Source organism: Nicotiana attenuata, unplaced genomic scaffold, assembly GCF_001879085.1.
Source record: "Nicotiana attenuata strain UT unplaced genomic scaffold, NIATTr2, whole genome shotgun sequence".
Lineage (NCBI taxonomy): Eukaryota > Viridiplantae > Streptophyta > Magnoliopsida > Solanales > Solanaceae > Nicotiana > Nicotiana attenuata.
In genome coordinates, this window is record NW_017670691.1 from 226,719 (window position 1) to 289,304 (window position 62,586).

Below are 62,586 nucleotides of genomic sequence, written 5' to 3' on the forward strand. Positions count from 1 at the left end.
CACTGGCCATTTTCCCTCAAAGATCCACAAACCCTTCGAATCTTAGGTCTAAATCTCGGTCCAAAACCTCAACTCACCCAAACCCCACCAAATTTACATCCTATACTCTCCTAACCTCCCTCATCCTTAATCCCCAACCAGATTTCTTCGAACATCACTGGAAAGTTTCGAATTTCAGATCGAAGTTTGACCTAAAAGCCCTAGTCTCATGAAGTGGGGATTCTCGAATGGCTTGACCATTACAGTATTTAGTCGTATGTTTTCTCACGAAAAACATACGATTAAACACTCGTTTGGTCAAGAGATCTCGATTAGTTTTTTGCCCAGGCGAAATATCAGTGCCGGTAATTCTTTCCTCTTTCATTTTTCTTTTATTTTTATTACTTTTCTTATCTGTTCTTGGCATTTACTTTCTAGTCTTCTTAGATTTCTTTTGCTAAGCTTAGTTTCTGTCCTTATTCGAGTTCTGATTCAATGTGTGATTGATTTTGTTTGCCTCCATGATTGCTTGTTTGATGAATGATAGCTTATAGTTTGAACCATTAGAGACTAACTTAGGATTAAAATTAGGTTAATTTTTGAAGCTTTTGATTTACATAAAGTACTGTTTGATTACTGCCGATTTGATAGGGTTTTTTTTTTACTGATTAACCATAGTCAATTCTGACCAAGTTAGAAGGGGGTTGGTTTTTGGTTAACACAAGTTAGTAATTCAGGGGTTAAAAGGTTTTTGGTTTTAGGTTAGTAATTCAGATTAAAGTTCAAGGGTAGTATAGGCTTTTAGATAGAAAGAATCTTGGTAGCAACTAGTAGAAATCTCTGGAACATTCTAGATAGGGTTCAAAATAGAATTTTAGGAAGTTAGTGGCTATAACTTGAGAAAGAAGTCATAAAATAAGGGACATTTAAGCAAAAACGAAAATTAAGAAGGAATTAGATGCAAAAACTGAAAATCTGAAGGCTGCCCTCATTTATGCCTATAAAAGGCATGCCAATGCCTTAAGTCACAAGTTCCAATCTCTGAAAAATTCCGCCCCCCCCCCCCCCCCCCCAAAAATCTCCACAAGTTTAGAATCTAGAATTTGAAATTCAAAACCAAAAACCAGATCTGAAATTCTGGAGCTCCCTTAGATCTTAGTTCTTTCAAAAAAAAAAAAAACACAAGAGAAAATCAAAAACAGCACTGTTACATTGATTTTTAGGTTAATTTTGATGTCTAGACATTGATTCTCTTCTCTTCTAGTTGCTGAAGCTTTTCTGAAGTGAACTCGGGTTTAGTTAGGTCTGTTTTGGGTTAAAATTGATGCTGTAAAACCTCCAGTCCATTCCTGTGTATTTTTGAAGCTGTGTTGGGTTCTACATTGTCACTGCTGCTGTTGCTTAACTTCGCTATTTGAATTCTGGTTGCTGCTCCTGCCATCTATTGCTACTGATTATTCTCCTTGCTTCAATTTCATTGCACTTCAGGTACACATTTCTAGATTACTTCGATGTAATTGTGAATTGGAGTTGAAACAGAGATGTTCATCAGTTCTATGTGCGAAGAATGATTTCTGTTGTTCTTATTTTGTAGTTAACTAGAAGTTCATAGCCATGCGATTAGCCTTTATTGGTACTATGTGGACAGGGTTACTCTAAGGATTGCTATCACAAATGCTTAAGTTTTGTAATTAAACAATGGACTGTTAAACCCTTGAACTTTGTGTGGATCAATTGTATGGCTGTGATTTCAGTTTTACTGCATAAATTAGAACTTGAAGTTTAAGTTTAGGACATGAAGTTTCAAATTCGATATTTCCATATGTATTGACAGCTTAGTGCATTGTTGGTTTTTTTATTTTTTCTAAATAACTTCAGAATTGCGAGTTTGCACTCGAATGACCTTAATTNTGTTGTTTGTTTGAAGGATTTCACTAATTTAAATCTGAAGAACAAATTTAGAATCAACTTGATAATTGTATTGGATTTGAATATTTCTGCTTAATATTCCAGTTGACAGGTCCAATTGTTTGAGGTTTTTTTTTGTTTTTTAATTCTGTTTGGGCTTACTCATAAGCCCAAGGCTGGGTAGCCCACACCACTTGTGCTGAGCCCCAACATGCTAATGCCAGGCCTAATCCCAGGCTTGCTTGTTCTACCCAATTGGGCTTGCCTCAAGGCCCGAAGGTTGATAGCAGTCACAAATGAATTATCTCATGCTTCTGGGCTCAACGATAAGGCCCACATAATCAGCCAAAAATGTCACCTAGTCTTGAAAACCGTTAACCTTAGGATTGGACTGTGTTTTTAAACCCAATGTGGTAAAAGCGTGCAATTCTTTTCTTTTTTAAGTTAAAATTCCCTAACACAAATTTGGGCCCTCGGGTTAGGTAGCGGGTCCAAACTAAAAGGCTTGCCCTTTTGTTTGAATCCGGACTTGAACTTGAAGCCCGAATTTTATAATATTAGGCAACTAGGTTTCTTTAGAGACAAATTTAAATAGAAAATGGTAGTTTGCTCTAGGATAGCCTTTAAATAAAAATGAGATGAGCCTCGCCGAACAAAACATATAAAATTGCGGGGCCCTCAATAAATATTATATTGCAATACTTAGACTTCGGGATGAGCCGTTTAGCGAATTTCACGGCCTTCCCCAAAGATAATAACGCGTTAGCCTCTTTAAGCGCGTCTTTTAATAACATTACCTTCCTAAACTCGGGTGCGCATTTATGTGACCCAAATCCAAATCTCAACGGAGTCAAAATGTGTCACAAATCGCGGGTGCATTTATGTGACGCAGTTCGAGACGTGTTTTCACGACGTTGCAATTCACTTAAAAAATAATAATAAAAGCGGTTCAAAGTTAAAAAGCATAAGCTAAAACATGTTTTGAAATCAGATAAATAAGCCAAATATGACAGTTGAGCGACCGTGCTAGAACCACGGAACCCGGGAATGCCTAACACCTTCTCCCGGGTTAACAGAATTCCTTACTCGGATTTCTGATTCGCGGACTGTTAACAGAGTCATAATTTCCTCGGTTCGGGATTCAGTCGGTGACTTGGGACACCATTAATCTCTCAAGTGGCGACTCTGAATTTTAATAATAAATCCCGTTCCGATTGTCCTTTAAGTGGAAAAACTCCTTTACGCCCTTGCGGGTGTAGGAAAAAGGAGGCGTGACAATGAAATCATTGATTATCTTGAGCATGGAAAATTTCCTGAAGATCCCACGGCATCCCGAGCACTGCGCGCTAAAGCAGCGCAATATAGTTTCAAAGGAGGCCAATTGTACAGGAAATCTTTCCAAGGCCCACTGGCCCGATGTTTGGGAGCCTCCAAAGATAATTATGTTATGCGAGAAGTCCACGAAGGGATCTGTGGAAACCATTCGTGCACATATTCCTTAGCACTAAAATTGGTGAGGGCAAGATACTATTGGCCCCGAATGGAACAAGACGCCAAAGCTTTTGTTCAAAAATGCGATAAGTGTTGACGCTACACACCGTTGGTACATCAACCAGTAGAACCATTGTACTCAGTTCTGTCTCCATGGCCGTTCATGAAGTGGGGAATCAGACCACTGCCGCCGGCCCCAGGTAAGGTAAGGTTTCTTTTGATTTTAACTGACTATTTTTCTAACTGGGTTGAAGCAAGTCCTTATCATAAGATCAACGAACGTGAATGTATTTCTTGTGGAAAAACATAATTTGCAGATTTGGGATACCAAAAGAGATAGCCTATGATAATGGGCTGCAATTTATAGGCGCAAAGGTCACGAAGTTCCTTGAAGACTTGAAAATCAAAAAGATCACATCTTCGCCCTATCATCCGAGCGAAAATGGTCAAGCTGAATCAACGAATAAGGTGATTATACAAAATCTCAAAAAGAGATTGGAAGCAGCTAAAGGCAAATGGCCCGAGGAGTTTCCTGGTGTATTATGGGCATACCGAACATCGGCTAAATCTAGATCGGGAGAGACTCCTTTGTCCCTTGTGTACGGAGCAGAAGCCCCGATCCCGGTGAAAGTAGGGGAGCAAATGAATAGGCAAACAATGAAAAAATGTTGGTCGATTTGGAGTTGTTTGATGAACGCAGGGACTTGGCACATATAAGGATGGAAGCTCAAAAGCAGAGAATAGAAAGATATTACAATCAAAGAGCCAACCTCCATTATTTCAAAATAGGAGACTTAATTTTAAGGAAAGTAACTCAAAACAACCGAGAACTTAATGCAGGGAAGCTAGGTCCAACATGGGAAGGCCCCTACCTTGTTTTAGCTGTAACCGGGAAAGGATCATACGAGTTGGAGAATCAAGATGGAGAAAAGTGGCCAAGCAACTGGAATGTGGCACACCTCATGAGATACTATTGCTGATGACGTCACCTGTACTGAAAGTATGTACTGCACTCTTTTTCCCTTCGTCCAAATTTTGTCCCAATTAGGTTTTTCTAGCAAGGATTTTTGCGAGCAACAACGGAAAGCATACTACGAAGAAAGTTTTAACAACAACAATACGACCTTTAATAACAAGGCATATAAGCGAAGAACCACTCCGGAGCGGTTAGATAATCTTTTGCTCGGTAGCAAAGTTCCCACCGGGAAGTTAAGTTTGCGATCGAACAAAGATTACCTGACCGTTCATAAGTTCAATCCACTAGGGGATTGTTAGATAGTTTTTGCATCGATAGCATAAATTCCTAAGGGGAAGTGAAGTTTGTTACCGAACTGAAGATTATCTAGCAATCATTAGTGGAATCCTTGAACGTGTTGAACTTCCACTGTTCAAATTCGTATTCTTCGCATTCGAACACTGGGGGAGAATGATATGAGGATACGGCAATAACGACTGTCGCTTCGATCGCAATACGAAATCCGGAAGCATAGTTATATCATAGGGACCGAGGACTGCAGGGTCAGTCCCGTAGAAACAAGTTGTACAGCTTAGCCACAAGAAAGAGCAATTTCTTTTTAGCACAACAAATGCTTATGTACTTTTCAAAATGGGAGGAATAAAGTAAAGTCCTTTTATTTCTATCTTATTTCTTGTTTGAACGATGAATTGATTTTGTCATTTGAAAGTTAAACAAGTACTTCAAATGCTAGTGCCATAGTGAACAGGAGACGTCCTGTTCAAGAGCACCGTAAACATAAGAGGGCCCTATCTTATAAAAACTCTCACGATAAAGGGTTGATTTCGGAAGAACTTGTGCTCGAAATCCAAATGCTTTTGGAAAAAAATACAACCAAAGCTTTGCATGATCAGACGCAAACAGTAAAACTTGCGCAAAACACATAAATGAAAAAGGATGCAAAGATCAAACATACATAAACATTTAAACAGAAGTACACAGAAAAGAAAACTCATACAATACTTGAGCAAAAAGTGTTTTTATTTAAAACGAATGTGCTAAACGGCACAAATACAAAAATTGGAAAAAGAAATCAAAAACTAAGTTGTTGCATCTCCGGAACCCGGAGGAAGAGAAGCATCCATGCCCCCAAGAGAAGTGGGTAGATCCGCCGCCAGCTCAATGTCTTGGCTTCATCATTTTGACCTTCAGCATCATCGCCTTCTGGTTCCTCTTCAGTTCCCGAGAATTCAGAATCGGAACCAGAAGAATCGATAACATTAAGCCTGGCCGGAAGACCACTTTTAGCAGTTGACTCCAGCTCACGGGCTTTAGCGATTTCGACATCAAAGTCAATGACACCCGCTTTAGCCTCTTCCTAGTTTTTTCTCCTCATGTTGTAAATAGCATATGTTTTTTCAACAACTAGGGAAGCTGATCGGTGCTTGAGTTCTTCTTTAAGTTGGTCAACCTCGGCAGAAAGATTTTCCCACGCAATCTAACGGACCGGAGGCTGACATCGAGATCACGGACAGTAGAGATGAAAAGTCTATTATGCTCAATGGTCTTCTTATACTTCTCCTCTAATTGGGAATACTTCACCCCAACAGTAGCAAACTTTTCAATTTTGGAGTTCAAGGCCGCCTCAAAATTCTGCAATCTTTCAGCGGAGGGAGCCTCGCGATCGGATGCAACAATAACGACACTATGGACATTAGCCCATTTGGCCCTAGCCTCTTCAAATTGAACCCTCAACGGGGCGATCTCTTGGTAGAGTCTTTACTTCTTGCTTGCTTTGCTGCAACCGAGCCTCCAACACAATAGCCTTAGCAGCTTTACCTTCCAGTTCTGAGAGGTGGGCATCAATTTGGTCCCGCTCGGCCAAAAGTTGATCCTGCTCGGACGTAAGTTCCTCCTTATCTCGAACCAACCTTTGGAGACCCTCGGAAGCAAGAAACTTGGACTGCAAAACAAAAAAGGCAAACTCAAAATACTAATATATCAAAGATAAAAGATATAACGAAGGAAGCGAAGAATATACCGCTGCAGCGTTATGCATAGCATTGTTCAACAAACACTTTCCCGAGAGGGCTTGTATCTTTTCCCTATCTTTTTCTGAAGCAAAAGGCTTCAGATAGTTAGCAAGTTCCACCGGCACGGACAACAGATTGCATCAGGTAGAGACCGAGAGAGTAATGCTCCTCCTGCTTTGCGGATCTTCTGAGGGGGCGGCATAATTATGCACCAAGTTTCCATAAATGGGGGACTGGGGAGAGGAACATCCTGTTTTCGGACAGAGGCGGCCGGTGGAGATGATGTAGCAGTTGCTAGTAGTAATGGAAGAGTTGGTGAAGAAGGAAATGAAATTGATGGCATTAAAGGATGAGAAGTGGCTACGAAAAGCGCAGTGCTGGTTGTTGGTTGTTCGTCAACCGAAGACGGCAGGGACTCAGTACTCAGCCTCGCAGTACCGGGCGCAGTGACTGGGATCCGAAAGCGGGAGTTGGCATTTTCCACCATCTCAAACCCCCCAGAGCACCAAGGCATCGTCCTCGGTTGGTGTAACTAACACAACAGATTGAGAAGTCTGTTGAGCTGAGGAAAGTCGTCATCTTCTATGTAGAGAAGCCCCCTCCTCGCTGGCTTAACCATCATCGTCAATCATCACGGTATCTATTGCTGGCCCGAGCAGGGGGATCGTCACCACAACTTCCGAAGACGACTCTGGGGAGGCAGTCTTCGCCCTCTTATTCTTTTCCCCGACCGTGGAGGAACGTCTTCTCTTTAGTTGTTTGTTCTCCGACCGGGGACTCTGAGAAGAAGTACTCGCACCAGAAGCAGGCCCGGAGACACCTGTCTGTGTAAAGGCCTCCTGCAGCAACCTTGCCGCATCAGCAGGATTAGAAAAAACATCCTTCTCGAGGGCGGCAACTGCGCCCGGGGTAGACCTAAATTCAGTAGAAGAGAAGGGTGAAACAACCTCTTTATATGAAAAGGTAAAAACAAGATGAGTTCGACTAACCATGATTTTTGGCCTTCCACCTGTATTTAAGTGACAGTTCTTTCCACGTGCGGGTTTCAGGCGTAGTAACGTCCAAGATTTTCTGGACCCATTGGTCCAAGCCTTCAACCTTAGGTGGAACCTACCGAGTCGCTGAAATAAGTAAAAGAAAAAGGGTCAATAACGATGAGTAATGATCTTTAACGGAAGAAAAGAATTAATGGTGGACTTACGAGTACGGTTCCATAATTCTGGAAAAGCTGGAGCCGTGGTCGGGATGATGTCACTTGTGGCGACTGAAACGAACCATTCCATCCATCCACGGTCGTTGTCATCATCCATGCTGGATAGCAGAGCATGGTGGCCACGCTTGCTGAAATTTATCACTCCCCCTAGAAGATCTTAGGGGAATAGAGGTTCATCACTCGAGCTAGGGATAGCTCTTCTCCCGTCTCCTGGCACAGGCACAGAAGACAAGCGATTATCCTACACACGGAAGAACTTACTTGTGTCAAGCACACCTGGTAGCAGAGGCAGAACTCCACGATGACGGAGTCAAACTCTCCGCTCAAAGAAAACGCTCCCAAAGTGAAGGGATACGTGTAAAAATACGTAAATCCCTTCTTGCATAAGGTTATCCGCTCCTCCAGGTCGGGAGCGATAATGTCCAAATCTTGACAGCGGCAGTCTTCTTTCACAGCAGGGATACTGGAAGGACGGATGGAAGAAGGGTATACGCTAACAACCCACGAACGAGGGTGACCAGAAGGATACTTCTCTTCAAAATCTTTGGTAGTAATTAGATTCCTTGGGATGATGGTACTCACCGTAGGGAGAGTAGTAACTTTATCTCTGTTCTTTGAAGAACTAGGATTTCTGGAAGAAGAGGCCATTTTTTATCAGAAGAAAGGTTTTCTCTCAAAGAAGAAAGTTAAAGAAAGGTTAAAGACGAAGTATGAGTTGAGTAAAGAAATTTTGAAAAAATTTAGAGTATTATGAAGTGAATCAAGGAAGTTGATGCGTATAATTAAAGGTATAGGCGGCAAAACTTATGGCCATAATTACCTCGATAACTGACAAAAGTGATGCTAAATCGTGGGATGACGCGTGTTCGGGGCATTAAATGCGGAGAGACGTGCGTCTAATCAACCGTCAGAAACTTTTCAAAGGGGGTCAGTGATTTCCCGCCAAAGAGGGTGTTTCTACCAACTTTTCGGTGACACAAATTTATGCCACCGGAAAGCGGGGGGACTATCTGTATAGGGTAAAATATATTTATATTAAATGATCGCATTAGGAAGTGACATATGGAGCCAAAGACAGAAGATAGTTGAATCCGAAGGCAACAATCCCGTCTGTTACTAGAGAGAATGATACTCATAAAGATGAAGTAAATACCAGCCACCCAGTAGCATTAATTGAGGATTATTCTACAGCATTAAGTACACAGCCCGTTACAAGGAATATGGCATTCACTGTCTGCCGTTACACATTCTTCAATGGCCCTCATAACTGACATTAAAGAGGGGCTTGATCCTAGGACCTTGTTCCCTAGATGAAGCTACAAATAGTGAGCTCTATTATCATTGTAAAGAACAGAATTTTCTGGCAAACATACGCTACACTCTATTCAAAGCTCAATATAATTTTATCTTCTTGTTTACTGATATTGTTGCTATTGCTGGGAGCTCTGCTCCCGGAATTTCTATTTCACCTATTTTATCTCCATCTCAAGGCTAAGTATTATACTTTTATCTAATTCATCTATTATTTCAGGATTAAATTAATTCACTTGTATATAAACCACGTAAAAATTCAATTGTACCGTTTTTCGAATAAATATGTACGCAATATAATTTTTCGATTAATGGTGTGCACTAGACCAGCCATGGAATAGGGTGGCTACGCCACTGTCCGATATAGTTTTGGGATAGGAGTATGTGTTTAGCAAGCACCACTGATATTAGTTCTTACCTATGGTAATTTTAATTTCTTTTACAAAAAAAAAAAAAAAGTTAAGCTCAAAAATAAACAGGACATATCAAGTCCATGGTTTTGCTATGGTAAATGCACCCGAAGTCAAAACAACATATAAGAATTTGTAAGAGAAGAGGAGAATAGGGCAGGTTTAATTCTGGAGTGGAGGGGAGGAGGAGAAGAGCAGGTGGAGCCAGAGCACCCAATGTCTGCTCGTAGGGCTCGTTTGGTTGCATGTATATGTTATTAGAATACTGAAGAGGTGTTTCGTTATTTTTTTTCTTTACTTGCATAAACTCATCATTGCTAATACATTGTCTGGTTATTACATTTTTTTTCCTGCATAAGTAATACTTGCATAATTTATGTATTATTTTTATGCAAGTTAGAAGACGAAATAAGAAGAAAAAAACATGGATTAAAACAATTAAAATGACCAAATAATTCTCATCTATTAAGCGATTTAAAAAAAAAAAGCAAACAAAATACATATTTTAATATCTGCACTACAATTTTTGCATTATTAAGGGTCTGTTTGGAAAGTCACCCGATAATTGGAATTGGTAATTACTAGGGTAGTTATTACACAGCCTAGTAATTACGACAACCGGTTTGTTTGTCATAACATAATTACAGTGTAATTACAAGCGTGTTGTTTGGTTGCGCAAGTGTAATTACGCAATTAGATTAAATTTAAATGAAATAATTATCAAAACTTAAATGATATTATATTTGGTATTAAAGATGCATATTTTTTCTTGAATATACACTAATTAGTAATTCTATATTTATAAATAATATTGTAAAAATAATTGATATATATTTTCTAAATTAATTATATTTAGTTTAATTAATTATAAAAGCTAAAAACATATTTTTTATAAGAACATAATGGCTAGACCTCTCTAATTACATTCAATTTCATGTTAACCAAGTAATTACTTGGCTAGACAAACATACAAAGCTGTATAATTACACTTAATTAAATCTAAATTCAATTCTTAGGTGGCTTTCCAAACAAACTCTAATTTTTGCATTAGAATCCCTCCGTTACAATCGTTGCATAACATGTCTCCGAATAAAACGACCTGTCAAGTGTCTTAAATAAGCCGGTGTCAAATAAATAGTGAATACAGTAGCTACTAACTTAAGGCCCATTTGGCCATAAAAGAATTCACTTCTTATTTTTTATTTTTTTCCCGGAATCACTGTTAGGCAAATTTTTTTTAAATTTTTCCGAATTTTACGGAATTTGAAAAACTCCAAGAAATTATTTTTCAAAATTTTCACTTCAAATCACTCACAAAAATTCAAAAACATCTCCAAATTATATTCATATCCCAACACAACTCTAATTAATGATAAATTAGTAAAAATAGGTTTTCTTAAATTATTTTTATGTGTAATTCTTGATAAATTTTATTCAAAACAATTGCGGGTATTTTAGTAAACTTATCAGTTACAGTACGTTACAGTCAAAACAAACAACAAACATATTATTTAACAGCAGCAAACGATACAATCTATTCAAACGTTGTATCGATAAAACGATACGCTACAATACAATACAATATAAAACGATGGCTAACAATGATCCAAACATAGTGTTAGTCTACTCGGTTCCCCTTATGAACATTTTTCCTGGAACTCTTAACTACGATTACAACCAAGCCTGCAAAATGCACCAGAACTTGTCTCATAGTCTAGACTTCGGCAATAGATTGGAAATTTTATGAGTTTGCTTCAGAACTACCTAAAGAGGTTTACCCAAAAATAAAGGGAAGAAAAATAAAAAGGGAAACAACATTGCCTTATAAGAATGCTCCAGGATAGGTTCTGAGATACACGGATATATTTCTTCTTCTTTTATGAAAGAAGATACGTGGAATTTGATAGAACAGAATTCATTCACACAAATATTAAATCCAAGGATGGATATCCCTACCTAAGTCAAACAATGTCAAATGTGAAAGTAGCAACATGCCTACTACACAATATATATAGAGATTAGGCAGAGGACAATCACTACATGCTCATTTCTGAAATACAGATAAGGAAAATATGGACATACTCATCTTTTTTAGAACATTGGCTCCAGTCGATTGGAGTTGTATTATCTACTTTGGACCAATGACAATGGCAATCACCATCAGTTCGGCTGCAGTAAGCCTTACTTTTGCCTCATTGATTAATTTAAAGGCATGCATAATGTTACTGCCCCAGTAGCAATTGAAATCCACTTCGCACGAGACTAAGTTGCTACTCTTACGATGCATTGCCACAAATTAAAGCAATTCAACAAGGCCTAGGAGGGACAATAACCACTTTCAACTCCTATGATCCATTGACCTGGCTTTCTACTTGGTACACTCCATTTGGAACGAGCATAGATTCTTCGAGAAATTTCTGTAGTACAGATACATAAATGTCTGGGAAAGTCCGGTAATGGTCTACATGGGGAGATGAGCCAAAGTTGAAAGAGTGAACCTTTCTCCCACTTTTTCTCTGCTCTTCAATAAAAGACTCAACCGACTGAACTGGAATGACCTTGTCAGCAGAACTGTAAAGATAAAGCTGCGGACAAGAAGGCTGGTTCTTGACAAGGGCAGAAATTATCTTCCTCAGCCGCCTGTGCATTGGAGACAACCAATAATTAAAAGCAGCTAATTTTATTTCTGTACCTTCTAATCAAAAGCTAAATACCGCAAGCAAAGAAGAACAAAAACATGTTGAAGTACTTACGCATTAACATCAGGCAAATTAAGAAGAAATGAGAAAAGCTTCTCAAATGCTGCTAAAAGCAAGGTTTCCATCAACATGGGTTCTTTCCCTTGAATGTTTCCTGAGGTTAACCCACTTTGCACTTCAATTCCTTCTCCAGCTTCCACTGAAGGATATACAGAAGAGCTACGCTTCTGCAGCAGGGCTGTAGTAAATCCTGCTGCCCAGACCTGCCAGGTTTAAGATTGATTTACCATATGACATTCCATTTTACCCAATTTTGTAGAAACAGAATCAACAGTATACAACAAAACAGGAAATAATGTGGCACATTTTCTTATTAAGGAGGAACGAAAAAGCGCACCAAGAGACCAAAAATCTTCCAAAATGGCAAACTAAATTCCCCACAAAAAAAAGAAAAGAAAAAAAGAAAGCAATATATGCATAGAATTTCCTGAAGTTGTGACAAAACTTCCAGCAAAAGGCTCGATCTATCCAAGAAAGACAATGTCAAACCCTCAACAGCAAAGAGGGACATCGAATCTCAAAGAACATTTAAGAGCTTTGCGTTCTGCTACTCCTCACAAGAGGTTATGATGCGAAATATCATTTAGAAACTGAAATTTACAGAATAACTATCTAAAGCCGTTCAACAGTTTGAAACACATTCCAAACTCATCCCCTTTCCTTTCACCTCTCTGTTTGTTAAATTCTTCGAAATTGGTAGTAGGTATAGCTTAATAAATTCATGATTAAAGGAAAATTGTCAGTAGCTAACAATTGGCATGAAAAATTCCCTTCCTAGCAATACATTTACCTGAGGCTAAACTTGACACATAGGAATAAGAGTCATATCAAATCAATCCCTCCACAGATACTATGTCAGCTTGCATCTTTACTTCTTTATTTCTTCAATGACAACAGAAAAAAAATTTGACAATGGATATTGTCATTTTTAGTTTTTTTTTTTTTGGAGGGGGGGGGGGGGTATGTAAGCATAAAGGCTGCTTATGTTGCAAATTTCCACCAGTGCACAACAGCACCATGACATATCAAAGAGATATATGAAAAAACAAACACAGGAAATTAAAATACATTTGTGGACGCATAGTAAAAGGCTAATAGATAAGACTAACTACCGGGTATGCGGTTCACAAAAGGTAAATGCCCCTACTGCTAATGATATCATAACTTCGCATGCATAATTCTCATTGTTATAGCAGTAAGGAGTGATTGAGACAAGTCACTTAAAAAAACTCAATCTGTGGGTTTCTATTGGGAAGATAGTGTGCAGATACACAGCCCCAAAAAGATGAGCACAGGATGCAGCACATCCTTTCATATTCAGGATATTCATTTCTATAGCTAGTTAAAATGTGAGTGAAGAGCATGATCCCGGAATTAAAAGCAGCTAGTACTCAAACATCATTTGACTCAGTGTCATAACAACAATTGCCATACTAAATTACTAATGAACTGAAAAAAAAACGTAAACAGAGACAGCACAGGGAGACACAAACACGGAGAGAGAAAGCAGAATTCAGACATTCTGTAAAAAGTAACCAATGACACTAAAATGCAAAGGATGATCATTTTGGAATAAACACTTCCCATTGAGAAAAGTCATTTCATTGACAGCAGAGAGTAAAAACGTTTCAGGTATCTTTGTGACCATATAGTGAGACGGAGACAATCGTGAAGTGGGAAAAGAAAACTTTCATTTCCTTTCAGCAAATATAGTTCCATTTATCTTCGTCCAACAATATGGTGAAAGCGTAACTTCAAAAATGTAACTTATTTAAGATCAGACAAATTCCTACCATCAGAAGCAGCTGAATAATATTCGATAAAGTATTTAAGTGATGGTGGGGTGAGGGAAAACCAAATAACCTTGGGGCTTATATCAGGGTCGCCACCTGAATCAACAATACATCCCTTGATCTTTTCCAACAAATCCTCTCTGCTCTTCAAATTCTCCAGAATAGCACCATAACTGTACATAAAACAGATAAGAAAAAAAAAATGAAACAGCTTAAATGACACAATCAAGTTTTTTAAGTCCGATAAATCAACCTACGCAAGCCAGCCAGTATTACTGAAGGTGTGAAAAACCAAACATCTTTCACGACCATCCTTGTCTGATTCCGACAACCACAAAGCAAGCTCATTTGCAAGCACAGCAATCCGCTCCTCTAATTTCTTCCCTAAATCGAACGAAAGCACATCTCTCACAGAAGCAACGAATGTTAGAGCGTGAATACCCCTAGCGTTATACAACTCAATATACCTCCTTAAATGCTTGGGCTTTGACCCGAGCCAACCCAATAACACAACCGTCACAATTGGGCCTTCTTTCGGCGGCACCCCAATTTCACTACCATTTTCGCCGCCTGCAGCAAAATGCCAATTGAATAATCTGTCTTGCGGGCCAGATACTATACGGGCAAAACGGTTGCCGGATAAGATGGGATTGAAGAATTGTAATGTACTGAAGGGAGGATTTGATAACCTAAATGGTGGTGAAAGTGGGAAGGACGAATTGGAGGAGAAATTGCGATGAGATAAGAAAATGTGGGGGGCGTTTTTGCGAGATAAGGAAAGTGAAGGGGTGGGAAATGAAGATGGTGATAAAGGAAGGGGCTTGTGATAGAGTTTGAGGAAGAGAGAAGTGGGGAGATGGTGGCGATTTGAACAAGTGAGGAGTCTGACGGAGGCTTCCATTAATGGGAATTTTGCTGAGTCGTAGTAGGTTACAGGTGCTGTTATTTGTAGTGGTGGACTGTTGAGAGAAATGAATTGGGCAACCGTCTTTTTTCTACCTGAGCCGTTAATAGCTTTAGTGCCTGTTCTTTGGCGTTTGGAACAAGTAAAGTTACTATTCCTTGCGTGAATATGTTTTACCAAGTAAAGTTAAATTTATTATACTTAAATAATTTTAAAAAATAAAAATATATATTAATTAACTATGATTAAGTGATAGAGCTCTATGTGCTTTGACGTAAACACCCAGCACGTTGTATACGGTCAAAATCGAGCTTGCCTAATTTTGTATGACTAACCGAAATCGGGGTGGCAGATTAAGGCTCGGCCTCAGTTATATTGGACCATGGCACGGAGATTGGTCGGTAAGCTCGTGGATCAATGGCCGATCAAGATCGAGACCAGCCGTGATTGAGACCGAAACGAGAAAGAGATCGAGCGAGATCGCAGGAAGCCTGCTAGATTGAATAACAGAAAGCCGAGATATCCGTGGTCGGGCAAGGATCGTGGCGGAAATCTCCGCACGTGTCAAGTCAAGACCGGACATTTAGCCAATCATGGGATTTCCTTCTGTAATTAGAATTACCATAAATAGGATTCCTCTAATGTATAAAGAGGGTCCTAATCATTTTGTAAGGACACATTCACGCATAATCAAGCAATATACTACATTTTTCTCTCTTAAGCTCTGTTGTTCAATTCACACTTTCAATAGCATACTCAGCTGGTACGAGAGCGGTTTAGCCCGAGGGCCACAGTTTCATCACATTGGTTTGCTTTATTTTACTGCTAATCTCTAACATTAATTCTCATATATATCAGTTTGTGCCAAGTGAAATCACGTATCATTAAAATCATTTATAAGTTTAATTGTTATCCGATTTTAAGGGTAAACACACGTGTAAGTTTATGTCCTCTACCTTTCTCTCTCTTTAAAAAATCTAACGTTTATATCAAGCATACTCCTGAAATCATGTTTATAAAGGCAAAAATAAAAATGTTCAGATTATCTATCTAGAACTATGTTAATTATCTAAAGGCAAAAATCATGTTTTGAAATACGTATGAAGTATCTTATTCAGAACTATCACAAGATTGGTGCGATGTGCACAGATAGCCACTAACAGCTTATGTCTTTATTTTAAAGCCAACGTTTTAAATGACTTTAGTCTTTAGCCACTGGTTTAATAAACTTTAACTGCTCGGACAAAAATACCCTTCTGCTCATGTCCTTAACTTCAGGACTTCAGGACTACATGTCCTTAACTTTTGAACTTGAAACTCTAAGTTAAGGACTTCAGGACTACATGTCCTTAACTTTTGAACTTGGAACTCTAAGTTCAGGACTTCAAGGTTACATGTCCTTAAGTTTTGAACTTGGAACTCAAACTTCAAGACCAAGCGTCCTTAACTTTTGAACTTGTAACCGTAAGTTAAGGACCTATTGTCCTTAACTTTTGAACTTGTAACCGTAAGTTAAGTACTGCTTGTCCTTAACTTTTGAACGTGTAACTGTAAGTTAAGGACTGTCTGTCCTTAACTTTTGAACTTTAAACTCAAAGTTAAGGACTGCATGTCCTTAAGTTTTGAACTTAAAACAATAACTTAAGGACTGCATGTCCTTAAGTTTTGAACTTGAAACTATAAGTTAAGGACTGTCTGTCCTTAACTTTTGAAACTGAAACTCAAAGTTAAGGACAGAAAGTCCTTAAGTTTTGAACTTGAAACAATAACTTAAATACTGACTATCCTTAAGTTTTGAACTTGAAACTATAAGTTAAGGATTGTTTGTCCTTATCTTTTGAACCTGCATGTCAAATTTAAGGAATGCATGTCCTTAACTTTTAAACCTGCATGTCAAACTTAAAGACTCATGTCCTTAACTTTTAATCTTTGAACTCAAAAGAAACAAAAACAAGGTAAGAAGAAAGAAATTACTGTACGTAATTGAGACATCTGCTCAAAAATTCAGAACTTGAAAATTTTGATGATGCAAAAGGAACTACCGTACGTATTGGTAAAAGGAATAGTGAAGCAAAATCAGAAGGATCTCATGATGGACCTGGTTATGTCCTAGTAATTGGGGTCACTAATAGGCCTGATGCTATTGACCAAGCATGGAGGAGGCCGACCGTGAAATCGCCTTGGGTATTCCAGATGAAAATGCAACGCGAAAGAGAGGAAGAAAGGGTAAAATTGTCTTTTTTCTATTAGTAGTGGCTATTTTTGCTGAGCATTATAATTAGTGGATAAAAATTAAAGACACCCTTAATTAGTGGCTACTACACGCCATTTTTACCACAAGATTGAGTATCTAATTTATGGATATCTCACAATTGAATATTCTACTAACGTGTCACCTCTAGCCCATTGTATAGAGAATTTTCAATTTTACATTACCGGTATATTTTCAGTAGAACATATGTGAAGTCCGAAATGCTCGCCTCTGTTGTGAGAATTCCTCTTTTTCTGGATAAAATTATAAAAAGCTAGTGCTAATTAGTTATGAACCGGAAAAAATTGATTCTCAGCTAACACAGTATTACCATTGCATCCTTAGACTTTGTATGGGTCAAAATCTGATCCTACGATAATTAACGAGGCTAATCCCGTTTTAAGTTAATTCATGATTAATTAACGGCACGAACACTCAGGATTGACAACGTTCAACCCGCCTCTAGCTCGGTCGACAAGGCCCTGGCCTACGCGCCAATACAAAAGGCGAGATCTCAACGTGGTTACGGCCACTTATCGCCAGCTCACGAAGCTCACAGTTATAAATACCAAGAGAGGAAACCCCAGAAAGGGGGGCTGCTTCTCGACCACTAGTGAGAGGAGAGAGAAACGAGAAAAGATACCCCTCTTATGGGAAGAGAAAACACCATTGTAAGGCTCTGAACCTCTCCATGGAGAGGCAGACCAAACAAATATTATCAATAAAGGTTTCTAATGCTTCTCCCCCTAATCGTGAGTTCTTATTTTCATGTCTTTCAATTGGTCCAACGGATTATTACGATTTGCTATGATTATCCCGGGATTTATTTATATTGTTTTGTACTCGTAAGATGTGTAACTTCTTTTGAGCGAACAATTTGGCGCCGTCTGTGGGGATTTCATAGCAAAATCGCGTAGTTCTTCCCTGGACCAAAAGAAAAGAAGCGCCAAACTCGAAGGGGAGCTCGAAGATCTCAAACAAAGATCTAAGTCCTCACTCTCTCTCCAATCTCAGATAGTGCAAGCAAGAAGAAGCGGCCCCCTCCTTTCCTCAGGGGAGGTCTCTGTAAGGCATGCGAGCTCCGGTCGGAAACCGGCACGGAGATATCTCGAGCCGAGATTCGCCTCAAGACAGCCTCTATACCCTGGTTGGGAAGACAATGGATAAGCCGCTCAAGGTCTCGAATCCAAAACGAGTCCCAGCACTCGATACCCACCATATGGGATTCAGGCTCTGTGCCTTCGTCATCAAGATCGACAAAGTTCAACAGCAGTTGAACCGGAACTCAGGCTATGCGCCTCCGCCAGTAAATACAGGCTACGTGTCTTCGCCAACAAGTTCAACTACGGTTGAACCAAGACAGGCTATGCGCCTTCACCAAAAAATTCAACTACGGTTGAACCGGGACTCAGGCTATGCGCCTTCGCCAAAAAGTTCAACTACGGTTGAACCAAGACAGGCTATGCGCCTTCACCAAACAGTTCAACTACGGTTGAACCAAGACAGGCTATGCGACTTCGCCAACAAGTTCAACTACGGTTGAACCAAGACAGGCTATGCGCCTTCGCCAACAAGTTCAACTACGGTTGAACCGGACTCAGGCTATGCGCCTTCGCCAACAAATTCAACTACGGTTGAACCAAGACAGGCTATGCGCCTTCATTAGCAAATTCAACTACGGTTGAACCGGGACTCAGGCTATGTGCCTTCGCCAAAAAGTTCAACTACGGTTGAACCAAGACAGGCTATGCGCCTTCATTAGCAAATTCAACTACGGTTGAACCGGGACTCAGGCTATGCGCCTTCATTAGCAAGTTCGACTACGGTTGAACCGGGACTCAGGCTATGTGCCTTCGCCAAAAAGTTCAACTACGGTTGAACCAAGACAGGCTATGCGCCTTCATTAGCAAGTTCGACTACGGTTGAACCGGGACTCAGGCTATGTACCTTCACCAAAAGTTCAATTACGGTTGAACCAAGACAGGCTATGCGCCTTCATCAGCAAATTCAACTACGGTTGAACCGAGACTCAGGCTATGTGCCTTCGCCAAAAAGTTCAACTACGGTTGAACCAAGACAGGCTATGCGCCTTCATTAGCAAAATTCAACTACGGTTGAACCGGGACTCAGGCTATGCGCCTTCGCCAAAAGTTCAACTACGGTTGAACCGAGACTCAGGTTATGTGCCTTCGCCAAAAAGTTCAACTACGGTTGAACCAAGACAGGCTATGTGCCTTCATTAGCAAGTTCGACTACGGTTGAACCGGGACTCAAGCTATGCGCCCTCGTCAAAAGTTCAACTATGGTTGAACCAAGACAGGCTATGCGCCTTCGCCAACAAGTTCAACTACGGTTGAACCAAGTCAGGCTATGCGCCTTCGCCAATAAGTTCAACTACGGTTGAACCAAGACAGGCTATGCACCTTCATTAGCAAATTCAACTACGGTTGAACCGGACTCAGGCTATGCGCCTTCATTAGCAAATTCAACTACGATTGAACCAAGACTCAGGCTAGGTGCCCTCGCCATTAAATCCAACGAGCTCGACCTCGCTCGAACTACAAGGATGGACGCCTTCGTCCTCAACTTTAGCAAGTTCAACCACAGTTGAACCGAAACTCAGGCCAAACGCCTTTATTCGTGAAAGCAAAGCCCGACCTCCAACAAATCAAGGCGCAGGGTAGGCACCCTCGCCATTCAAGTAAGTTCTCCCAACTCGAATTAAGACTCGGGCCGCGTAAAGTTCGGCCCCGGTCAAACTACGAGGCTGCGTTTTTTACTATCACGACCGGTAGTTCGACCGCGTCCGAACTGGGACTAAGGCTAAACGCCGCTATCGCCAAATAACGGCCAAGACGCCCGCACCGAGTTGAAAAAGCAAGGCCATCAATTATATTGTGGCTAAGGCCATCATCGCCAACATCGACCTAGATTCGACTAAGGTGAATAAACGACTCGACGACAGTCGAAGTCGCCTTTATGGCTAAGACCGTCGATTCTGTCACGACTAAAGTCGTCGATCTAAATTCGACTAGGGCCGCCAGTGCCGACGTTCAACAAAAAGCACAACAAAAACTCTAAAGAACGAAAGAAAAACAGTGACATAAAATAAGCACAAGGCAGGCAATAGAAAAGAAAACTTATATATTTACAAAGTCAAATTGCGGGTCATCCCCGCTTACACCCGGCCAAGGCCGATCAATACAAGAAATAAAAAGAAAAACTACAAGAAACACCTAAACGCCAAACGGCGAACAAGACGAGAAAAAATGCATCATCATCTTTTTTACTCGGTGCCGTCCGCGCCATCGTCTGCACCAGCGTCAGCCTCGGGCGTCGCCACATCAAAACCACAATCAGCACGGGCCTCACGAGCCTTCTGACGCGCCCCCTCGAAAGCAGCTTTGGTCACGACGCCAGCCTCTCACAAGCTCTTATATACATCACGTTGGGCCTCGGCAAAAACCCAAAGTTCTCGAGCCTGGCTGGAAGAAGCGGCTTGATCCCGTAGCCGCTGATTCTCTTCTTCCAAGGCCGTGATTCGGTCCGCCATGACCTGGGCGTCCTGCTCGAAGACACCAATCGGCTCCTCGAGACTTGCTTCTCTAAGGGCCGCGGCATCCCTTTCCAACATCCGCTGGGATTCATGCACGTGGATAGCTTCCCTCAACACCTCGGCCCTCGACGAGGCGTCCCTCACTTGAAGCTTCAACAACGCGACTTCATCCTCCAGCGCGGTCACCTTCCCGCTCCATGCCGCAGTGACTTCCGCCGCCTTCGCCTGGCCCAGGAGCTCGCCCTCAGCTACAACCCTCTTTACCGCCTCGAGCTCCTCATCCTTTCGGCGAAGCTGCTCATCCCGCCTCGCCAGCTCTTCGACCAAGGCCCAGCTACGAGGATCATCCCTCAAGCGCTCTTGCAATTCTCGGCACTGATCTCGGTAGCGATACTTCTCCAGCGCCCGCAAAAATATCCCCGAGCGGACTTTGGCTCGACGGATGCTCTCCACCTCCAACAGATAAGACTGCAAAGCAAAGACAACGATCAAGATAAAAGAACAAACTTGAGGCAAAGAAGAAACGATCCAACGCAACGGTACATACCCTCAGGCCCATCACGGCTACTTCATTCATCAGCCCGACATCCGTAACGCCCCTCAGCGATGCATTCTCGGCCTCCGAGCATAGCGGCTCGAACTGCGGCACTAAGTTTTCCCCTTGGAGCAATAGGTTCAATTCCGTGGGAACTTCGATAAGGCGAGATCGCCCCTCTGCGCGCACCGCTGAGTTGGTAGAGCCTTCCTGAAACATACGGACGTCGTCGGGATCCAAGTCGGATTCGGACTCATCCTCACCCACTTTAGCAGCCGCTGAGGAACTGCCTCCCGTCTCAACGACTGGAACCACCAATTGAGCCGCCGAAGCGACGGTATCATCACGGCCTAAGCCAACCGGGGCAACCCCCATTGTTTGTTCGCCCTCAGGGGCAGGCGCCGCAGCAGCACTCATCTCCACGTCTGCCGGTGGAGAATCCAAATTAATCACCAAAGGAGGAGCCGGCGCGAATGCGACCCTACGCCTCATCGACGGCCTCTCCTCCTCCCCCTCTGACGATGATCCCGCTCTAGGGCGCACAACTCCCGAAGGCTCCTCATCCCGAAGCCGGGTCCGTGACGGAGAAGAAACCGCTGAAGATTCAACTGAGGCCGCCCTCGGTATTGAGCGCGACACCGGCGCTGCAGTAAGCCGAGCGACTGCGCCAGGCCGACGGAAGGCCAACTGAGGGGCCTTGACGCGGCGTGCCCTCCCTAATCACAAAAAACAAGGTTAGTAAATAAAGCTGAAACAAAGCAGAACAGAAGGAAAGATCGATTTTTTACCTGCTACGGGCCTACGGCCATGCCTCTCCCAGAAAGACGCCCACGTACGTATCCCCCTCGTATGGGGGAGCACGGCATCGACCCATTCACGTATCCAAGACAATGGGGGCGGCGGCGACCTGTCGGCTACAAAAAAAAGGGCGAGAGTTAACGCTCATAAGCGCAAATCATAAAGGAGAAAAGAAAAGAGGATTCAACCGATAAAAAAAAAACTTACGTGCATGGTTCCAAGCCTCTGGGAACCCAGTAGCATCCGCCACCAGGTGCTTGGTCCTGATATAAAAGAAGTGCTCGAAAGGGCGGGGCTCGACCTCGTCATCCAATCTCATGACCAGGCCCTTCGACCCACGTGGGCACGCCTGAATCATGGTACCACGGACTCTCTGAGGAGCGTAGAGACTCAGCACATGCTGCAGCGTAACCTCCCTACGGGCCAATTCCGCGTACTTGATAAACATTGCCAAAAGTTTGTAGAGGGAAGGAGCGAGCTGACCTGGGCACACCCCGTAATAACGGCAAAAATCCACCACCAGCATTGGGAGCGGGATCTTGAACCCCAACCTGAAAGGATAGGCGTAAAAAACGCAGTATCCCCTACGGTCGGTGTGGACCCTCTCCTCGCTTCTAGCAAGAACGATGTCCGCATGGGTAGGAACGACGCCCTGTTCCCGCAATCGGGCCATCCCAATTTCCCCCATCAAAGGGGCTTCATCCACCGGTTCCTCTCCACCGTCGACGGTGAAATCAATCGCCGGACCTCCGGGCCGAGGAACCACCTCGTCAACCGACGAAATTTCGCCGGACCCCGTCTGTTCCACACCTCCCATCGCCAGAGATGGTTCGTCAGCTGCCGGAAAATCTACCGGAAGAACACCATGGGAAGAACTGCCAGCCATTGGTAATCTACTGAAAACAAATGTGATCGCAATCGAAGGAAAGAAAAGAAAAGATGAATCAGCGAGAAGACAAAGTTTCCTCAGAATCTCTCTCAACTGAACAATGAAGATATGAGAAATGAATGCCTCAACCCACCTTTATAGGCAACATAAGTGGCTTTTGCAAAGCCCAATAGCCATCATTAACTGCACGACCAACCGCAAAACGGTTCGGTTCTGTAGCAGCAAGCGTCATTATGACGAGCTCCATAAAGCGGCTTCTCGACCATCCGCCAGCGTACCGCCGTCAGAACAATCGCTACGACCTATGAACACCGAAAGAATGTGCCGAACGCCGTTAAAATTTTGGACGACCAAATACGTACTCGGCGCATATTCATTCCCCACGGCCATCTCCAATATATAAAAGGCTACGGCCATCTCCAATATATAAAAGGCTACGGCCATCCTCAATATACGAAAGGCTACAGCTATCTCCAACGTGTAAACGGTTAAGGCCACCGCCGCCAATAATTCGACTCCCTTATTCGAGTTGTTTACAAATCACAATCGATGAAGTCCGCTCATCGAGCTCGGCCGAAACACGACCTCAATAAGCGGAGGGACTAACTGTATGGGTCAAAATCTGATCCCACGATAATTAACGAGGCTAATCCCGTTTTAAGTTAATTCATGATTAATTAACGGCACGAACACTCAGGATTGACAACGTTCAACCCGCCTCTAGCTCGGTCGACAAGGCCCTGGCCTACGCGCCAATACAAAAGGCGAGATCTCAACGTGGTTACGGCCACTTATCGCCAGCTCACAAAGCTCACAGCTATAAATACCAAGAGAGGAAACCCCAGAAAGGGGGGCTGCTTCTCGAAACTAAGTATTTTCTGGAAAAGAGAAACACCGAAATTAACACAGACATAGTTCAGGATTTAACGACTTACTCTGATACCAGTTGTTGGGCTAAACTAGCCCAAAGATACTCTTAATATGGTGTGATATTGTCCGCTTGGGCAAGCCCGTACGGTTTTCCCCAAAAGGCCTTACACCATTTAGAGATCCCTATACCTTATATGTAGACTCCCAATCTTTTCAGCTACCAATGTGGGACTTTGTTCGCACATCTAACAGAACGTTCCCAAAATGGTCCATCCAAAATAATATACGACCTGTTGGGTAGAATAAGTTCATTGAATAGCCTACTATCGAAACTCCAGTTTCAATCTTTCATCATAAAAATGAGTTCATTATCCTTGTGATGTATAATGTGTTGTGGGAAGAGAACCAGTTACCAGTAATAGGAAATTCGTGAAGCATAGAACTGTGCCTGATAGAAAATGTTACAGTCTATCATGACTTATTGAGTAAAGGGTACACAAGAAACTTCTTTGAACCAAACTGACTTCATTGATTGTCAGAGGGCTGTACACTTCAATAACAACAAGCATATTTTATCAATAAGGTTACATTTCTGGCATTGTTTCAAGAGAAGGTTCTGACAACCCCAAGGTTGATAACCAATCTAATAAAGCTTTATTCACTTGTTCTGGAACTTCGTCGTGGGGGTAATGCCCTGCCTGCAAGTTTACAAGGGTTGTGTTTGGGTAGAAATCCTTAATTCGGTTTGCCTTTGCATGATCAACCCAAGGGTCTAGGTCACCCCACAACAACAACAATGGGCAAGAGAGTTGGCTCAGCACACTCTCAAGTGTATACTTTCTCGGGTTCGATATAAGTTGTCTTAGTAGTCTGCACAATGCAAAGTAGAGAACATCAGATGAGTTTCTTAACCTAAACTTTTGATAGACAAAGTGCAGTAGGAACTTTCGCATGAAATGAACGCCAAAAAACTGACATTACAAACAACCTAAATCTGGTGCTGCTCACATACTTATCAGGCTACATAGGATAGGATATATATAATGATGGAACTTAGAAGAAAGTTTGATGTATCAAACCACTAGGCAAAATGATCCCCTAATTATGGAGTGAAATGGCGTGATAAAGCAGATGTAGTAAGACTATTTTGTACACTTCTGAATATTAGTAGCTCAACATTGTCTTTGAACTTTGACCAATCTGCAACTCTTTCAGTATTAGCTTATAAGCCCGACGAATTCAGTTTAAAGTTCAAAACACAAATTCATCTATCATGAGAGTCAAGGAAATCGATAAGAATGATGATGATATTTACACTGAGATTTTAGACTGATATTTCACATTGATTGTGGTGAAATTTCTAGTAATACTTCTGCTTCTTCCAAGGGAAACAAAGTAATGTTCTTTTAGCTACCAAAACGGAGGCAAAAACCTATAGGCTGTGGCTGCATTCATACCGGTAATAAACTTCCCCTGCATTTGGATCAGCAGCAGGAATAGCAACTGAATTGAGGAGGTAATCATCCACATTTGAATGGTTTCTATAGACCTTCAAGAGACAAACATCAAGAAAGTTAGTTCTTCTGTCTGCTAATAGTTCCTGAAGATTGTCAGTGGGTGACTAAATAACAAATGAAATGCAAAATGAAGAAACAACCCATCCGTTTCTGATGCATCATCCTGCGAAAGTTACAAATTTGAAGCCAAGAAAACAATATTAGAAAACAGCTTCACATGGAAGCAACCATGAACTATTTCTCGCTCCATCTATGATTGTCGATTTTCACTTTTAGAAAGTCAGCTTTCCTATTCCAAGAGTGAGATACAGCGTTGGCTAAATGTCGTTTTCTATGAAATGAACTTAGAGTTTGAAACCTAGATCACATGAAACACAACAAACAACTTTAGTATTTCAAATCTTTTTGAAAAGTTAAGAAAATTACGTGAAGTGGAACTTTTTGACTTGAGAAAAATGATAAAAGAGAGATAAATTGGGTCAGAGGGAGTAATTTAGAAGAATTAAAAGATTCAATGGTCCAATTCGAAAACTGATGAATCTTAGTTTCTGCAAGAACTCATGTGTTAGTTGGTCTTACTTATCGATCAACTACCAAATGCTTCTTTTGTTTGCTTATCTATTTGGACTCAGCTTACCATATCAACAAAAAGAGGAAAAAAAGCTAACAGCTATTACTACTTACAGATTCTCTGAGATAGGACACATATGTGCACAAGCTAAAAGGTAAGAGCACTAGTGCATAATTTGCATATGCAAGCAAAGCAAAAAATCAAAATTCATTTTAAAAAGTTGGTAGAAGAAAATTTAGCTAGGAAGCAACATACACCACTCTTCAGCTGAGCTTCAATTTGAGCTGGTCGCATGGATAGCCAAAATGCCAATCCGACGACAACACGTTGAAAGATTTCCTCTAGTGGCCTTACAATGAACTTTCCTAAGGCTGTCTCTTCAGTTGTGTCAGTTGAAGTAATGTCATCCCCAAATTGTCCTGCACTATTTAATAAGGTAACTGCCTTGACTTGCTCAGCTGGCAGTGCTGCTGCTGCTAACAAAGTAGTAAATCCTCCAAGACTGTTAAATAATACAACAGACATCATAATTGAATTCAATCCAATAGTATATGTTACTGAAACAGTACCAGTTGCTAATTCATGCAATGGAAAGTTGCTAAATGAGTGAACTCACCCGTTCCCCACTAAAACCGTGGGTTGTTTAACTATCTCCTTTAAGAAGTCGGCAACCTGATCTCTCCAAATCAAGGCATCATAGTCTATTCGTGCCTTTTCGCTCCAGCCAAATCCGAGCAAATCCAGAGCATAAACCTTGTAATTTTTAGCCAGTTCTGGTATATTATACCTGAGAAAAGAAAGAAATGGTTTCTGGAGATTAGATGAAATAGTACTATGCCAAAAGGATGTGCATATGCAAGCTACACCAACTAGTATATTATCTGTCTTTGTAGCATTAATAAATATACCATGGACAATGTATGAACATCAAAATAAAAAATGGAATTCCTTAATAAAGATAAATAATAGCAAAATCCCATTTTAGGAGTGACAACACAAGAGTTCTTTTGCAATTTTGTTAGAAAACAAATGTATATCAAATAGTAAGAAAGAAGAGTATAATCCCACTTAATCTTGTGAACACCATGTCAACTCTATCCCGCTAAATCTTATGAACTCAATGCCATACAAATACAGAGACCGAATTACCTCCAATGAAAAGCAGAAGTACCAAATCCGTGAATCAAAACAACTGACAACCCTTCCCCTTCCTCTACATAATGAATTTTATGCCCTCGCCATGTCCAATAGTTGTAACCCTCTGGTTTAAATGGTAATTGCTGCAAGCCTATATTATCATTTCTTTGTCAAGTATTTCCAAAAGTAAGCAACCCTTCCCCAAAAGAAGGAAAATAAAGCAGTAATTCTCGTAAAACGGGTGATGAAACTAACCTTGAGAGGATTCAGCAACTACAGAAGGAGTCATAACTGAAGCGCCAGTAGCAACAATTCTTTTAATAGCAAAAGTCCTTCTATTTAATTCCCATCTGCCCCCTTGTACTAAAAGAAAAGGAAAAAGAGAGATCAAAACTTAACATCAATGAGTTGCACATAGTAATCAAGAAACTGGTGTAAGGTTAAACAAAAAGCTTACTGAAATGATTACTTCTTCCGGGTACAGCTAACCTGTTACCTTTCGGATTCAACCATTCGGTGCTAGCCCTAGCACAACAAGTTGACATCGATGTTACTTACAAACTAGAAAGTACCCAAAAGCCTCAGGCCTGAGGATTCAAGAATCTTTATGCATGGACTTTTGGAACAGTTGAACGTGGAACTTATACAGAAGTTAAGTAATTAATCTGAAATACAATGTTATATTTTGTCCTACATCCCTTACATTAATTAATGATTTTACGAGCTTGGAAAGTACTTGTTACAGCAATATTTTAATAGAAAGGTAGTATAAATTGAGCTCTTGAACAAGCAAATATAAAACAACCTTCACATGAGGGCTATTTAACATTACTACAATGTGTGAATCACTGAATCTAATAACTCAATCTATTAAAAATGAGAAATTTAATTCAATGTAATCAATATGTGTTCGCGTGATCTTTTTCAGAAACAATGTGAGACTAGGAAAGTGCTGCCGAATTGCTTCAATGAGGAATCCTTTTGTTCCAGGCAGAAGACAAAACAACTTGTCGTCCTCTCGCGACAATGCACTTAGAAATTTCGGAACATCCCATGTATAATACTAAACAGATGTCAAAAGCTTGCTCTTCTTTCATTGTATGCTACATTAGCTGGATTTAATTACTCCAGCACCAGCTCATCGTGTTCACCAATGTTTCTGCTTAACTGCTTTGTGTTCATCGTTGTTTCATTTTTTACTAAGTATTCCTTGTTTCTCCAACTCTTGGCTCTCTGGCATAGTTCTCTTCATCCTTTTAGGAGCCACTTCAGAATATCCTGATTCCACTCAACGTGAAATCATATATTACGATGACCATCTCATATAAATTAAAAGCTTAAACGGTTATACAGAACATATATTTATTTACTTAATTACCCCTTAAGTACGTCAAGACTCAGCTCATGACATATGTCTACTGTAATACCATTTTAAAAACTATGTGACCAACTTTATCCAAAAATTTATACATATCCAACACCGTGGTTTTGTTTTCCTTGTGCTTTTCACAAAAAAAGAAGGAAAAAAATTGGTACAATTCTTGTTACCATTCTCTGTATCTTTCCTGTCTTTACAGAATATGTTGGATGCTAATTCCCACCTATGATTATTTTCTCCTTTTAGACCAGCAAATTGTTTGAATTTCCAGTGTTCGAATCATAGCTAAGAGAGAAAATTAAACTCCTGCTAAATGGAGGGAGCTTCAACATATAACAGAACTCTACAACTGAAAATCTCGTCGAGTATGAGGCAAAGAAGAAGTGGTTACGAGCCATCAGATACTGAGACAGACTGGACATTGGACAGTCCACACCTGGAAGCAAATGCAAACAATGAAAAAGAAATACATCTTGAAGAGCCTGAAAGCGAAGAGCCAGATCTAGCATTGCAGAAAGCAAAGGACAATAATTTTTTGAATGTAAGCTGGAGGACTAATGTGCCAAGTCCTGCTCGAAGGAGAACTACTAAGTCTCCTTATAAGCCTCGTAGAGATACCGATGATGATGATGTTCATTCTCCTGAAAAAGCTTTGCCAAGAAGTGTTAGCACATTTGCACGCAGGCCTGATTTATATTCTCGTAGAAATGTTAGTCCTTTTCAAAAATCTGAGTACCATAGACATACATCTCCATATAAATATGAGGATGAATTTGCTGATTCAGATAGAAAGCAAAACAATGTTCATAGTAGACTTGGGGAGAAATCAAATTATAATCGCAGGTATGCTTCTGCTCCTAGACCTGACAGACAACATAGGTTTGATGCTTCTAAGGAGCGAAGGAAAGCAGATAAGACGACGTCCCAATTGCCAAATAGGAGCTTGTCGCGGAAAGAGAGGGAAACTCCGAATAAACATGGACCTACAGGAGGTGAACTTAATGAAATGATTGCCAAAGCAAAGATTTCTGGAAGCAGTACAGGCGCTAATCATATGTTTGAAAGCACAGAAACCATTGCACCTGGTGATATTTTCTTTTCTCAGGATTATGCAGCCTTGACTATGCAGCAGATTACTGAAAACAAATCCAATAAAAAGACTCATGTACTGACTGATAAGAATGTTGTACTATCTGCGAAAACACCTTCCAATTTTAATAATCAAAGTAGCAGAAGGAATTTATCTAGTAATACTATGACTCGACCAACTATGAGCGCGAGTTCTTCTGTAAGTAGGCAGAGCAGTAATTTGAGTGAGGCTAGTGGAAGGACAACTGCAAGTATGAAAAGGTTCACGACGAACAGGCAAAAGAAACAATCAGAAGCATGGTTTCCTTGTCTCAACAAGGGATCTTGTAGAACCTCAAGAAGAGAATCTCCAGAAAGAGGGCGCCCGATTGATGAAGCTTTAGTTATTGCCAAGGCATCTATAGTTGAAAGCCTGAGACCCTTTTGGGCTGATAGTTATCAGCCTGCTTCACTAGAAGGATTCACTTGCCACAAGCAAGAAGCTTTACTACTTAAAGACCTGGTAATGACAAGAGGAAATTTTGTACTAGTAGTTAACTTTTTCTGCTTAGATTACACAAGTTTCTTGGCTTTTCTAATGCTTTTTTCTTTTAGGTTTCTTCAAATGAAACCCTTCCACATATCTTACTCAAGGGACCTTCTGGCTCTGGGAAGAGAACGCTCGCGATTTCTCTTCTTCATGAAATCTATGGAGATGCAATCTGCAATGTAAGTAGAAATGTAGAATGACACTTATTAGAAGATATAGAGCTATGCTACATCTTTTATTGTTCATCAGTAGAAATCTTCAAGTTTTTTATGTTTCTGTTTCGCAGATATCCCATGATCTGAGATACTTCCAAATTAAGGTACCTTAGGCTTTGATTTATTTTCTGCTATTTATTCAATTTTCTGATCTTCCATACCGCATAAAAGCAAACATAATTAGCATCCATAATGAAGAATTCCATTTTTATTGCTTAACCAGTACCAAGAAGTATAAGTGTTGTTTTTCTCTTCTTATCCCCTATTTGCTGATAGGAAACAAGGCCAGTGCAAGTTGTTGTACCAGTATGCTCAAGTCCTCACCATATAGAGCTCAATGTTCAGTTGGAACCTAATGCTAGATATGCAATAATGGCTTTTGTTAAGCAAATAGGTACCGAGTATGCACAGACCCCTGAAATCAGCAGAGCGAATATGAAGGCTGATTACAAAGGTTCATGTCTTTCGATGTAAAAACTGTTTTAAAAGCATTGTATCACTTCAGTCTTGATATCTAATAATAAATTTCTACTTACAGTAATAGTTCTTTATAATGTGGACAAAGCGGCGGAGAACATACAACACCTAATAAAATGGATAATGGACTGCTATTCAGATGCTTGCAAACTCATTCTCTGCTGTGAAGATGATGTATCCATACTTGACTCAGTGAAAAGCCGCACCAAAGTTGTTGAACTTGCAGCTCCTGTAACTCATGAAGTAAGTCTCAAAGTAGTACATTGTAAAATAATTTACATTAACATTGACTATAAATGTAACATGTCATTTGAAAAATGAGTATCGTTCATATCTTCAAAACGACACGAGAAATTTCCTTCTTATTAATCTTTTGCATTGTTTTAGATCATGGAAGTTCTTATTCAGATAGCAAGAAAGGAAGATTTTGAACTACCGATGGGATTTGCTGCTAAGATAGCCGCCAAATCAAAGCAAAACCTGAGGAGAGCAATTATGGCTCTTGAAGCCTGCAAAGCGCACAAGTAAGACTACTACTTAAAGATTATGCTCTTGCTAGTTTGTGGATTACTAATCCCATAGGCAAAGCCACACTTTGCTTAGGGTGGTCAATTGACCACCCTTTATCGGAAAATAACATTGCGTATATATGTAAAATATTATGTTTTAGAGGTATATAACATATATTGAATACCCTTTGTCGGAATTTTTTTTTTACTTATTTCAAGTTTGAACACCCTTAAAGAAAATCCTGGCTTCGCCACTGACTAATCCACATACATAATACAGCTATCCCTTTGCCGAAGACCAACCAATTTCAATAGGATGGGAAGATATTGTAATAGAATTTGCAGCAGAAATTCTAGCTGATCCCACCACAACAAGGTACTTCTTTCCTTGGTTCCTTTTTCAATCTTTTTCTTTCCTTCACTATGTTAAAGGAAATTATGGATCCACTTTAGACTGTTAGTTTACACATGCATAAACTAGACATTTTCCTACTGTTGCAACAGGTTATTCTCTGCCCGAGGAAAGTTCCAAAAACTTCTGGTGGAGTTTGTGCATCCAAAACTTATTCTCCTGGTAAAGTATATGTACTTTAATGAGGATGGTAGTAATATTTAAGGGAGATCATAACATGATGAGTGTTCAATGCATGCAGAAACTAGTTGAAGAATTCCTTAAAAGGGTTGATACTGGTATAAAAAGGGAAATTTATTATTGGCATGCTTATTATGTAAGTTCTCTCCTTCTATATTAACATATTTATTTCAGAAAAGTTCATTGAATGACTGAGGACGATCTGCAGGAGAAAAGGCTCCCTCTTGGAACAACTGCTTTGTTAAAATTAGAAGGTACCTTGTTATGCTATGTATATATAAGACATTTTAAGTGTCATCAGTTGTATTCACCTGGATTGTTGATAGATTTATATGTATGACTGCAGAATTTGTGGCCAAATTTATGAGCATATACAGGAAAAATTTGGGCAACCGTCAGCAGTTTCACTAAAATTCGTGACTACATGGAGGCTATTATGATTGAGGGAAGGCTCAAATTTTGGTGCAACAGGTCTTCCCCTTTAATCAAACAGTCTGCATTCACGATGGGATAACAGTCATTCATTATATATACTGTATGTCCAAATATTCAATCATAAAGTGATGGTCGACTCACTCTACAAAGTCTATTTTTTTCGTCTCTTGTATTGATGTGTGCATTGTCAAATCTTGTTTAAGAGTGCAATAGCTACTTTCTCCACCGATCTTAACAAAAAGTATTAAGGTATTAATTTTGTATAAGCACTAGCACATCTTTTCCTGAAAGAAAAGAAAAAGTTCGTTGTTTCCAGTTCTAGTTATTTCTTTACATCTACTTCTTGTTATTTAACAAAAAATAAATCACCTACTGGATACAGACTTTAATAATAGACCTAGTAATATTTTTACTGGGACTTTCCATCCAAAAACATGTGGAGTGCCTCCAATTTTATCATTCAAGCTAAGCCTCCCAATGCACTTTAATGACTTCAAAAGAACTACAAGACTTTAAAAAACAATATATGAAACAAAACAATCCTATGCACTAAGGGTGTGACCTTTTTTTCACAGGTCAGTTATAAGGTAATTACAATATTTTCTCTACGATAATTATTACTCTTTAGTAACCTGATAAAAATAATAATTAACATGCTATTAGAAGTTAAGAATCACAAATAGTATCAGTGTTTTAAAAGGCATTTCTGAGACTCGCCCGGGGGCTCGCCCCTAGGCGAGGCACTGGTAAAACGCCCTGGGGCTCATATATGAGGCTCAGTTCTGTGAGGCTTACGCCCCAAGCGCCCGATCGTAAGCCCTAAACACACCTAACGCCAAACGTTCGGGGCTTGCCTAACAATTCTAAATCAAATCACGTGTCGAATTACCTAATTAGCATTATTGACCCTCAATTTTTTTTAACAAATTAGTGATAAAAGTTCTATTCATCGATAGAAATATGAAGATTGAGCGTCACTCAAATAATGAACCATAGTATTGCGATTTTGTATCTTCACTTGTTATTGGTCGTGTCTTGTTCATACGTCTCTCCTAATTATAGACTTTTATTAATTTGATATTTTAAACTAATTTATATTTTTTCATGAAGGAATCATATTTTAATTATAGTACTGACAAGATTTACAGATTATTTACTTTTAGGAAGGGAAAATGTAGAGTTTGATAATTGTCAAGACCCAATTTCATCTCAGGTCGTGATGGCGCCCATCACCGTTGTCAGGCAAGCCAACGCGGAAATGTTAATAAGTTCTAGTTTTACTTTTCCCAAAACGATTACCACAATCTCTAAGTTTGAATTTAAAACAAGCGATAATTAGCATCAAACCATAATAGTTACACAATCCCAAAAATAATAGTCTACTAATGTGTGTGCCAAGACCTGGTGTCACAAGTATGTGGGCATCTAGTAGAATATATAAAAGAATAAATCTATCCTACTGTCTGAAATACAATAGACAGCCAAAAGTAAAGAGAGACTCCATTGTGCTGCTGAACGGCATAGGAAGGGAGCAGCTCACCGTGGAACCTCGAGCTACGATCAAGAGTATGCACCAAACTGGAAACCAGATGTACCTGCCTCAGATCCTGTACAATTAAGTACAGAAGCGTAGTATGAGTACATAAAAAATATGTACCCAGTAAGTATCCTGTCTAATCTCGAAGAAGTAGAGACGGAGGTCGATTGACACTTACTAGGGTCAAATAATATGAGAAAGTGTTATACTAAGCATGGGTAGCACAAATAATTAACAATTTATAGCAAGAAGTAACAGGTCCTTTCCTAGAAAATATCACAGTTAGCCATTTACTTTTCAGGGCATATAACAAAGTTCAGTCTACAGAAATATACCGAGCAAGAAGCATGCGCAAAGTAGTGTCGAGGTCGTATGGCCCGATCCAACACAAAAAAAATAAAGTGTGCACTGCCGGAGGGTCGAACGGCGCGAACCATAGATGCATCTATTATCCCGCTCGTGAATCATACATGCGACGCAGTCAAATATAATTAAGCACAACAAACAGGCAGACAAGAATATATCAGGGGAGCCATTACTCACAGAAATGTCAACTTCTCTTTTAAAGGTCAAGAAAGTGATGTTTGTCTTATTAATTTCGTTTACCACATTCAACATGATTTAAGCAATCCAAATTAACCATAAAGTCACAAGAATATCACATAAAGCATGCTTTTGAGTCCTAGACTACTCGGACTAAAGAATAATAGTGGCTACCCACGGACTCCCGTCACCTAGTGCATACGTAGCCCCCGCATTTAGTGGCAAATTATTCAATCATTTCACCTATGGGGACAATTCCCTCTTACAAGGTTAGATAGGAGACTCACCTCGCTCCAAAGCGAACTTCCAATACCAAGAACATGCTCAAACCCTCAATTTGGAGCCGAACGATCCGAAACTAATTAAACGAGGTAGGAACTAGTCAATACAAGCTCAAGAGTTCACATTTTAACTACTAAAGTAATTTTCCAACCATAAACATAAGTTTCCTAAAATCCGACCCCGGGTCTACGTGCCCGGATTCCGATATTTTTCGAAGGAAGTTGTTCTCTATAACCTAAGGATCAATAATATATGATTTCTACTTCATTCCATAACAAATTTCGTGGTAAACTCTAATTTTTATCAAAACCCTAGGTTTTGCTCTAATCCCATAATTTTTCCTTAATCTTTGTGTGTTAATCTACCCGAGGTTCAAGTATTAAACTAGAAATAAATAGGATGAACTTACCTCAAGATGCTAGGTGAAGGTCTTCTCTCAAGAGCTCCAAAATCGCCCAATAAATGAGTGAAAATGAGCAAAAATGGCCTAGAGCCCGTAATAAATGAAGGTCACTGCTTCAGTGATTTCCGCATCTGCGCTCCTGGGCCGCACCTGCGCCCACCGCATCTGCGGAGTGGTGTCCGCTTCTGCGGAATTTCAACTGGGCCGCTGGGACGCTTCTGCGGCTTTGGGCTTGGCCTGGCTTGGCCGCATCTGCGAGAGGACGACCGCTTCTGTGGTCTCGCACCTGCGGCTGGACAACTGCAGGTGCGGTTATGACAGAAGACTGGAGCTTCAGCTACTTTCCAAATTTTCCAACTTTACTTGAGCCTCGTCCGATTGACGCTCAGGGCCCCGAGCCCCGTCCGAGCATACCGACAAGTTTAAAATCATAAAACGGACTCGCTCGAACCTTCGGATCGCCCGAAACAACGCTAAATATAAGAATCATCCCCTAAAACCAATTGAATCAAACTTATGAACTTCAAGTTCCTCCATTTACTTCTAACGCGCCGAAACGTACTTATACTACTCGGATTGACACCAAACTTTGCGGCAAGTCTTAAATGTTATATTGGACCTGTACCGGGCTCCGAGACCAACATACGGGCCCGATACCAACATGATCAAGCAATTATTTAATTTTATTAAATCCTTAGAATTTCAGTTTAACAATTTCTAACAAAAATTCATTACTAGGGCTAGGGACCTCGGAATTCGATTCCAGGCATACGCCCAGGTCCCATATTTTCCTTCGGACCCTCCGGGACCGTCAAAACACGAGTCCGGGTCCGTTTACTAAAAATATTGACCAAAGTCAAACTTGACCTTTTTAGAAAATCTTAGGGAATTAAGTGTGCCTATTTCAACCCAAACTCTTCCAAATCCCGAACGAACCATCCCCGCAGGTCGTAAATTAGTTAAAGCAAGCGCGGGAAGTCTTATTTAGGGGGACGGGGTTCTAAAAAGCAAAACGACCAGTCGGGTTGTTACATTCTCCACCTCTTAAACAAACGTTCGTCCTCGAACGGACATAGAAAAGTACTTGAGCTAGGAAAAAGATGGGGGTATCTGCTCCGCATGTCCTCCACGGACTCCCAGTTGCCTCCTCAACTGGTTGGCCCCTCCACTGGACCTTTACCGCGAAAACCCTCTTAGATCTCAACTGGCGACCCTGCCTATCAATGATGACAACTGGCTCCTCCTCATAACCCAGACTCTCGTCCAGCTGAATAGTACTGAAGTCTAACACATGGGACACGTCGGCGTGATACTTCCGCAGCATCGATACATGGAAAACTGGATGAACTCCCGACAAGCTGGGGGGTAAATCAAGCTCGTAAGCAACCTCCCCAACTCGCCTCAACACCTCAAACGGGGCAATAAACCTTGGGCTCAACTTTCCCTTCTTCCCGAATCTTATAACACCCTTTATTGGCGAGACTTTCATGTAACGACCCGACCGGTCATTTTGAGCCCTAGCGCATCGTTCAGCAGTCTGAGGCCATGAGCAGCTTCATTTCAGGTATTATGACTTGTACGCGTGGTCGGAATTAAATTTCGGGAAGTTCGGAGTTGATTTGGAAAGTGAATTCTCATTTCAGAAGCTTAAAGTTGAAAGAATTAACTAGGATTGGATTATTGAGTAAACGATCTCGAAATCCGGATCTGAAGGTTCCAGTAGGTTTGTATGATAATTTCGGACTTGGGCGTATGCCCGGATCGGGTTCTGGATGACCCGGGAGCGTTTTGGCGCCTATTGTGGAAAGTAGCATTTTGAAAGAAATTTCATAAGTTTGGGTTGAAGTGCATTTCAGTGATATCGATGTCCGTTTGGGATTTCGAGTCTGGGAGCAGCTTCGTATGGTGATTCTGGAGTTGGGAGCGCGATCGGAAGTGAATTCGAAGGTCCGTAGGTCATTTTGGAGCCATTTGGCTAAAGATAGAAATTTGAAGGTTTTTGAGAAGTTTGACCGGAAGTGGACTTTTTGATATCGGGGTCGGAATCCAATTCCGAAAGTTAGAGTAGGTCCGTAATGTCGAATATGACTTGTGTGCAAAATTTGAGGTCAATCGGACGTGATTTGATAGGTTTAAGCATCGAAAGTAGAATTTGGAAGTTCTAAAGTTCATAAAGCTTGGATTAGGGGTTGATTCATGATTTTAGCATTGTTTGATGTGATTTGAGGCCTCGAGCAAGTCCATAATGTGTTTTGGGACTGGTTGGTGTGATTGGTCGGGGTCCGGGGGGCCTCGGGTGTGTTTCGGGTTGTATCGCGCTCTTATTTGATGTTTCAACGTCGTTTCTTTGGACATAAAGAGGTTCCATATTAAGCAAATGAGCTCTAAATTAAGTTTTTATTGAGCCATTAGATCCGTATCGTAATTTCGGAGCCAACGCAAAAAGAATCGTCGAATTTGGACATCGTATGAGGGAGTTATGCTCATTTCCGTGTCGAGAAAAGTGCTGGTTGCTGTCATAACCGCAGATGCGGGACCGCAGATGCGGTCAAATTTCTGCAGATGCGGAAATTGCTGGAGGCAGAGAGGTTTCTTTAAAAATCGAAGTTTGGCTCATTTTCACTTCATTTCTTCCATGGGAGCCGATTTTGGAGCAACTTTAGAGTGCCATTTTCATCACCAAGCATGAGGTAAGTGATTTCTACTAGTTTTGAGTATATACAAGGTTTATATATGGATTTAGACTTGGAAAATTGTAGAAAACTTGAGGTTTGAGGGAAAACCTAGAAAACTAGTATCTTGGATTTTGACCACGATTTTGGGTATGGAATTTAGAGAAAACCATATATTTGAGTTCGTGAGGCCATGGGTAATCTTTATCTTCGAAAATTTTTGGATTCTGGGCACGTGGGCCCGAGGGCATTTTTGTCAACTTTTCGATCGGGGTTAGCAATTGTTATTAATTGGATTATAATGAGTACCTTAGCATATATTAATGGATTTACATAATTATTGGCTAGTTTTGGAGCGTTGTGCATCGATTCGAGTCTTCGGAAGGGCGTGGAATGCCGGTTATGGATCTTTGGAGCGAGGTGAGTCTCCTTTCTAACCTTGTAAGAGGGAATTGTCCCCATAGGTGAGTTAATTGGTTATGTACTCCTATTTGTGGGGGCTACGTATGCACGAGGTGACGAGAGTCCGTGCGTAGCTACTATTATGCTATTGTCCGGGTAGTTTAGGACCCAAAGCATGCTATATTTGGAATATCTGTAACCTTATTGACAGCTTGAATTGCTTAAATCACATTGAATTAGTAGATGAACTTCTAAAAGGATTAAACTTCATTTTCTTAAATTTTTAAAAGAGAAAGTGGCTTTTATTTGAATAAATATTCCCTGATAAATTCTTAATTGGCTATCTGAGCATGTATTTCTATGTGTACCTGCGTCGCATGTATGGTTCGCGAGCAGGGTGATTGTTTTCTTATGTTGATCGCGTCGCATAGATAGTTCGCGAGCGGGGTAATAAATGCATCTATGGTTCGCGCCGTTCGACCATCGGCAGTGCACAGTTTATTTTCTGTTGGATCGGGCCGTACGTACCACGGTGTTATTTGCGCATGCTTGTATTGCTGCCTTGAACTTATTGAAGTTGTTATTGCCTCTTCATGGTTTGAGAATATTTGGATAGAAAAGCAATTTTGGGAAAACTCCCTATAAAAGAAATAATTGTTTACTTGTTTCCTCCTATTGGATTAAAAATCATTTTTATAAGAGTCCACGATTTAATGAATTATTGACATCATTATTGGACCATTAGTAAGTGTCGAAGTTGACCATCTCGTCCCTACTTCTTCGAGATTAGACGGGATAGTCATTGAGTACACGTTGTTTTCGTACTCATACTACACTTCTGTGTATTTTTGTTGCACAGGTATATGTAACTCTAGTGGCCTACTGGGCGCAGCAGCACGGATGATTCGGGGACTAGGTGAGTGCATTATTCGAGGCGGCCCGCAGCTAGTATAGTCCCTTCTAGTATATTGTGTTTACTTTCTGTCCACTGTATTCCGGACTGATGTTGTATTATATTATTTCTTAGAAATTGCTCATGTACTTGTGACACCGGGTTCTGGGATGTATTTGGGTTTATTCATAAATTTTAAAGGTTGTTAAATGTTTCATTATTTATTTGGAGGAACTTACTATGTATTGTTTTAAATGTATAAAAGAAGTGTTTTCGGAAATATTTAAATGAGAATTTGATTAAGTAGTTTGATTGGCTTGCCTGACAGCGATGTCCGGCGCCACCACGACCCTTAGTGGATTTGGAGTCGTGACAACATGGTATCAGAGCACTAGGTTCCTAGGGTCTCACGAGTCATGAGCAAGTCTAGTAGAGTCTCGCGGATCGGTACGGAGACGTCTGTACTTATCCTCGGGAGGCTGCAGGACTGTTAGGAGTACTTCCCTTCTTGATTCCTTATCGTGCGATTTGATCCTTGGAGGCGTATGCCTTTAATTCATCCCTACTCAATCCTACGCGACGCGAACCGCTAGTTATAAATCGAGAATTGAAGAATTGAAATGGTCCTACCGATGTGGTGCGGGATGTTTTTCCCTGTGTAGCTGTCTGACTTATTACCGTCGCCTTGTGGGAGGACGTTCTGTCGTTTCAGCTCAGTAGCGGTACTTCCGAGAGCTCTGAGGCTAGGCACAAGTTGCCATGTTGCTATAAATGATTGTTCCACAACATTGATGTGATGGTAGGATGTTTGCCTACGTATCGGGGCAGTGAATGACTTGAAGGGAGGTTTACTCAGTGCATAATCAAGAGATTCAGTATTTTATTTCCGGCAGGGGAAAGGCAATCAGACTAAGAATGGTCGGATGTGGGCTGGTGGAGTACTAAGACTTGGTATTTGCAAGCATGGTGGAGCTTTCTTCTATGATGGGGTGTCGTTGTCCTAATTGAACATACTAAGTTTTTCGGTGTTATGATCTTCTACAATTCGCCCTTGGGGTAAGCTATTGTGAAGTAATATTAGAAATGCGGCTACCAGATATCGCAGGGTCCGGTAGTTCAGGATTGAATCAATGTTTCTAATGTCGACGGTATGAGGAAGATGATCTTCGGAAATGTTTAAAGTTATCAGCAAATGTGGGTCTAAGTGACACAGAGATAGATCTCATTTAAGGCAACACCTGAGCAGCAAAGGATGAGGAAGGACATGTGGAGAGTGTCAAGTGGTGGTTAGAATTTCTAGAAGGCCAGGCATAAGAAGCAAAGGTCGAGTAGTCGACTAAAGGGGTGAGTTTCGCCAAAGTGGGAGAGTTTGGAGTGATGTGGGGATTCTAGTGATTGGTTATTTGGGCCTTCGGATTAATCTAAAGTATGAGCTATTATGCGGCATGAGATTTGGTATAACGGAAAGGATCTACTAGAAATGAAGAAGGATACAACCTAACTTTGAATTGGAAAGATGTTGCCGCACACTTAATTGATGTTCACGAGGAGTGAAGGGACTGGTGCAGCTAGAGAGTGAGCTCAGACTTAGGATGGGTCATCGATGTTGCAGTAATTGTACCCCGTGCAGCAACGTTGGAAGATGTCGGAGAGTGTGTTCCACAGGGGGGTTATTCCCTGTGAGCAGGTTAGCGGTCGCATGGTTGGCGAAGCTTCTGCAAAGTATTCTATTGGTGATACCGCAAAGGGGATCGGTCGTGCGAATGTGTTTGATGATTCAGAGTATAAAGAGGGGGTTTCATAGAAAGATCCCGAGGAATTTTGCGGTCGATTACGCATGGTCATGTCAATAAGAGATAGGGAATCCTAGTGAATTTCAGAGTTATGTAATAGTAGCTTAAAGCTAAGTGGGAGGGTCCCACCGCCTACGATTGGGTTGTATGGTTATTTACTTGCGATGTTTCAGGTTATTAGCATATTGATGAGCTATTCCAGCTGCAGGAAAAGAACATAAGTGGTAAATTGAGCAAAGGAATTGTTAAGGTGTGCTATGGTTGGCCTTATTGGACCATGTTCAGACTTGGGGAAGGATTCAGGATTGTGCTTTGTAAAGATGCGGGTTCCAAGGGAATGATTCTGCCAGGTGCTTCACCAATGGAGTATTCATGTGCTAGAAGACTTATGGAATTGATTATATTCGGGGCCAAGTCAGAGCGGGTGGCTCTCAACAACGGTCCTAGTGAATTCAAAAGATAAAGTGTGATGCCTAATGATTTCGAGCCTATAGGTACCGTTAAGAATCAAGCTTGTGTAGCAGCTTATGAGAAGAGGCCCAGAATGTTCTATGATGTTTTACTTACAGCGTAGCATTTGGGAGGTACGAAATGGTTTGTGGGATTTGAGACAGCATGGTCTCGTGATTCAAGGTCACTCGGGATGAGTGCGGATAGAGTGTGTTATGTGTTGAATGGAGTTATTGTTATTTCTAAGGCAATCAAGGATAAATTGGGAGAAGATAGATTGGTTAGCCATAGTTGAATTGGCATATTGGTGGTTGTGATCAGTTCCTTCAGCGTAATCAAGCTATGCGAATGGTTTGTGACGGTACGTGCGAGGCTTGTCGGCCGTCGTAATTGATGTTACAAAAAAGTATTCTACTATTATGGCTTATTATGTGTAGGCGGATCCCGGAATGACCATGGTGGCTTAGGCCACTACTTGGAGATTTGCATATTCTACGGTTATGAGAATTCACCTAAGTGTTGCTATGGTTCTCCTGAAGTGAGTTAAGTAAAAAGTTTTCATATGATGTAGTGTTAATCTATTAGTGGTTCCGGAGTTATGATGAAAATCGTGTTCTATCATATATTGGCATGTCGGGTGCAGCGAGTGGTATGGAATTTTAAGTGAGGATCAAGGTTGCAGTTCGGTGCTGACAAGGATGTCACGAGCTCGGATGAGCAAGAAAGGAGTTTCAATGTTTAAGGTGAGTTGGTTTGTCATCAACGTCACCTGAGATCGGTGTTTGGTAAAAAGGGCTTTGCATCCTGGTTAATGATTCTTGATCGCTTTTCAGCGTTAGTGCGGCCGGTGGTTTGGAGGTACGACCCAGTTATTTGTTACGGTAGGTTATGGGAGTGTGACCCGCGGGAAGATTGTATAAGTGTGGCATGTAGTCACTTGATTGATTAAAGATTTAAACCAAGTATGAGGATTGTGGTAATATCATTAATTTGAGAATTTATGCCTGGAGGGCACTTTGTTTATTGGGTTATGGACTGTGGAGGTTCGCTCCGGTTATGAGGGTTGTTCTTATGTGTTATGAGAAAAGGGGAGTTATTATGGACCTTTGAAAGGTTATTAGCCTAGTTGGTGCAATCGAAAATCGGCTTGAGATCAGTGGATTGATTTAAATGTGAACAGGGGCTTTATATCAGGCCAGAAGTGTTCATCTCAGCAATACGCTCCTTATGGAAGGGAGTCGGGGTGTTATTTCGTTGTCAGCTATTTCATGTAATGATGTATTGCGTCGTGCGAGTTGTGAGACAGCTTGGTGAATTTCTTATGTGTTGAGGTTCCACATAGAGATGAGGTTATATGAGCAGGATCGATCTTGAGATTCATATCATATATCACACTTCAGTTGTGCTCGAGTTTGTGGATTATAGCGTTATATGTCTCCCCAGGGAATGGTATTATACACTTAGCGTGTTTATGACTGATATTCAGTATTTTGTTGTAATGAGCAATTTAGCTCGATATACATCTCCCTATGTGAGTTCCATGTGTGGATCGGGTGGCACGCCGCCATGGGTATGTTATTTGGATCGGGTGGCACGCCGCATGGTTATGTTGTGTGGATCGGGTGGCACGCCGCCATGGTTATGATTGCTCGGATCGGGTTGCGCGCCGCAACAGTGTGATGTTCAGTACAGTTCCCCATATCTGTCTATTGTGTTCTGTTTCCTATTTTCTGAAGGAAGCTCATATTAGCTGTGCTCCCGCGTCGCATGTATGATTCGCGAGTGGGGTAATTGAAATTCCTTTTCAGAGTTCATTTTCCTTTTTGTATCTTATTCTAATTCGTAGCCTATTGGCACATTGTGGCGTCATATGNTCCTTTTCAGAGTTCATTTTCCTTTTTGTATCGCATTCTAATTGGTAGCCTATTAGCATATTGTGGCATCATATGAGACTTTTGGTCATGTCGGGGTGGCTTATTGCCTGAGCAGTTCGTATTGGGTGAGACGAGATTGTTGGATTTAGGATCAGTGCAATCTGATTACGTGAAATATATTAAGGAGCAAAGATCATTATTTGGTTCGGAATGAGGTAATGTTTCTTGTCAGAAGTATAGACTCAATGATTGGTTGACTCGGCAGTTGATTATGAATTTATGCACATCTCTTCCGTTGTGGCGGCATTGTAAGAGTTAGAGTAAGACCTGTATATGTCATGGGGTGCAATGGGAGCATCAGATTCGTGGAATTTTGACTAAGTTGATCAGAAAATGTTATTGTGGTCCGGTGAGTAAAGTGATGCTAGGTGTGAATTCAGCAAAGTTATGCAGCCATGTTTGGGTACAACGTGTAGTGATTGATATGGTGATCTTATGTTGGAAGCAGGTCGGGCATAGAATTCCGGATGTTGGAATTGGGCTCTAAGGCTTATTTGCTTGAATAAAAGGGAATATCTTAAGAATTGATCAAGCTGATGTGCTCAACTGAGTTGTGGTAGCACGGGAAGGTGCATGAGAAATTAACAATGATTTCAGACTACTTCAGTGTAGTTCTCAGCACGTTCGAGGACGAACGTATGTTTAAGTGGGAGAGAATGTAACGACCCGACCGGTCGTTTTGAGCCCTAGCGCGTCGTTCAGCAGTCTGAGGCCATGAGCAGCTTCATTTCAGGTATTATGACTTGTACGTGTGGTCGGAATTAAATTCCGGGAAGTTCGGAGTTGATTTGGAAAGAGAATTCTCATTTCGGAAGCTTAAAGTTGAAAGAATTAACTCGGATTGGATTTTTGAGTAAACGACCTCGGAATCGGGATCGAAGGTTCCAGCAGGTTCATATGATGATTTCGGACTTGGGCGTATGCCCGGATCGGGTTTTGGATGACCCGGGAGCGTTTTGGCGCCTATTGTGGAAAGTAGCATTTTGAAAGAAATTTCATAAGTTTGGGTTGAAGTGCATTTAAGTGATATCGATGTCCGTTTGGGATTTCGAGTCTGTGAGCAGCTCCGTATGGTGATTCTGGAGTTGGGAGCGCGATCGGAAGTGAATTCGGAGGTCCGTAGGTCATTTTGGAGCCATTTGGCTAAAGATAGAAATTTGAAGGTTTTTGAGAAGTTTGACCGGAAGTGGACTTTTTGATATCGGGGTCGGAATTCGATTCCGAAAGTTGGAGTAGGTCCGTAATATCGAATATGACTTGTGTGCAAAATTTGAGGTCAATCGGACGTGATTTGATAGGTTTAAGCATCGAAAGTAGAAGTTGGAAGTTCTAAAGTTCATAAAGCTTGGATTAGGGGTTGATTCATGATTTTAGTGTTGTTTGATGTGATTTGAGGCCTCGAGCAAGTCCGTAATGTGTTTTGGGACTGGTTGGTGTGATTGGTCGGGGTCCGGGGGGCCTCGGGTGTGTTTCGGATTGTATCGCGCTCTTATTTGATGTTTCAACGTCGTTTCTTTGGACATAAAGAGGTGCCATATTAAGCAAATGAGCTCCAAATTAAGTTTTTATTGAGCCATTAGATCCGTATCGTAATTTCGGAGCCAACGCAAAAAGAATCGTCGAATTTGGACATCGTATGAGGGAGTTATGCTCATTTTCGTGTCGAGAAAAGTGCTGGTTGCTGTCAGAACCGCAAATGCGGAAATTTTTCGCAGATGCGGTCAAATTTCCGCAGATGCGGAAATTGCTGGAGGCAAAGAGGTTTCTTTAAAAATCGAAGTTTGGCTCATTTTCACTTCATTTCTTCCATGGGAGCCGATTTTGGAGCAACTTTGGAGTGCCATTTCATCACCAAGCATGAGGTAAGTGATTTCTACTAGTTTTGAGTATATACAAGGTTTATATATGGATTTAGACTTGAAAAATTGTAGAAAACTTGAGGTTTGAGGGAAAACCTAGAAAACTAGTATTTTTGGATTTTGACCACGATTTTGGGTATGGAATTTAGAGAAAATCATATATTTGAGTTCGTGAGGCCATGGGTAATCTTTATCTTCGAAAATTTTTGGATTCCGGGCACGTGGGCCCGAGGACATTTTTGTCAACTTTTCGATCGGGGTTAGGAATTGTTATAAATTGGATAATAATGAGTACCTTAGCATATATTAATGGATTTACATAATTATTGGCTAGTTTTGGAGCGTTGTGCATCGATTCGAGTCTTCGGAAGGGCGTGGAATGCCGGTTATGGACCTTCGGAGCAAGGTGAGTCTCCTTTCTAACCTTCTAAGAGGGAATTGTCCCCATAGGTGAGTTAATTGGTTATGTGCTCCTATTTGTGGGGGCTACGTACGCACGAGGTGACGAGAGTCCGTGCGTAGCTACTATTATGCTATTGTCCGGGTAGTTTAAGACCCAAAGCATGCTATATTTGGAATATCTGTAACCTTATTGACAGCTTGAATTGCTTAAATCACATTGAATTAGTAGATGATTTCTAAAAGGATTAAACTTCATTTTCTTAATTTTTTAAAAGAGAAAGTGGCTTTTATTTGAATAAATATTCCCCGATAAATTCTTCATTGGTTATCTGAACATGTATTTCTATGTGTACCTGCATCGCATGTATGGTTCGCGAGCAGGGTGATTGTTTATCTTATGTTGACCGCGTCGCGTGGATAGTTCGCGAGCGGGGTAATAGATGCATCTATGATTCGCGCCGTTCGACCCTCGGCAGTGCACGGTTTATTTTCTATTGGAGCGGGCCGTACGTACCACGGTGTTATTTGCGCATGCTTGTATTGCTGCCTTGAAGTTGTTATTGCCTCTTCATGGCTTGAGAATATTTGGATAAATAATGAAAAGGAATTTTGGGAAAACTCCCTATAAAAGAAATAATTGTTTACTTGTTTCCTCCTATTGGATTAAAAATCATGTTTATAAGAGTCCACGATTTAATGAATTATTGACATCATTATTGGACCATTAGTAAGTGTCGAAGTCGACCATCTCGTCTCTACTTCTTCGAGATTAGACGGGATACTCATTGAGTACACGTTGTTTTCGTACTCATACTACACTTCTATGCATTTTTGTTGCACAGGTATATGTAACTCTAGTGGCCTACTGGGCGCAGCAGCACGGATGATTCGGGGACTAGGTGAGTTGCATTATTCGAGGCGGCCCGCAGCTAGTATAGTGCCTTCTACTATATTGTGTTTACTTTTTGTCCACTATATTCCGGACGGATGTTGTATTATATTATTTCTTAGAAATTGCTCATGTACTTGTGACACCGGGTTCTGGGATGTATTTGGGTTTATTCATAAATTTTAAAGGTTGTTAAATGTTTCATTATTTATTCGGAGGAACTTACTATGTATTGTTTTAAATGTATAAAAGAAGTGTTTTCGGAAATATTTAAATGAGAATTTGATTAAGTAGTTTGATTGGCTTGCCTGACAGCGATGTCCGGCGCCACCACGACCCTTAGTGGATTTGGAGTCATGACACAAGAGGACCTTCTCGCCAACCATGAATGATACATCACGCGCCTTCTGATCCGCGTAAATCTTCTGTCTGGGCTGAGCTGTGCGAAGCCTCTCCTGAGTCAACTTTACCTTCTGCATGGCATCTTTCACCAAGTCTGTACCCTACAACTTAGCCTTACCAGGCTCAAACCACCCGATAGGAGAACGACATCGCCGACCATATAAAGCCTCAAATGGAGCCATCTCTATGCTGGACTGATAGCTGTTGTTGTAAGCAAACTCTGCCAAGGGCAAGAACTGATCCCACTGTCCTCTAAAGTCAATCACACATGCTCTGAGAATGTCTTCCAAAATCTGAACTATCCGCTCTGACTGTCCGTCGGTCTGAGGATGGAACGCTGTGCTAAGCTCCAAACGGGTCCCCAACTCATTCTGAATGGCTCTCCAGAAATGGGAAGTGAACTGAGGGCCTCTATCTGATATGATGGAAACAAGCACACCGTGCAACCGGACTATCTCCCGAATGTAAATCTGAGCCAATCTCTCTGCAGTGTAAGTAGTCACAATCAGAATAAAGTGTGGCAACTTGGTCAACTTGTCAATAATAACCCACACTGCATCAAACTTTCGCAAGGTCCGGGGCAACCCAACTACGAAGTCCATAGTAATGCGCTCCCACTTCTACTCAGGGATAGGCATCTGCTGAAGTAGGCCACCTGGCCTCTGGTGTTCATACTTAACCTGCTGGCAATTCAAACACTTAGCCACATACTCAACTATGTCTCTCTTCATCCGCCGCCACTAATAATGCTGTCTCAGGTCACGATACATCTTCGTAGCACCTGGGTGAATAGAATACCGCGAACTATGTGCCTCTGCTAGAATCCTCTCCCTCAAGCCATCAACATTAGGAACATATAGGCGACCCTTGAGTCGCAGGACACCATCCTCGCCAATAGAAATCTCCTTGGCACTACCCTGTAGCACCGTCTCTCTGAGAACTACTAGATGCGGATCATCAAACTGCCGGGCCTTGATCTCCCCCAATAATGAAGACTGAGCAACAACACACGCAAGGACTCGGCTGGGCTCTAAAATATCCAACCTCACAAGTCTGTTAGCCAAGGATTGATTGTCCAAGGTTAGTGGCCTTTCCTCTGCTGGGATGAATGCCAAGCTACCCATACTCTCTGCTTTCCTGCTTAAGGTATCCGCGACCACATTTGCCTTGCCCGAATGATAAAGAATGGTGATGTCATGGTCCTTCAGTAGCTCAAGCCATCTATGCTGCCTCAAGTTGAGATCCCTCTGCTTGAACAAGTGCTGTAAGCTGCGATGATCAGTGTAAACCTCACATGACGCCCCATACAGATAATACCTCCATATTTTAAGAGCATGAACAATCGCCGCCAACTCTAGATTGTGCACAGGATAATTCTTCTCATGAATCTTCAGCTGACGGGAGGCATATGCAATAATTCACCCCTCCTGCATCAATACACAACCCAAGCCAACGCGTGAAGCACCGTAATATACCGTATACATCCCTGAACCGGAAGGCAACACAAGGACTGGTGCTGTAGTCAAAGCCGTCTTGAGCTTCTGAAAGCTCGCCTCACAATCATCGGACCAGCGGAAAGGAGCACCCTTTTGAGTCAATCTGGTCAGAGGTGATGCAATAGATGAAAAGCCCTGCACGAATCGCTGGTAATAACCTGCTAACCCCAGGAAACTCCTGATCTCGGTCACTGAAGTAGGACGTGGCCAACTCTGAACTACCTCAATCTTCTTGGGATCCACCTTAATACCCTCTCCAGACACAATATGCCCCAAGAATGCCACTGACTCCAGCCAAAACTCACACTTGGAGAACTTAGCATATAGCTTCTGCTCTCGCAAGGTCTGAAGCACTACTCTCAAATGCTGCTTGTGCTCCCCCAGGCTACGTGAGTATATCAAGATGTCGTCTATGAAGACGATGACAAATGAATCAATATAAGGTCTGAACACCCTGTTCATCAAGTCCATAAATGCCGCTGGGGCATTAGTCAAGCCAAAGGACATCACCAGAAAATCGTAATGACCATATCTAGTACGAAAAGCAGCCTTCGGAACATCTGAGTCCTGAATCCTCAACTGATGGTATCCTGATCTCAAGTCAACCTTAGAGAACACCCTAGCACCCTGCAACTGGTAGAACAAATCATCAATGCGTGGCAACGGGTATTTGTTCTTGATGGTAACATTGTTCAACTGGCGGTAATCAATGCACATTCGCATGTTCCCATCCTTCTTCTTTACAAACAACATTGGTGCACCCAAAGGTGACACACTCAGTCTAATGAACCCCTTTGCTAATAACTCATCAAGCTGCACCTTCAACTCTTTCAGAGCCATACGGTATGGTGGGATAGATATAGGCTGGGTACCTGGAGCCAAATCAATACAAAAATCAATATCACGATCCGGTGGCATGCCAGGTAGGTCAGAAGGAAACACGTCAGCGAACTCCCGAACTAATGGAACTGAATCAATCATCGGAGACTCTGCGGTGGTGTCTCGAACATAAGCTAGATAAGCCAAATACCCCTTCTCGACCATACTCGAGCCTTCAGGAAGGAAATAACCGACTAGATGTATCAACTGTGGAACCCCTCCACTCCAACCTTGGCAACCCTGGCATTGCTAATGTAACAGTCTTGGCATGGCAGTCTAGGACAGCGTGATATGGAGATAACCAATCCATGCCTAGGATGACCTCAAAGTCGATCATATCAAGCAACAGGAGATCTAGTCTAGTCTCGAAACCATAGAATGTGACCACACAGGACCGGTAGATCCGATCCACAACCGTAGAATCGCCCACAGGGGTGGACACATGAACAAGAGTGCCCAACGGCTCACGAGGAATAACCAGGAAACGGGCAAACAGAGATGACACATATGAATAGGTAGACCCTGGATCAAATAGCACTGAAGCATCCCTACCGCAGACGGAAATAATACCTGTGATAACGGCATCTGAGGCCAATGCATCTGGTCTAGCCGGAAGAGCATAGAATCTGGCGGGAGCGCCAGCTGGCTGGCCTCCCCCGAACTGAGCAGTAGCTGGTTGACCTCTCCCTGTCTGGCCTCCACCTCTAGGACGGCCTCTACCTGTCTGTCCCCGCCTCTAGGCAGCTGGCCAACCGGTGCTGAAACCATGGGCTGCTGACACTGCTGAACTGCCTTGCCCCGAAGTCTGGGGCAGGTCCTCTTCATGTGACCTGGATCTCCACACTCGTAACAACCCCTCGGCACCATGGCCTGCTGTCCGGAAGCCTAGCCCTGATGGCCCGAATACCCACCGGAGGAACTCTGGGTAGCTGGTGGACTGTAAGAACTCTCTGGCATAACACTGAAATAGGAACCAGAAGAACCCTGGGGACCTGAATGCCCACTGGAGGAACCCTGAATAGCTGGCGGGCGATAAGAACCCTCTGGTATGGCGCTGAAATAGGGGCGCGCTGGAGCACCTCGAGCAGGTGGTGGCGTGGAATATGGGGGCCTGCTAGGCTGTCCCCTCCCAAACTGACCTCTACCCCTAGCCGGGGCACCTCTGAACTCTCCAGAAAATCTAGCCCTCTTGTCCTGCTGCATCTGCTCCCTACCCCTCAGATGGTAGCCCTCAATCCTCCGAGCGATTTCTACCACTAGCTGATAAGGAGTCCCCATCTCCACCACTCGGGCCATGTTGGCCCTAATGCCATAATGCAACCCTGCAACAAACCTCCGCACCCTCTCTGCGTCAGTAGGAAGTATCATCAGTGCATGGAGGGATAACTCAGAAAATCTCGCCTCATAGTCGGTCACGGACATCTGACCCTGCTCCAGCTGCTCAAACTGGTATCGTAGCTCTTCCCTCTCAGAGGGTGGGATATACCTATCCAGGAATAACTGTGTGAACTGACCCCAAGCGATGGGAGGAGAACCTGCTGGTCTGCCAAGAACATACGACTGCCACCATCTGCGAGCCCTGCCCTCCAGCTGGAAAGTAGTGAAGTCAACCCCATGTGACTCCAATATCCTCATGTTGTGCAGTCTATCCCTGCACCTATCAATGAAGTCCTAGGCATCCTCATGACGCTCCCCCCCGAAGACATGAGGGTGTAGCCTGGTCCATCTGTCTAATAACTTCTGTAGATCTCCATCCGCAGTTGGTCTGGGCTCAGGCGCTACTGCAGCAACTGGCTGAGCCCCATCCGCGGGTAGTGCACCCGGAGTCTAATACACTGCAGCTGCATGAACAGGAGCCTGAGCAGTAGGGGTCTGTGCTCCCCCTCCTGCCTGTGATGTAGCTGGATCCGATGGAAATAAACTAGCCTGAGTCATGGTGTCCATGAACCGCAGCATACGGCCCTTGCGGCCCATGACCTCCAGGAAACCCGATGCTGTCATGAAGTCTGCCGGGGTAGGCTCTGCTGCGGGTACCTCGCCCTGCTCCTCAATGATAGGATCTCCCGCATGATCCGCTGGTGGTGCTACTGGAACAGCTCTGGGACGCCCTCGTCCCCTACCTCGGGCCGATTCCCTCCCCCGGCCTCTACCTCGGCCTCTAGCAACAGGGGGAGCAGCTCCTCCCGGGTCCGGAACATCGGCCGTGCGTTTTCTCACAATCTGTGAGAGAATAGAAGAGGGAAATTTAGTATACTAACCACTGCACTATAGGAAATGAAGAAAGAGTAGTTTCCTAACACCCTATAGCCTCTCGAAGATAAATATAGACGTCTCTGTACCGATCCGCAAGACTCTGCTAGGTTTGCCCACTACTTGTGAGACCTACGTGAACCTAGTGCTTTGATACCATGTTGTCACGACCCAATTTCAACTCAGGTCGTGATGGCGCCCTACACCGTTGTCAGGAAAGCCAACGCAGAAATGTTAATAAGTTCTAGTTTTACTTTTTCCAAAACGGTTACCACAATCTCTAAGATTGAATTTAAAACAAGCGATAATTAGCATCGAACCATAATAGTTACATAATCCCAAAAATAATAGTCTACTAATGCGTGTGCCAAGACCTGGTGTCACAAGTATGTGGGCATCTAGTAGAATATACAAAACAATAAATCTATCCTACTGTCTGAAATACAATAGACAGCCAAAAGTAAAGAGAGACTCCATCGTGCTGCTGAACGGCATAGGAAGGGAGCAGCTCACCGTGGAACCTCGGGCTACGATCAAGAGTATGCACCAGACTGGAAACCAGATGTACCTGCCTCAGATCCTGTACAATTAAGTACAGAAGCGTAGTATGAGTACATAAACAATATGTACCCAGTAAGTATCCTGTCTAATCTCGAAGAAGTAGAGACGAGAGGTCGACTTGACACTTACTAGGGTCAAATAATATGAGAAAGTGTTATACTAAGCATGGGTAGCACAAATAATTAACAATTTATAGCAAGAAGTAACAGGTCCTTTCCTAGAAAATATCACAGTTAGCCATTTACTTTTCAGGGCATATAACAAAGTTCAGTCCACAGAAATATACCGAGCAAGAAGCATGCGCAAGTAGTGCCGAGGTCATACGACCCGAACCAACACAAAAAAAAAGTGTGCACTACCGGAGGGTCGAACGGCGCGAACCATAGATACATCTATCACCCCGCTCGCGAATCATACATGCGACGCGGTCAAATGTAATTAAGCACAACAAACAGGAAGACAAGAATATATCAGGGGAGCAATTACTCACAGAAATGTCAACTTCTCTTTTAAAGGTCAAGAAAGTGATGTTTCTCTTTTTAATTTCGTTTACCACATTCAACATGATTTAAGCAATCCAAATTAACCATAAAATCACAAGAATATCACATAAAACATGCTTTTGGGTCCTAGACTACCCGGACTAAAGCATAATAGTGGCTACGCACGGACTCTCGTCACCTAGTGTGTATGTAGCCCCCACATTTAGTGGCAAATTATTCAATTATTTCACCTATGGGGACAATTCCCTCTTACAAGGTTAGATAGGAGACTCACCTTGCTCCAAAGCGAACTTCCAATACCAAGAACGTGCTCAAACCCTCAATTTGGAGCCAAACGATCCGATACTAATTAAACGAGGTAGGAACTAGTCAATACAAGCTCAAGAGTTCGCATTTTAACTACTAAAGTAATTTTCCAACCTTAAACATAAGTTTCCTAAAATCCGACCCGGGCCCATGTGCCCGGATTCCGATATTTTTCGAAGGAAGTTGTTCTCTATAACCTAAGGATCAATAATATATGATTTCTACTTCATTCCATAACAAATTTCGTGGTAAACTCTAATTTTTATCAAAACCCTAGGTTTTGCTCTAATCGCATGATTTTTCCTTAATCTTTGTGTGTTAATCTACCCGAGGTTCAAGTATTAAACTAGAAATAAATAGGATGAACTTACCTCAAGATGCTAGGTGAAAGTCTTCTCTGAAGAGCTCCAAATCGCCCAATAAATGAGTGAAAATGAGCAAAAATGGCCTAGAGCCCGTAATAAATGAAGGTCACTGCTTCAGTGATTTCTGCATCTGCGGTCCTGGGCCGCACCTGCGCCCACCGCATCTGCGGAGTGGTGTCCGCTTCTACGGAATTTCAACTGGGCCGCTGGGCCGCTTCTGCGAGGGACAAGCCGCTTTTGCGGCTCCGCTTCTGCAGCTTTGGGCTTGGCCTGGCTTGGCCGCATCTGCGAGAGGAGGACCGCTTCTGCGGTCTTGCACCTGCAGCTGGACAACCGCAGGTGCGGTTATGACAGAAGACTGGAGCTTCAGCTCCTTTCCAAATTTTCCAACTTCACTCGAGCCTCGTCCGATTGACGCTCGGGCCCCCCGGGCCCCGCCCGAGCATACCGACAAGTTTGAAATCATAAAACGGACTCGCTCGAACCCTTGTATCGCCCTAAACAACGCTAAATCTAAGAATCACCCCTTAAAACCAATTGAATCAAACTTATGATCTTCAAGTTCCTCCATTTACTTCTAACGCGCCGAAACGTACTTATACTACTCGGATTGACACCGAACTTTGCGGGCAATTTTTAAATGTTATATTGGACCTGTACCGGGCTCCGGAACCAACATACGAGCCCGATACCAACATTGTCATGACCCAAAATCCACTATGGGCCGTGATGGTGCCGGACACCGTTGTCAGGCAAGCCAACTATAAATACTTAACTAAATTCTCATTTAAATAATTGTGAAAACTCTGATTTTCCTTCAATTTTACTAGTAAAAGATACTCATTTCAAATTAAATATGAAAGTCAAGAGGTCAATACAAAATACCCCATAATCATCCTAGAACCCGGTGTCACAAGTGCATGAGCAGTTACAAGGGAATAAAATAAAATACAGTAATTGTCCGGAATACAAGGTGGATAGAAATGAAAATACAGCACAATGCTCTGAAGGAGACTCTGCGGCTGCGGGCCGTCTCGATAAATGCAACTCACTTAGGTCTCCGTACCAACCATGCCGCTATGCCACTAAGCCGCTAGCCACACCTGAACCTGTGCAACAAAATGCAAAGCAAGTGTAGTATGAGTACGAAAACAACGTGTACTCAGTAAGTATCCCACCTAATCTCGAAGAAGTAGAGACGAGAGACTGACTTCGACACTTACTAGTGGTCCAATGATGATACATCAGTAATATAACAAGTCGAGGGTTTATATGAACATGAATGTAATTCAATAGAGTGAAGCAAGTAAACAATTCCTTCTTTTATATGAAAATTTCCAATTTCCTTTTTCATCAATTATACATATATTCTCAGGCCGGGAAGAAGCAATATCAACTTCAATAAAGTTCAAGTCAAGCAATACAAGCATGCGCAATTCATGCCGAGGACGTACGGCCCGATCCAACAATGTTTAAACTGTGCACTGCCAGAGGGTCGAATGGTGCGAACCATAGGTGCATCTATCACCCTGCTCGCGAATAATATATGCGACGCGGTCAAATATAAATAAACAATCACACTGCTCGTGTATCATTAGGGGTGTGCATTCGAATCGATTATTTGTTATCGGTTTATCGATATCGGTTTATCGATTTATCGATTTCGATTTCGATTTCGAAATTTTCCTTATCGAGTTATCTATTTCAATTTCGATTTTGTCCTCTTCGGTTATCGGTTTATCCATAAACCGATAAGATATAATTTTTTTACCCTTATTTTATAATATCCTTTCCTTTACCCTAAGTCCCTAACCCTATTATTTTCTCTACCACATTTAAGGAATGATCATTTAAAGCTCAAGGGAATGAAGTTCAAATTAATGGAAAACAGAATTAGCCGTGATGATGTTTTTTTCTTTTTTTTTTATACCGTTGGAGTGTTGGTGGCATACATTTGATCCCTTACTTTAGTTTCATTGCATGTGCTTGTTGACACAATTTTTATGTTATAAACGATGTTCGTCTTATTTTTGCTTCTTTTTGTCCATATTAGTTAGGCGTGTTTATAGCGATATACTTTCCGTGGAATCCCGCAAGTTTTCTTGTTGGTGTAATCGATAACCGAATCGATAAGCCCCAAAAATCGATAAATCAAATTCAAAAAAATCGAAACCTTATTGAAACGATAACGATAAGCATATGTACAAATCGATAAGTAATTATCGATAAGGGTCAAAATCGAATCGATAAATCGAATGCACACCCCTACGAATCATACATCCGACGCAGGTACAGATAGAAACACATACTCAAACAGTCGTTCAAGACATTCATCGAGGAGACCATTATTCAAGGAGGTGTAAATTTCCCTTTTTACAAGCCATGAAAATGAAGTTTTACTCTTTTAGAAAATCGTTTGCCACTTCGATATGATTTAAGCAATTTAAACTATCAATAAGGTTGCATTTGTTATAAGTAAGCATGCTTTTGGGTCCTAGACTACCCGGACATAAGCATAATAGTAGCTACGCACGGACTCTCGTCACCTCGTGCGTACGTAGCCCCCACAAATAGGAGCACATAACCAATTAACTCACCTATGGGGACAATTCCCTCTTACAAGGTTAGAAAGGAGACTCACCTCGCTCCGAAGTTCCATAACCGGTACTCCACGCCCTTCCGAAGACTCAAATCGATGCACAACGCTCCAAAACTAGCCAATAATTATGGAAATCCATTAATATATGCTCAGTTACTCATAATAATCCAATTTATAACAATTCCTAACCCCGATTGAAAAATTGACAAAATCGTCCTCGGGCCCACACGCCCGGATTCCGAAATTTTTCGAAGATAACGTTTACCCATAACCTTACGAACTCAAATATATAATTTACTCTTAATTTCATATCCAAAACGGTGGTCAAAATCCAAGAATACTAATTTTCTAGGTTTCCCCCTCAAACCCCAACTTTCTACCAATTTCTATACTTTAATCCGCAATAAAACCATGTATTTAACTTACAAGAGGTGGGATTAACTTACCTCATGATTGATGATGAAATCTCTCTCTTCAAAGGCTCCAAAATCGCCCAAACCCAACTAAAAAATGAGAGAAAATGAACCAATCTCGTTCTTTAAAGAACACTACCCAGCCCGACCTCTCGCACCTGCGGTCACCTGACCGCTTCTGCGGTTCCGCAGGTGCGGCTCCCCAACCGCTTCTGCGGTCCTTCGCCAGGCTGCCCCTCCCGCTTCTGCGCTTCTTCTTCCGTAGGTGCGGTTCCACTTCTGCAGTGACCTGACCGCATCTGCGGTCCCAGCCTTCACCCTTCACCACCGCATCTGCGCCCCTTTGGCCGCTTCTGCGGCTCCGCACCTGCGGCCAAAACCTCACAGGTGCGGTTACACTAGATATCAGCTGCTTCAGCTATTCTTCCAACTCCAATTCAATCCGTTAACCACCCGGAATCGACCCGAGGCCCCCGGGACCCCAACCAATCATGCCAACCAGTCCCAAATCATAATGCGGACCTGCTCGAGGCCTCAAATCACATCAAACAATGCCGAATTCACGAATCACACCCCAATCCAGACTTTATGAACTTTAGAACTTCAAACTTCTACATTCGATGCCAAAACCTATCAAATCATGTCCGATTGACCCCAAATTTTGCACACAAGTCATATTTGACATTACGGACCTGCTCCAACTTCCGGAATCGGAATCCGACTCCGATATCAAGAAGTCCACTTCCGGTCAAACTTCTCACAAACCTTCAAATTTCTATCTTTAGCTAAATGACTCAAAAATGACCCACAGACCTCCGAATTCACTTCCGATTGTGCTCCCAACACCAGAATCACCATACGGAGCTTTTCCCAAACTCAGAATCCCAAACGGACATTGATAACACTAAAATGCACTTCAACCCAAACTTATGAAATTCCTCCAAAATGCTAACTTCCACAATAGGTGCCGAAACGTTCCCGGGTCTTCCGAAACCCGATCCGGACATATGTCCAAGTCCGAAATCATCATACGAACCTGCTGGAATCTTCGAATCCCGATTTCGAGGTCGTTTACTCAAAAATCCAATCTTAGTCAATTCTTTCAACTTTAAGCTTCCGAAATGAGAATTCTCTTTCCACATCAACTCCGAACTTCCCGGAATTCAATTCCGACCATGCGTACAAGTCATAATACCTGAAGTGAAGCTACTCAGGGACTCAAACCGCTGAACGACGCGCTAGAGCTCCAAACGACCGGTCGTGTCGTTACAAACATGATCAAGCAATTATTTAATTTCATTAAATCCTTAGAATTTCAGTTTAACAATTTTTAACAAAAATTCATTACTCGGGCTAGGGACCTCGGAATTTGATTTCGGGCATATGCCCAGGTCCCATATTTTCCTACGAACCATCCGGGACCGTCAAAATACGAGTCTGGGTCCATTTACTAAAAATATTGACCAAAGTCAAACTTGGCCTTTTAAGAAAATCTTATGGAATTAAGTGTGCCTATTTCAACCCAAACTCTTCCAAATCCCGAACCAACCATACCCGCAGGTCGTAAATTAGTTAAAGCAAGTCCGGGAAGTCTTATTTTGGGGGACGGGGTTCTAAAAAATAAAGTGACCAGTCGGGTCATTACAATAATATCTTTTAAGAACTTGTGATCCTTTAATTATTTGAAAGTTAAGACGTTATACGTGATTTGCCTGTGTTATTATACTTGAGAAACATGGCATGTATTTTGTTTTCTATGATTTAGATCTTTAATTTTTTTAATTTTTAAACTTTCAATTTTTATTTTTATGTTTTTATTAATTTAAAATTCAAAATTTTAAAGGCCCATGAGGCTTATGCCCTCTGCCTCAAGGCTTTCGCCTCGCCCCATATCAAGTAAACGCCCCGCCTCACGCCCCTGCACTTTAAAACATTGAATAGTGTCCATTCAAATATTAGGCATGTCAAGAAAAGAACGCCAATTGTGATAAATCTTTCTTTATTTAAGTATATCTATGTTGATGGAGAAGATTTTGTTTCTTTCCATTTTATGAGTAACAAAAAGGAAGGGCTTAAAGTAATGAACTGTCACGACCCGAATTTCCCACCCTCGGGAGTCGTGATGGCGCCTACTCGTAGTAGCTAGGCAAGCCATTTTAATTACTTTTCCATTAATGAACAAATCTTTTTAACAATTTATGACAACAATATAAAGCAACGAAATTAAATAAAAGCGAAAGTCTTAATTATAGAAACTGAATAAAACACGGAGTAGTCAATATAAGCCTCTACCCAAGACTGGTGTCACAATACTCATGAACTGCTAAGAATTTCTAAATACAAGGGTCTGAAAGAACACATAAGCTGTTTGTCTCGAATACAAAGAGGCAACAGTCTATAAGTGAGAATAAGAGAGAGACGCCGGGCCTGCGGACGCCTGCAAGGATACCTCGGGTCTCACGATACTGAAAGCCTGCTCTCGTGCTAATGCTGCTGCTGCTCGAAACCTGGGCCTGTGCAAAAAAATGCACAGAGTGTAGCATCAGCACAACCGACCCCATGTGCTGGTAAGTGTCTGGCCTAACCCCGGCGAAGTAGTGACGAGGCTAGACCAGACTACCACATAAACCTGTGCAATTTCATATATATATATATATATATATATATATATATATATATATATATATATATATATATATATATATATATATATATACAGCGGAATGGAAATACAAAACAGATAAACAATATGGGAGGGGAAACATGCTGTGGGGAGTATAATAAATTCCAAATAAGAGTCGTCCAGTAATAANCGTTGTGCATCGGTTCGAGTCTTCGAAAGGGCGTGGAATGTCGGTTATGGACCTTCGAAGCGAGGTGAGTCTCCTTTCAAACCTTGTAAGAGGGAATTGTCCCCATAGGTGAAATAATTGATTATGTGCTCCTATTTGTGGGGGCTACGTACGCACGAGGTGACGAGAGTCCGTGCGTAGCTACTATTATGCTATTTTCCGGGTAGTTAGGACGCAAAAGCATGCTATACTTAGATTATTTACGAACCTATTGATAGCTTGAATTGCTTAAATCACATCGAATTAGTAAACGAATTTCTAAACAGATAAAACTTCATTTTTCTTAAATGGTTAAAAGAGGATTTGTTTTCATTGGATAATTACTCCGTGTGGACTTCTTGATTGACTGTCTGTGTGTTTATTTACGGAACGGGCCGAACGCCTCGACAGATTAAATAGATGCATCTATAGGCGCGTCGTCAACCCTCGGCAAGTGCACAGTTTATTTCTGTTGGATCGGGCCGTCGCCTCGGCATAATATGCGCATGCTTGCATTGTTTATCCTGAAACTTAATGAAGTTGATATTGCCTTTTTGGCCCGCTATAAAGTAATAAAGATAACGAAAAGTAAATCTTGGAATTTCCTTATTATTTGAGAAGGTGTTACCTGTTTTCTTGCTCTATGAGTTATAATTGCTAGATTAATCCATGTTTTCCTCACATCTTCACCATATTATTATTGGACCACTACTTCATAAGTTTGGCTTGAAGTTCATTTCAGTGTTATCGATGTCCGTTTGGGATTCCGAGTCTGTGAATAGCTCCGTATGGTGATTATGGAGTCGGGAGCGCGATCGAAAGGAATTCGGAGGTCCGTAGGTCAGTTTTGAGTCATTTGGCTAAAGATAGAAGTTGTAAGTTTTTGAGAAGTTTGACCGGAAGTGGACTTTTTTGATATCGGGGTCGGAATCCGATTTCGAAAGTTGGAGTAGGTCCGTAATGTCGAATATGACTTGTGTGCAAAATTTGAGGTCAATCGGACGTGATTTGATAGGTTTAAGCATCGAATGTAGAAGTTGGAAGTTCTAAAGTTCATAAAGCTTGGATTGGGGGTTGATTCATGATTTTAACGTTGTTTGATGTGATTTGAGGCCTAGAGTAAGTCCGTAATGTGTTTTGGGACTGGTTGGTGTGATTGGTCGGGGTCCCGGGGGCCTCGGGTGTGTTTCGGGTTGCATCTCGCTCTTATTTGATGTTTCAACATCGTTTCTTTGGACATAAAAGGGTACCATATTAAGAAAATGAGCTCCAAATTAAGTTTTTATTGTACCATTAGATCCGTATCGTAATTACGAAGCTATAGCAAAAAGAATCGTCGAATTTAGACATCGTATGAGGAAGTTATGCTCATTTCCGTGTCGAGGAAAGTGCTGGTTGCAGTCATAACCGCAGAAGCGGAAAATTTCCGCAGAAGCGGGACCACAGAAACGGAAATTTCCGCAGAAGCGGAACCGCAGAAGCGAAAACTGCTGGAGGTAGAGAGATTTCTTTAAAAATCGAAGTTTGGCTCATTTTCACTTCATTTCTTCCATGGGAGCCAATTTTGGAGCAACTTTGGAGTGCCATTTTCATCACCAAGCTTGAGGTAAGTGACTTCTACTAGTTTTGAGTATATACAAGGTTTATATATGGATTTAGACATGGAAAATTGTAGAAAACTTGGGGTTTGAGGGAAAACCTAGAAAACTAGTATTCTTGGATTTTGACCACGATTTTTGGGTATGGAATTTAGAGAAAATCATATATTTGAGTTCGTGAGGTCATGGGTAATCTTTATCTTCGAAAAATTTCGGATTCCGGGCACGTGGGCCCGAGGGCATTTTTGTCAACTTTTCGATCGGGGTTAGGAATTGTTATAAATTGGATTATAATGAGTACCTTAGCATATATTAATGGATTTACATAATTATTGGCTAGTTTTGGAGCGTTGTGCATCGATTCGAGTCTTCGGAAGGGCGTGGAATGCCGGTTATGGATCTTCGGAGCGAGGTGAGTCTCCTTTCTAACCTTGTAAGAGGGAATTGTCCCCATAGGTGAGTTAATTGGTTATGTGCTCCTATTTGTGGGGGCTACGTACGCACGAGGTGACGAGAGTCCGTGCGTAGCTACTATTATGCTATTGTCCGGGTAGTCTAGGACCCAAAAGCATGCTATACTTGGATTAATTGTAAACTTATTGACAGCTCGAATTGCCTAAGCCACATCGAATTAATAAATAAATTTAAAAAAGGATTAAACTTCTTTTCTTAAATTGTTAAAAGAGAAAGTGGCTTTTATTTGAATAAATATTCCCCGATAAATTCTTGATCGGCTATCTGAGTATGTATTTCTATGTGTACCTGCGTCGCATGTATGGTTCGCGAGCAGGGTGATTGTTTATTTTATGTTGACCGCGTCGCATGGATAGTTCGCGAGCGGGGTAATAGATGCATCTATGGTTCGCGCCGTTCGACCCTCGGCAGTGCACAATTTATTTTCTGTTGGAGCGGGCCGTACGCCTCGGCATGATTTGCGCATGCTTGTATTGCTGCCTTGAACTTATTAAGTTGATATTGCCTCTTCATGGCTTGAGAACATTTGGATAAATAATGAAAAGAAATTTTGGAAATTTCCTATAAAAGAAAATGATTGTTCACTTGTTTCCTTCTATTGGATTAAAATCATGTTTATAGAAATCCGCGATTTAATATTTTATTGACATCACATTATTGGACCCTAAGTAAGTGTCGAAGTCGACAATCTCGTCTCTACTTCTTCGAGATTAGGCGGGATACTTGCTGAGTACACGTTGTTTATGTACTCATACTACACTTCTGTGCATTTTTGTTGCACGGGTATATGTAACTCTAGTGGTCTACTGGGTGTAGCACCACGGATGATTCTGGGACTAGTTGAGTGCAGTATTCGAGGCGGCCCGCAGCTAGTATAGTCCCTTCCAGTATATTGTGTTTACTTCCTGTCCACTGTATTCCAGACGGATGTTGTATTTTATTTTCCTTCTCAGTAGATGCTCATGCACTTGTGACACCGGGTTCTGGGATGGTTTTAAAATATTTTTGTATTAATTGCTTATCATTTAGTTTGAATTCAAGCGGTTATCTTTTCATTTATAAAATTGAAGGAAAATCCTAGTTTCCAAGATTGTTAAAATGAGAACTTCATCAAGTAATTTGGTTGGCTTGCCTGACAGCAGTGTCCGGCGCCACCACAACCCTTAGTGAATTTTGGGTCGTGACACTCTCAGTAATAGTAGAGAAGAGTTTTAGGAAATTAGGATTTTAAAAATAGTCGAGTAAAAGAAAAATGGTAAGGACTCTGAATCAGTCAAGGCAAACAAAGGAAAAGGATCTAACCCCAAAGAACCCAATCAAAACAAGCATATAAACAAATAAACAAAGACAGTTTTAGAACCCCGGATAGAACCAAAACACTTAGGGTTTTCAACATGATGAACCAGGTAAAAGAAAAAACATAAGAGAACCGCTTAAACATAGTAAAATCATAAGACAATACTGAAAATCAGAAGAGAAGTCTTTTAAAAGAGATTAAAAAACCCTAATCTTTGAAGACGAAAAGCCACTTTGAAAAATCGGAAAAACCTTTGAGAAAACACCAGGAGGTTCATGACATACACAGATCTAAGACAGATCTTAAAGAAGATCGAAGGTCTTTAAGGCTAGGGTTTCGGAGAACCCAGAAAAAGTAAGAAAACTTCGAAAAGTTACCGATCTAGCCGGAAAAGCCATGGATCTGACTCGAAAGGCCAGGGATGGCCGGGAAAAGGCCATGGATAGAAGT

The 62,586-nt window shown here is 41.6% G+C and overlaps 3 protein-coding genes across 3 annotated transcripts; 1 reads left to right on the plus strand and 2 right to left on the minus strand.

Annotated features, from left to right (window-relative positions):
* Window positions 1–11,100: 11,100 nt before the first annotated feature.
* On the minus strand, window positions 11,101–14,890 carry LOC109242345 (transmembrane protein 53). Its single transcript, XM_019409208.1, has 4 exons — window positions 14,110–14,890; window positions 13,923–14,025; window positions 12,054–12,262; window positions 11,101–11,940 (listed from the first exon to the last, which is right to left on the minus strand). The coding sequence occupies exons 1-4, from the start codon at window positions 14,751–14,753 to the stop codon at window positions 11,646–11,648; spliced, it is 1,251 nt and encodes a 416-aa protein (XP_019264753.1). The 5' UTR covers window positions 14,754–14,890; the 3' UTR covers window positions 11,101–11,645.
* Window positions 14,891–24,239: 9,349 nt separating this feature from the next.
* LOC109242335 (pheophytinase, chloroplastic-like) lies at window positions 24,240–27,425 on the minus strand. The gene is made up of 7 exons (XM_019409202.1): window positions 27,350–27,425; window positions 27,136–27,243; window positions 26,893–27,031; window positions 26,360–26,530; window positions 25,999–26,245; window positions 25,113–25,204; window positions 24,240–24,525 (listed from the first exon to the last, which is right to left on the minus strand). Exons 1-7 carry the CDS (start codon window positions 27,423–27,425, stop codon window positions 24,240–24,242), a joined length of 1,119 nt encoding a protein of 372 aa, XP_019264747.1.
* A 1,146-nt stretch (window positions 27,426–28,571) lies between these two features.
* On the plus strand, window positions 28,572–32,080 carry LOC109242336. Its single transcript, XM_019409203.1, has 10 exons — window positions 28,572–29,849; window positions 29,942–30,055; window positions 30,368–30,545; window positions 30,630–30,811; window positions 30,956–31,092; window positions 31,358–31,453; window positions 31,582–31,651; window positions 31,731–31,805; window positions 31,878–31,923; window positions 32,016–32,080. Exons 1-10 carry the CDS (start codon window positions 28,572–28,574, stop codon window positions 32,078–32,080), a joined length of 2,241 nt encoding a protein of 746 aa, XP_019264748.1.
* The last annotated feature ends 30,506 nt before the right edge of the window (window positions 32,081–62,586 follow it).

What these genes read in the sequence shown, in the direction of transcription:
- LOC109242336 (XM_019409203.1), top strand. Translation starts at nt 28,572, where the DNA reads ATGGAGGGAGCTTCAACATATAACAGAACTCTACAACTGAAAATCTCG. An exon ending in ATGGAGATGCAATCTGCAAT is followed by an intron (nt 30,056 to 30,367) that starts GTAAGTAGAAAT and finishes ATTTGCTGATAG; the next exon opens with GAAACAAGGCCAGTGCAAGT. An exon ending in ATCCAAAACTTATTCTCCTG is followed by an intron (nt 31,652 to 31,730) that starts GTAAAGTATATG and finishes CAATGCATGCAG; the next exon opens with AAACTAGTTGAAGAATTCCT.
- LOC109242335 (XM_019409202.1), bottom strand. Translation starts at nt 27,425, where the DNA reads ATGTCAACTTGTTGTGCTAGGGCTAGCACCGAATGGTTGAATCCGAAA. An exon ending in GTTAGCTGTACCCGGAAGAA is followed by an intron (nt 27,244 to 27,349) that starts GTAATCATTTCA and finishes CTTTTCTTTTAG; the next exon opens with TACAAGGGGGCAGATGGGAA. An exon ending in ACGGTTTTAGTGGGGAACGG is followed by an intron (nt 26,246 to 26,359) that starts GTGAGTTCACTC and finishes ATTATTTAACAG; the next exon opens with TCTTGGAGGATTTACTACTT.
- LOC109242345 (XM_019409208.1), bottom strand. Translation starts at nt 14,753, where the DNA reads ATGGAAGCCTCCGTCAGACTCCTCACTTGTTCAAATCGCCACCATCTC. An exon ending in AGTAATACTGGCTGGCTTGC is followed by an intron (nt 14,026 to 14,109) that starts GTAGGTTGATTT and finishes TTTTATGTACAG; the next exon opens with TTATGGTGCTATTCTGGAGA. An exon ending in AATTTGCCTGATGTTAATGC is followed by an intron (nt 11,941 to 12,053) that starts GTAAGTACTTCA and finishes TCCAATGCACAG; the next exon opens with GCGGCTGAGGAAGATAATTT.